Source organism: Ostrinia furnacalis, unplaced genomic scaffold (assembly GCF_004193835.3).
Source record: "Ostrinia furnacalis isolate ACB-3 unplaced genomic scaffold, ASM419383v2 OfSCF6554, whole genome shotgun sequence".
NCBI classification, from domain to species: domain Eukaryota; kingdom Metazoa; phylum Arthropoda; class Insecta; order Lepidoptera; family Crambidae; genus Ostrinia; species Ostrinia furnacalis.
This window is the reverse complement of record NW_021136793.1, coordinates 294,051-356,309: the sequence shown is the minus strand read 5'-3', so window position 1 is coordinate 356,309 and position 62,259 is coordinate 294,051. Positions and strand designations below refer to the sequence as shown.

General features: G+C 39.2%; 3 protein-coding genes across 4 annotated transcripts; 2 read left to right on the top strand and 1 right to left on the bottom strand.

Annotated features, from left to right (window-relative positions):
* The first annotated feature begins 21,631 nt into the window (after positions 1–21,631).
* Positions 21,632–23,778, top strand: LOC114362519 (RUN domain-containing protein 1). Its single transcript, XM_028317955.1, has one exon. The coding sequence runs from the start codon at positions 21,798–21,800 to the stop codon at positions 23,427–23,429; it is 1,632 nt and encodes a 543-aa protein (XP_028173756.1). The 5' UTR covers positions 21,632–21,797; the 3' UTR covers positions 23,430–23,778.
* Positions 23,779–24,436: 658 nt separating this feature from the next.
* Positions 24,437–43,950, bottom strand: LOC114362507 (fumarate hydratase, mitochondrial). 2 transcript variants are annotated; one of them, XM_028317940.1, is made up of 10 exons: positions 43,729–43,950; positions 37,685–37,801; positions 33,733–33,814; positions 33,134–33,255; positions 31,578–31,810; positions 28,221–28,426; positions 27,582–27,785; positions 26,468–26,629; positions 25,933–26,063; positions 24,437–25,122 (listed from the first exon to the last, which is right to left on the bottom strand). In XM_028317940.1, the coding sequence occupies exons 1-10, from the start codon at positions 43,840–43,842 to the stop codon at positions 24,991–24,993; spliced, it is 1,503 nt and encodes a 500-aa protein (XP_028173741.1). In that variant the 5' UTR covers positions 43,843–43,950; the 3' UTR covers positions 24,437–24,990. The 2 variants fall into 2 exon arrangements, with proteins under 2 accessions (XP_028173741.1, XP_028173743.1); XM_028317942.1 differs by lacking the exon at positions 43,729–43,950 and adding an exon at positions 39,701–40,105.
* A 1,745-nt stretch (positions 43,951–45,695) lies between these two features.
* On the top strand, positions 45,696–55,594 carry PlexA (plexin A). Its single transcript, XM_028317950.1, has 3 exons — positions 45,696–46,017; positions 48,435–48,551; positions 49,363–55,594. Exon 3 carries the CDS (start codon positions 49,446–49,448, stop codon positions 55,140–55,142), a length of 5,697 nt encoding a protein of 1,898 aa, XP_028173751.1. The 5' UTR covers positions 45,696–46,017; positions 48,435–48,551; positions 49,363–49,445; the 3' UTR covers positions 55,143–55,594.
* Positions 55,595–62,259: the final 6,665 nt, after the last annotated feature.

Sequence of the window (62,259 nt, the reverse complement as noted above, 5' to 3'; positions counted from 1 at the left end):
CTTCGTAACTCAAATACGACGAACGAACTACAGTGAATCAGATATATGTTTTTAGCAAAATGGCCTTTATTACATCAAGTTATAAAAATATCCTTGGACATTTTACACTGTGCCATCTAGCTCCTACCTTCCTAAGCAGAGCCTGTACACAACTTTGTTTATAAACTTTATTTGTAAATAGGTACTTACATAGATATAAAACACTTAATATACCCAAATGTTTAAAAAAAACTCAGAGCGATATTGTAAACTAAAGCAACGTCGATTTGTTATAAGTTTCGTCGTTGAATGTTAGTTCCTCACCAACATTAATAGGTAAGCTTAATTTGTTATAAATAACTCTATGAAATGTGTCGAATTTATAATAATTTTTTAATTTGACAAAACTTCTCTGTAGCAAATCGATAACCCATCTTATGTAGTTATGATAGAAGTTACTTTGCAACGAAAATGTATTCTAACACGCTGTAGGTACATTTTGGAATAACAGATGACGGTGATTAATTCGAGCACACCTTCTAATTGGAGTTTTGTTTCAATTAGCCAGGGTATTTTGGGCTTCTAATTACCTTGGAGCAACCAAGAGCAAACGAAGCTTATGAAAAGTACACATTGCCTTTCCCAATAATTATAAAATCTAAATAATTGTACTTACAAATATTGTATGTCAGCCTTTGATAGTGTCAAATTCAATAGATATAAAAAACCTTCAGTATTCTACAATAGACTACACAACTTACTGAAAATTCAGTTGATTTAATGATGATGATAGCATATCATTGAACCGAAAGCACTAACGAATGTTACATTGCCGTAGGGAGAGAAATTAAATGTTGATATCACAAGCACTCTATTTATTTACTTGAGGTCGAGACTTGAGGTAAAAAAAAAATCCCTGTCAAATGTAAAAATACAAGGTAACAGGTGGACCGACGACCTCATAAAGGCAGCAGGAAGGCATGAATGCAGGCCGCTACCAACCGGGCGATATGGAAATGTTTGGGAGAGGCCTATGTTCAGAAGTGGACCTCTTGTGGCTGAAATGATCATGATGACCACATTATGCAAACCGTTTCAATTTTGATCTTTACTCAAAAGCAAGCCTAAAACTTTACCTACATACCTACCAGTTTTGTTTTCACAATCTTAATGAGTTAATTAAGTTCTAAATAACAAAGTCATAACGTCGCCTAATTAAAATCCAGATTGTAAGGAACCTTGGACGTAATTAAAGTGGATTATAAACATTAGTAGGCTTATTAGAAAAAACAACAGGGTCCTTTGGTCCGTGGGTTATATCTTAATTAAGGACGTGGCTAAATGAAACTTTACGAGGCAGAAGAGTTTGTTTCTTTCTTGTTTCGAGTTCGAAAACTGTAGTAAAAGATAACTTGTAACGATGACAGCTTATCAAATCCACTTAACTATTGTGAGCATAATCTAAGGCTGAGTTGCACCATCTAGCCTTGACCGTACCTAACTATAACGTTAACCGGTGTTTTTTGTATTGAGTTTGACAGATAATTGACGGTTGTCAAAGTTAAAGTAAGTTGGTGAAACCCAGCCAGTCTAAATGTTCAAAAATTTCATCCATAATATTTGTAACTTCACACGTGGCTGTTCGATAGCTCTAACTACGCGTGGCTACGGCTTTTGGAGACTACTAGTGCCTAGTGTGCGACCAAACTTAGCTTCTCTCATGCCGTAGTAGTTACATATCTACTTCGAACTCCTCCTATGTTCTTCTGATTATGCAAGTCCACTGACATAACTTTCCCTCGGGACAAACTTGACCGTCACTGGTTGGGTTTGGCGGTCAAGCTGTAGATCCTGGCTACACAAGAGTTGCAGCGGTGGGAGCGAGAGGAGAATAGTCCCGTAGCTACACATCTCGTAGTAGTTGAAATTCGTAGCGCACATATTTATTCGTAGCATTTTAGTAATCATTAACAGCAAAAGACTTACGGCCAAGTAAATACTGGTATATAAAATTATATTTAGAGTACCTAAGTAGATAATATTAACCAAAGTGAAATGTAGAAAAGTAAAATAGAAGAGGACTTACCTATAGTAGGATTTTGTAGCAATGAAGATAGTGTAGACCGGCATTAAAAGATCGTAGGTCCAATGAACATCTGAAACAATCGATTTTGTCAATTTAAAAAACATTTCTACACTGAAAGAAAAAAATTACGCACTGCTTGTGTACCTTATTCAAACGTCTGTCAATGAAAATGAGGGTAAAAATTCTGAAAAATATTAAATAGTGACAATGAGTAATAATTTCCATTCTAAATGCCCTCCCCTCCTGCGGTTCATTTTACAATTAATTATTTGCCTCATACCTTCATCATAGTACAGTCAGCGCCATTAATCTTTGTTTTGTGGAGGTTACAAGTTTCTGACAGGAGGACAGGCCTTCGCTAATAGAGCGTTTTGTTTAGCTTTTTAACCGACTTCAACAAAAGGAGGTTCTCAATGCAGTTGTTTTTTTAGACTACAAAAATATCATTCATGGTCACTATATTATTTGTCCTAATAAATAAATAATGTACTAATTATAATTATTTTTACACTTTCTAGTGGACTTTTTTGGAGGCGGCTTAGTTTTTGAAGTCAGTTTTTTTTTCTTTAAATCATTATGGAATGTAACTTGATCATAATTTAAGTTTACAATATAATTATGGAGGTCCAAAAGCCACATCTACAGTTTCAATCACCAGTCCAACCATACATAACGGACATTATAAAAATTAGATATAAATGGAAAGAAAGATTATGTTAACATCATTTACAAGTCACATAGGGTTTCATCACTGTCAGTAAGTAGGGCTCAATCGAACTAATGGCCTAAGTGTTCTCTTTCCTGAAAAACTGAAAATCATTATTTTAAATTAACTCAGCGATGGAAACAAGAGGTAACAATATACTTTATTTATAGCAGAGTGAAAATAAAACAAGAATGAATAGGCTTTTCGCCCAAATTTCAATAATTAGTTAATAATATACCTTGATGCCTATTTTATACAAATGCGCTCTTATTTTGGAAAAAAATCTCATCTCCAAGGATTATTTTGCATTTTCAATAATATTTGACATATAGCCCTCAAAAACGCTCACGACCGTCATGGCGTCTTGAATGACGTCACGCCTTAGCAAAACTCGAGACATAATGTAAAATTATTTGTTGAGCCCTATAAAAGAAAAATATCTACAAATTTCGAAAAATCACCTAAAAGGTTACAAAAATAACCTTCTAGCAACACTCAAATGTTGGCAATGACAATCTGGCCTAAAAGGGCTTGCACCCAGAGCCGTAAAAAACTATATTTAAAAAGATAGAAAAAATGACGTAACGCTTTCTGATTGGTGTTTGTTGTCACGTGACTTATGGGCCATTTTTTCCGAATTTATTTGCTAAAAATATAAATAATCTTTAATTATTATTTTATGTAGTTTCGTTTTTCATTATAGCGGCGAAAGTTGCTCAACCTGAACTGGCATCAATAGGCACACGTGTCTTAGCCAAAGTCATTGATTTACTTCTTTGGCTCCCTGCCGCTGCGATTCCCTCGTTCTTTTTACAAGCAGATAAATTTGGTGAACTCACTGAAATTCAGCAAAAAATGCAAGCTGCCACCACAGCAACACAGGCCAGTGAACTGCAAGCACAACTGTTCAGTTTGATTCCAACTGAAGCATGGACCACCATGGGCATTTACCTGCTGATTATGCTCGGTATACAGGCCTTTTTCTTAGCAAAAAATGGTCAAAGTATTGGTAAAAAAATCACCAAAATTAAAATTGTAGACGTTGAAACCAACGAAAAAGTCAGCCTTTTACGTGTATTCACATTACGCAGTGTTGTCTTTATTGTACTCAATATGCTGTTCATGCCGTTTATTACCATCGCCGATCACGTCTTTGGTTTAACTGCAAAGCGTCAAACTTTGCACGATAAGCTGGCGAAAACTAAGGTCATTAAGCACTAATTTGAGCATATTTAAGCTGAGGTTTGGCTCACCTCAGTTTTCTGCAGTTTATTGATATTCAAAATAAATCCCTAAATAATTTATAAAATTCCGAGTGAAAAAATCGGTTTTTATAACAGTTATTTAAAGCACCTTTACGTATAGCTTAGTTTGTCGATATGAGGCATAATGCCCTACAACGTAGCGGTGTCTTATGATTGAGAAGTGTTTTAGACTTAAAAAGAAACTTTTCAACCATGCGACACTTTAATCGCTATCCCAATTTTATTAGGGAATGGGACTCTTCACCGAGGTTGTAAAATGAGACAAACGATTTTAGCTGTATTGTCTTTATCTGCGATCGCCGCGCTCTTAACTGGGTGTGGTGGTGATATGGTACTTCTAAACTCAAAAGGTCCAGTTGCACAAGGTCAATCTGACTTAATGATGACTGCGATCTATTTAATGCTATTGGTGGTTATTCCATCAGTCGTAATGGCATTATGGTTTGGTTGGAAATATCGCGCGTCGAATAAAGATGCAGACTATAAACCTACATGGGCACACTCTACTGCAATTGAAATTGTAGTTTGGGGTATTCCTGTCATTATTATTGGTATTCTGGCTTGGTTAACTTGGTGGGGTTCACACAAGTATGACCCTTACCGCCCGCTCGAATCTGATAAAGCACCTGTAAATATTCAAGTCATTGCAGAACAGTTTAAATGGATCTTCATTTACCCTGATCTTAACATTGCGACGGTTAACGAAATTCGTTTCCCTGAAAAAACTCCAGTTGCACTTAAAATTACCTCTAACTTCACGATGAACTCGTTCTTCATCCCTGCGTTAGGTGGTCAAATTTATGCAATGGCAGGTATGCAAACACACTTGAATTTGTTAGCAGATGGAACTAGCCCAGCTGAAGGCTACCGCGGTTTCTCTTCGAACTATTCAGGCTACGGCTTCTCGCAAATGCGCTTCCGTGCTCACTCTGTAACTGACGCTCAATTCGCTGAATGGGTTGCTGCAGTTAAAGCAGGTAACGGTACAAGCATTAATCCTAAAGCTGTACAAAAAACAATTTTAGATCAAGCTGAATTTGAGTCTTTACGTGACGGTAACCGTGGTAAACACCAAATTGAAGTTTTGATTTCAAAAGCAAAAACTCCTGAAGAGAAGGCTGCTGCTGAGGCAATGAAGCCTTATCCAACTAAGCCACACCCTGTGACTTACTACTCTTCTGTAGAGGAAGGCTTGTTTAAGTCAGTCATCAGCAAATATATGAGCAACTATCACGGTGCTGATCACTCAGCGACTGCGGGTGCTCACGGGGCTGCTTCATCTGAAGCACATGCCGCTGTTGAACCTGCTTCATCAGTTGTAGGGGAATAAGACATGAGCTTCTTAGGTAAGTTAGGTCCGGACGTTATTCCGCACGATCCAATTGTACTGGTCACAGTTGCAATGATGATCTTAGGTGGTATCGCAGTTGTTGCTGGTATTACCTACTTTAAAAAATGGGGCTACTTGTGGAACGAATGGTTCACATCAGTCGACCATAAAAAAATTGGTATCATGTATCTTTTCGTATCGATCATCATGCTTTTGCGTGGTTTCGCCGATGCGATTATGATGCGTCTTCAACTGTTCCTTGCAAAAGGTGGCGGTGAAGGTTATTTACACCCAGAACACTACGATCAGATCTTCACCGCACACGGTGTAATCATGATCTTCTTCGTAGCAATGGGTCTAGTTGTTGGCTTAATGAACATCTCTGTACCACTTCAAATTGGTGCACGTGATGTTGCCTTCCCATTATTAAACTCTCTAAGCTTCTGGTTATTTGCTGGTGCTGCAGGCTTAATGATGGCATCTCTTGCAATTGGTGAATTCGCTGCAACAGGTTGGATGGCTTATCCTCCTCTTTCAGGTATCGAATACTCTCCAGGCGTGGGGGTGGATTACTATATCTGGGCACTTCAGATTTCAGGTTTAGGTACGCTATTAACGGGTGTTAACTTCTTCGTTACCATCATTAAAATGCGCGCGCCTGGTATGTCACTTATGGACATGCCGATCTTTACTTGGACATCTTTGTGTACAGCTGTATTGATCATTGCGTCATTCCCAGTGTTAACAGCAACAATTGCGATGTTAACGCTTGACCGTTACTTCGGTTTCCACTTCTTTACAAATGACATGGGTGGTAGCCCAATGTTGTATGTAAACTTGATTTGGACATGGGGTCACCCAGAAGTTTACATCTTAGTATTACCAGCATTTGGTATTTACTCTGAAGTTGTATCAACGTTCTCTCGTAAAACGTTGTTCGGTTACAAATCAATGGTGTATGCAACAATTGCGATCACAGTACTTGCGTTCGTAGTATGGCTTCACCACTTCTTCACCATGGGTGCTGGTGCGAACGTGAATGCGTTCTTCGGTATCATGACCATGGTTATTGCGATTCCTACTGGTGTGAAAATCTTCTCTTGGTTATTCACAATGTATAAGGGTCGTATCACCTTCACTACTCCTATGTTATGGACGCTTGGCTTCCTTGTAACATTCGGTATTGGCGGTTTAACTGGTGTATTAATGGCGGTTCCACCTGCGGACTTCCNGAGGTCCAAAAGCCACATCTACAGTTTCAATCACCAGTCCAACCATACATAACGGACATTATAAAAATTAGATATAAATGGAAAGAAAGATTATGTTAACATCATTTACAAGTCACATAGGGTTTCATCACTGTCAGTAAGTAGGGCTCAATCGAACTAATGGCCTAAGTGTTCTCTTTCCTGAAAAACTGAAAATCATTATTTTAAATTAACTCAGCGATGGAAACAAGAGGTAACAATATACTTTATTTATAGCAGAGTGAAAATAAAACAAGAATGAATAGGCTTTTCGCCCAAATTTCAATAATTAGTTAATAATATACCTTGATGCCTATTTTATACAAATGCGCTCTTATTTTGGAAAAAAATCTCATCTCCAAGGATTATTTTGCATTTTCAATAATATTTGACATATAGCCCTCAAAAACGCTCACGACCGTCATGGCGTCTTGAATGACGTCACGCCTTAGCAAAACTCGAGACATAATGTAAAATTATTTGTTGAGCCCTATAAAAGAAAAATATCTACAAATTTCGAAAAATCACCTAAACGGTTACAAAAATAACCTTCTAGCAACACTCAAATGTTGGCAATGACAATCTGGCCTAAAAGGGCTTGCACCCAGAGCCGTAAAAAACTATATTTAAAAAGATAGAAAAAATGACGTAACGCTTTCTGATTGGTGTTTGTTGTCACGTGACTTATGGGCCATTTTTTCCGAATTTATTTGCTAAAAATATAAATAATCTTTAATTATTATTTTATGTAGTTTCGTTTTTCATTATTTATACGACTATCTTAATAGTTATACAATCTTATACTGCAGATTTATTCACTGTGGATACAAGCCTATTATAATATTTGAGCCCAACTGTACAATCGCCCTCGAAAATGCCGCTAAGAAATAATTCAGCGAGAGAAAATAACTTCGTCCCGTGAAGGCTTCACTTTGTGGGCATAGATAAATTACCTACTATATGGCAGGAGATATGATTTTTTCCTCAATCAAAGAAGAGTCTATTTTTAAACTTGGAGAGAATAATTTGTGTCGTATTTCTATCTATCTATCCATCTATATCGGCCTTTGGGTTTCGTCTTTGAACATAGGCCTCCTCTTTAACCTTCCACCGACTTCTGTCCCTGGCCACTTGCATCCAGTTTATTCCAGCTTGTTACCGGAAGCTGGATGTCATTTATCCATCTTTTAAGCGGTCTGTTATTGCTTGAACGCAATGGGCAGGGCACAGTACGCAGAACTGTCGGCCGATGGTGCAGCAAGGTTCTGGAATGGAGGCCGCGTACCGGAAAACGCAGCGTGGGACGTCCACCTACAAGGTGGACCGACATCGTAAAGGTAGCAGGGAAGCGCTGGACGGAGGCAGCTACCAATCGATCAACGTGGAAAGCATTAGGGAAGGCCTATGTTCAGCAGTGGACGTCCTATGGCTGAAATGATGATGATGATGATGATGATGATGATGATGATGATGATGATGATGATTGCTTGAACATGCTACTGCAGTTAGTAGACCAGTATACTATTCCGATTTGAAAAATGCTTTTTGTATTGGATAGCCCATTTGGAGGAAGGCTTTAGGCTTCAAGTCAATTTTTTTACTGATTCGTGATCAGAATAAGCTACTTAATCAACTCCCTAAATATGGCGATTATTGAAATAAACACCCTGTATAACTGTCCTCTTAGTAAGTATTTCCAAACATCTTGAAATTGATCAAATATTGTCTTAACTAACCCTTGAACCATGATTGGCAAAACAAGACTTCTCTGTGTTTCGGTACACGAAGTACTTAAGTAAATATTGAGGGATACCCTGATACCCTCACGATTGCCTAACTGAGAGGCATCCGTCCCTCTGTGTCTGATTGTGGCCTGCATTTTTAAAAGGGTATCTATTTGCTAAAGTGGGCGCCGGTTTGGAGGTAAAATAACAAAGTCATCTTGAAACAAGGTTACAGAGTTACAGATGAGAAAAAGCATGGACGGGACGTGCTATTGATTACGCCCGTATTCACAAACGATGCTTGCTGTAAAGCAGCAAATCGAACGCACAGCGTTGAATAGAGCTCTGTGATTGGTTCGTGTGTCACCCTGTGCATCCACGCGCACTGTGAGACCTCATAGTAATGTTTGTGAATACGGACAATAGTTACAAACCTACTAGCTAGAAAACCACCTAAAAAACTCAGCTGTGTACCTACCTAATACAAAAGTTCAATACAGGTTGACCAAAATGTAATGAAAAAACGAGACAGCAGACTTTTTTTGTAATTTCAGTTGGTCCCATAGTGAAAGTTGTTTATGTTCACCTTCTATAAAAACATCGTGACGGTAAAAAAATCATCCAGTCAAACTCATGCCTGACACAAAATACCACTGCCTCAGGGCCAGACCAGTCATTGTTACATTCGGAGTTGGATGTAATACGAAACAAAAAGAATAAAAAAGATGTAAAACACAACAAATACCTTTCTAGCTAACGGTCAAAGTCCAGTCGTCATACTTCAATAGACACACTTAGCACACAACTTAGCATTAGTTTTTCACAACACTTACACTGCCAAATACATATTAAAATCCCTAAAACCATCGATATAATAAAGGTTTTCACCATAATGAACCCGAAAATAGCGAAAGCCGTGCGCGCTGTGAAAACCGTGTGACCGTACTGTGAACCGGGCGGATGGACGCGTTGCAACTAACAAACTACCCTCAGATTTTTGTGGTTTTTGAAATATCATTCTACCGTCTTTACGAAACAATATAAAATAAAGATTGTGTCAATTATAAAGGTGGCGATCGAATGTCGTTATTGTTTCTTTAATACAATCGTTAAAACGATTTACCAGTAGGATGTTACACATAAACAATGTTATCATGCGAATAATATACAAATTAATATATCGCACAACTTATGATCTCATATTTATCTGTAAAAAATATTTCTAAAACGTGAACTTTCTGTTTTAATGTTATCATAAATCCTTTCTCATGAAATAATAACCGAAATCAATAACCAAATTCCATGGAAATGTCATTAAAACGTCGTTCCGCAGGATTTGTTGATTTCAATAACACTCTTTCCTTGAAAACGACTCGAGTGAATGAAAATATTAAGTATATTTCCCGTGCGAAATAAGGTGCGAGTCTCACAAGGGGACACGGGTAATTTAATATCACTCTTTCATTCAGTATGTTAAACGAGTATTTCCTTAGAAAATAAAATGAGGAACCTGGAACCGTCGGTTCATAATATGGTTCTTTTTCAACAAACCTGGAAGTTTTTTAATAACAAGAAATTCATTTAACCCAACAGATCACTATTTCTAGAGAACCCAGCACAGCTTTTGTGGCAAAAAGTACTTTAAATAATGGTAGATAGAATTAAAGGTTACTTTCTCCCGTATTCACAAACATAACCTACTATGAGGTCTCACAGTGTGCGTGGATGCATACACACACGAGCCAATCACAGAGCTCTTTTCAACGCTGTGATTTTCTGCTTCACTTAAGCAAGTATCGTTTTTGAATACGGATGTTAGCTTACTGTACCCTTGAAAATCTGCTTACAATTCTCAAAGAATGAAAATTTTATCGAAAAGCCACATGAAATACTTAAAAACATTGTGATTGTGACAAATAGGCAGGAATCGATTTTGTTACCAAATTATTTCGTAATCTAGCGTAAGATTTCCAGGAATTTCTTCCAGGAAATTCCTTAAATACTTAAAAATTACTGCAGTCAAGTCGGACATCTTGTAATAATAAAAAAGACAAATGAAATTGTCAGAAAAACAGAACATTTTTGTGGCTGAAATTCTTATTGCTGTCATACAATCCCCTTGTGGTATCCAAACCGTTTTGTATTCTTGGCGCGGACCGCAGTCTCAGCTCGACAATATAGGGATTACTTTATAATTGCTACTGATTCTGCTCGGTAAGTCCTTACAAAATATACCTTCATAATAACTAGAAAGCTAGACTACAAGACTGTGGCAGTTTAACGTTACTTTAGATGGGTACTTAACACCACAGTCAGTCATCAAAGTAGGAGTTGTAAAAATTCAGCAATTCTACAAAGTATAGTAATTGTGCGTTATGACGTCACATTTCTATAACTGTCGTAGAATTTGACAACAAATAGAAAACTCTCGATTTTCAGGGAAAGTTTTTTACAAAAGTTGTCTTGAAATTATTGGTTAACAATGTCAATTTTAAAAATGTTACGTTAGAGTTCCCCAGCTCACCATTTATTAGTGGGTAGGAACCATCTGTAAATCCAAAATTATAAAATTAAATTTTCAAGCGACGTCTCACGTTTATGAAAAGCCACGTTCAGATACAGAATGTTGATTAAAGTTTGAATTCTAATATCTAGCTTCCCTCAGTCACTTAACTAACAATGCTTTAATTTTTTTTTTCATAAAGCAGCGCTGTAATAATTATGTACCCCAACTAAGACCTAAGTAGATCGTAATTTTACGGTAGATATTTTTTACAACGTTTTTATGCTAAAAATGACAGGCAATTAAATTTATCCTTAACGAGCGTCAAGTGATTTATTGGCGCTTGCTGATGCAGCGTTATTAATTAAAACGCCAGAAAAATGTGAAGGTACCCACATTTTTAATCAATATCATGAAGTGAACTTAGTGCGAGATATAGTTGATGGAGAGGGTAGATGCTATTATTCTATCGCAACATACAATGAGAGCGTTTGGCCAAAAATAGAATTGTTATCGCTTATAAGAAAAATGGCGTTCGTTTAGCGATAAGTGCTATCACTGGTAAAAAAAATATGTTGTAAACGTCACTATTGAAATAAGCGATCGCCATGATTTTGCTTACAATTTCTATTGTATTAATTTGGCATACTATTTTTTAGATACTGTGAGCTTATTATGCCTACTCTAAAATAACATTTATAGAGCAAAGTCGCGTGAAATAGGCAGTCTACTAAACGAAGCATTGGATCCATTTAAATAATAGTAAAAAAGACTTTAATTCTCCAGTCTAGCAAGCTTGTTCAAAGCTGTTGACTTAAAAATATTTAAAAGTATTCTTAAGTAAAACTAAAAAGCAACGCTTTAAGTTCCTTCGCTTTTCTGAGTAGAACTACTTACCAGTAATTATATTCAACTTGCTTTTCCCGCGACTTCGTACGCGTGAAAATTGTTTGAATAATATTTCTCGTTTTTGCAACATTTTTCTTTACTGCGCCGCCCCTATTGGCTGTAGGGTTACGTTATGTTCCTCAATAAATAGGCTACCCAACACAACAACTAGTTCTTGAGATTAGTGCGTTCTCAAACAAACAAACTCTTCAGCTTTATAAATTTAAGTATAGTTAAAGCACTCAGTCAAACAAAAAGCTTTATTACTCTTAGAAAAGTACAAGAGATATCATTATGTTATTATTTAAGTTTTGTCATATTTTTTTAAACTATCATACGTCATGAATTACTAATTATTTTTAAGCTAACTAAGGCCCAGTTTTTTTATTCTTAGTTAAAATAACTAATTGTTAAATTTTGCTACTAATGGTTAAATATTAACAAAATGTTAACTAATAGTTAAAAAATGTACTAAAAGTCAAGCTAACCATTGTTCGAAAAACATTTTTTTCTGATATTTAACCACTTGTCACTTGACATCTGTCAAATTTAACTATTGGTTATTTTAACTATGAATGAAAAAACTGGGCCTAAGAAAACTTGTTTTAGTTAAGTTGTTGTTTCTCTGTGTGATAACGAAATTCTCTCGTAAAGTGCTGTTTGCATGTTTTAATTATGGTTTCGTGTGTGCTAAGCATAGCTGGGCACCGTTACTCAAATAGTTAACTTCGTTAATCGTTAAACCGTTAATAAAAAATTTAACTTCGTTAAACGTTAAAACGATACATTTCGCAAGATTTAACGCAAGTTAACGTTAATCGTTAATCCGTTAACACATGATAATAAAACGAAAAAATAATTGTATGCAAGGTTCAAATAATTTCGAAAGCTTGTATCACGCATGGAATTTATTCCTCTTTTATGTTTGCGCTACAAGTAGGGTTTCTGATTTCTCGACCTATTTTTTTTCTCGAGTTTCGGGAATTCTCGAGGCCAAAGTCTCGAGTTTTCTCGGGTCTCGAGTCTTATAATTAAAACTGTTCAAATCGGTTTAAATTTAATAAAAACACAGATGTTTTAATCTAATATTATAGGCATAGCACAACAATCAATATTAGAATTTAGTACCACTTACTTAGGTATTTTGGTAACAGAAAATTAAATCTTCTTTCATAATTAACTGAAAATCATAACTTAGTTATTAGGTAAAGGAACAAAAGTCATAAAGTCGCGTGTACTTTAACCTCGTAAGCCCGGATGTGCCTTAGAAGGAACTGAAACTTTGTAGTCAGTAACGCCGAGACATTTTCGGAGGTGATTTCGAAGTATCGCCGGATGTGCCTTCAGAGGAACTAAAACTTTAGCGATAAATTTCAGTTCAAAAATTCGCGCCTATCGAAAGAAAATAGTGATAGTCTATGGCTTAAAGTATTCAAAATCAGGTATCCGAACTTATTAATATAAAAAAAACAAAAGTCACTGTCAAATTATCATTTTTCTTTGACAAGGTGGTTCGTCCGAGAAGACATGATGTGCGATTATTTTTTTTTCTTCACGTAAACGTAGTTTAATTGCAAAACTGACCAGTATAATTTAAGTTAAAATACTGCTAAACAAGCAAAAAAATTATTTTTCCCAATTTGAAGTAGTTTTGTAAGATTTTTTTTCGTTTGAAAATAAAAGTTCTTTGCAAGGAACATTCGGTCTTGATGGTGAAAGTTTTATTTTTGTATATTTTTTCTATTGAGATGGGATTGAGTATTGGACTTTTAAAATTATGATATGATTGAGAAAATTTACCATGAGAACGTTCTGATTTTTAGTTTAGTAAATATTATAATTAACATGAATATTCACTTTACTTCTTGTACATTTTAACCTATCATTAGTGTATGTTATAAAACCGATAGTACTTCTAAAAGTACTAATTATGAAACATTAAATAAAATAAAAACCGTTGTTCCTTTTCAGTTACATTTATTAATATCGTTATTGTATCTTTATGTAGTATTAATTTATTAAGAAGGTTACATTTATGTTTTACTTTAAAGTATAAAATACAATTTATTTACTTTTCCTTTTTAAAGTCTGCGTAGCGTGGGCAGGCCTCCTACTAGGTGGACCGACGATCTGGTAAAGGTCGCGAGAAGTACCTGAATGCGGGCAGCGCAGGACTTTTCATTATGAAAAACCCATGGAAAACCCAAAGGCCTCTCGCCTTTGTCCAGCAGTGGACGTCATTTGGATGTAACGACAAAATAGGAAAGAATGTAATTATCAAAAATCTTCTCTAAGGTAGCATTTTTCCAATTTCGCAACGAGCGCGGCAATCACACTTAACTAACAGACTAACAGAGAGCATAGCAAAATCTATTTTAATCACCAATTTTCAAAACTCCCGGAACACTTTCCAGGTAACCACGTTAATTTGTACCAAACGACTGGACTATAATTTAATTGATATAAAAATTTGGGTAGATCTTCTCAAAAACAAAAGAACTGGTGCTAAAAGGGTTAAGTGACGTTTAGACATTTGTAGAGGGCCTTGTAGAAGGGGAGGCTATGGTGCTGAATGTGGATTAACTCGAGTGTCATAGTAACTTATTAGGCTGCTAAGCTTGATGATAAAACGAAAAATATTTTATTAAATGTACATAGTCTGGTCATAAGTTTTGTCATATGATAATAACTTTTGAATTTTGAATGAAGGTTTCAAAAACATTTTTTACTGAATTAGTATAAAAAAGAAAAAATGTGCGATGATTCGAATTTTATTGTATTAGACGCATAAAGAAGTCCGAACTGCAGTTGTCACGTTGCATTGGTGCGGCTACGCGCCAAAGCAGATTTTCGTTGTGCTGAAAAAATTTCGTCTAACTTTTCATTTAATGATAGGTATAGGTGTACCAGAATCTCATGGCAAACAAAAATACATCTTTGATTACAAGTTAAACAATAATACTCTGAAGAGAGTATCAGTTGTTCGTGACCTTGGTGTTTTCTTGGATTCAAAACTTCACATGGACATCCACATCAATGATATAATCAACAAAGCATTCAAGATGTATGGTTTCGTTTCCAGGTCTGCAGTTAATTTTAAAAAACCCAACACATTATTGCATTTGTACCGTTCGCTTGTAAGATCCCAGCTTGAATATGCTGTGCCGGTTTGGAACCCATTCTACAAGAAGTACTCCAACTCCATTGAAAAAGTCCAGCGTAAATTCTTACGCAAAGTTAACTTCATGTGTTCCCGCTCTCGGGTCCCTTACGAAATGCTGCTAACCAAATTTAAGTTCTTGAGCCTTGATTCTAGACGATTGCTCCTATCAGCCATGTTTTTGTACAATCTAATAAATAATGAAATCGATTGCATAGACCTCTGTAACCTGATCCACTTTAGCGTCCCCAGGCGTGCTGCGCTCAGAAGCACACGCAGAGACGAGAGAACCTTTTATGTAGACTTGTGTAAAACCAATGCGGGTTTACGAGCCCCACTCAACAGACTGTTGTCCATTTACAACCAGAACTTTAATAGCATTGATTTTTCCCAGAGTTCCTCAAGATTTAAAAAGCATATTTTAGACACTCTGCAAAGTGACCAAATTTAAAATTAAGATAAATTAAATGAAAAAAAAAACAGAACAAAATTATTAATAATTAAAAGTCTGAACATAATATTAATTACTTCTTGGTGTTGAGCTACACCGCGTTTATAAGGTGTACCTTAATTGTAATTGCCTCGCTTTATATTACATGGTTTCATTATCAATATGTGGATTACGTAGTGGGATGTGTTACCACATAAATAATACATAAGTCTAGTAGATAAGTTAATTTTTGTAACACATTTGTTTGTAATTCCTAAAATAAATAAAAAAAAATAAAAATAAAGCATACTCGTAGGTGAACATTATTTTCGTTTTAGTACAATAACTGCATTTCAGAATAAAAGCTTGTTTTTTAAAAAGTTTATAACACTTTTTAGTAGTATCTCAATCTCAGAGCCTTGATTCAATTACAATACAATTTAGCACCAAAATGCTCGAAAAGACAAATCCAGCAAACCCAAACTCGATAAGTTTCCACCGTTTAGTTTAGGAATTCCTATGGCCACCTCATGACTCCATCATCAGACCAGCTCAGTGGTACCATAACATTGCATTGTCATCGTTTTTACATAAGCATACCAAATTTCAGCTCAATCGGTTCAGGAAAACTGGTCTTAAATTCAGTTGCAAGAGTTGTCCCACACATACAAACAAGTGTCGTTAGTGATCTGGTTACAAAAACTGTTGTTTTGGGTTCTGGAAGTTCTGGAAGCCCGAACGTACTTGTCAGAACGCGTTTTTTAGCGTGCCTGCTATATCTTTTTGGTAAATAGTAGGTACTGGATTAACGATTAACGGACTTAGGATAATTTAACGGAAGTTAACGAGTCCGTTAACATTTTTTTAAGTTAACTTAAAAGTTAATCCGTTAATAGAAATGTTAACTTCGTTAATTAACGATTAACGGATTAACGAGTTAATGCCCAGCTATGGTGCTAAGATAGCGATATTAGTTTTAGTACTAATTAATTTACCAACAAAGTTGGTTAGCACTTGCTATACTTAGCTCAAAACTTCACAACACCCACGACATTGTTCGTTGCCTTAAACAAACTCCTCCAGTGCATAGGGGCAATGTTACTCTACCACCCACATACTCGTACTTTACTATAGTCTGAGATACCGAACAATCATTATAATACGTAACTAATATAAATATTTTGTATAGGTATGTTTTGTAAGAAGGTAGACCGCCTGCCCATAACATCTCACCCGCAAGTTTCCTCAGTTACTCCGTGACCATGGCGCTTGCAACAGTGCCGAAATATCGGAAACTCAAAATTAAGGTACTTAAATGGTAGCAATCTTTCAATCATGTCAGTAATAATAATTACGTACTAATATTATTATAAATGCGCTTCAACTTACTCACTTAACTCACTTTCCGTTACCTTTCACGCTTAAACCACAGACCCGTTCGTATCAGCCAAATGACGTCCACTGCTGGACAAAGGAAGGCCTACTCATAGGATTTCCGCAAAGGTCCTGCGATGCCCGCATCCACTGAAACAATTTAGATGAAAGTAAATAGAGATAAGGAAAAATAATGTTTTCATACCGTGTTTGAAAGGGAAGCTCCTGTGAAAGATCGCATTAACGCGAGTGAAGCCGCGGGCAAAAGTTAATCACACTAATTAATATTAAAAAGGCGAAAGTTAGTGAATGTAGGTATATGATTGTTACTTCCTCACGTCTAAACAGCTGGAGCGATTTTAGTAAAATTTGGTATGAAATTAGCTGACACCCTGGCAGCCTGACATAGGCTATTGTGGCGACGCCACTACAAACTAGTGACCAACAGATGGCGCTGTCACTACTACACTATGGCACACTCCGCCGCTCATACAAACCTGCATCGCGGTGACGGAGTTTTAGATCCTGCCAAGTATATATAGACAAACCAAGATGGTGTAAATTGGACCTTGGTCCCCGAGCATAACACCCGCTCGGAAGGAAGCACTAACATCTAGCTTCCTTATTGTGGTTGAGCATCATATCCCACAGCTATGTTTTACCGCGGGTAACACCACGGGGCACAGCTAGTGTTATATAAAACCTAAGTACCTACGCCACATTAATAAAGAAGTCTGCTGCTGAGTGCAAGAAAAATATGTAGAGGTAATTCAAAAAGAAAAATGGCTCCAGAAGCAGGTTATTCAAATAACGGTAAACGTGGTAAAAAATCCTTTATGAGAAACAGTCAAACAGTGCACTGCTTGCCACTGAAACTGGACATTTTTATTTCTTTTACGTCTCTCAAAGAACGAAACTTATGTTGTTTTGCAACCTTTAAATGAATTTTTCTTTTGAGGTAAACTTCGCTATGTGCAGTGGAATGAAATGTCTTTGATAGAAAGTTTTAACTACCTTTACTTTCAATTTGAAGTACATACTACTAAAACTTCTAAAAAGTTATTTAAATAAATTATACAATTATTATTAGGATAATAAATTTTGCACGCAACTGTATCGATGGATGGAAAGATTTACTATGAAATGTGCGTTCCTGAATCGTTAGGCTTATTACACTTGAATATTTTATAGCTCCGAGTCTGTCTATGTAATCTATGTTCAGGGATGATGGGGGAACTGTGTGGTGATAGTTGATGGGAAACTAGTAGGTAGTAATAACAAAATGATTGCATTAAAAATAAGTTAGTAGGTATTAGGTACCTACCTAAGGCCCAGTTTTTTGATTCATGGTTAAAATAACAAATTGTTAAATTTTGCTACTAATGGTTAAATATTAACAAAATGTTAACTGATAGTTAAAAAATGTACTAAAAGTCAAGCTAACCATTGTTCGAAAAACATTTTTTTCTGATATTTAACCACTTGTCATTAGACATCTGTCTGACTATTGGTTATTTTAACTACGAATTAAAAAACCGGGCCTAAGTATTGGCTGGTGTTTGTTGTACAGAAAGTTATAAAACTCGCGTAGTCTCTTAATAATTTAATTTATTGTTTCTTTTCTAGCATGTTGCATCTAGCAATAGCCAGCTATTTCCATTAGATCGTCGGTCCATCGAGCAACGCTTGCCAAAACGAGAACATAAAGTCCACCTTTGTTTTCGATTTGTTTTCGAATATTAGTTAAGAGTTAGTAAACTAACTATAATGAAATGAAAGTTAAATTAGGTAGGTAGACTATTTTGGAACTTAACCGGCACTTAAGTAGCTCAAGACGATTAATTTTCTTGATAGGTTATTATGCTTTAGTAACTCGGGAGTTAATGACTACCCCGTAACTATGTGGTAGGTAATATCGTCCATTTGCGACGACACTGTGATATATCAAAAACAGTGGTTTTACAGAAATCGACTTTTTAACTTTTGAATGGCCATAACTCTTAAAATAAGGTTAGGATTAACTTATTGTGTATGAAACGTTTAAAGATTAACTATTAATGAATTTAAATATTTATAGTAAGACATAACTTTGCGTCTAAATTGATGAAATTATAGCGATTGAAAAAAAAAGAGACAACTTATCACGTTGTTCTAGTAAAAAATAATATTTTGAAGATGGTAAGTTCAGTTGTCACGTTGTAGATGATATAAAAAATATATTTATATAAGTCATTATTTAGATAAAACGTTGATCTTGAAAATTTTTATTTTATTTTACTAACATTACAATCAGCAAAAATGAGGTAATTATTGGAACAGGCGAATATTTCGCTTTGCCATGTTAATAAATTAATTTCACTTATAAAAATATTATCTAAGTAGACAGACAGTTGTATACATACAATATTTAAGTTCACATTAAGTTTTCTTATTCTAAAAACTAATACTTATCAAAATAAACGAAAAACTCTCAAAAGTAAAACGTCGTAAACTACTACAAAAAAACACAGTAAGAGAAACTGTACTAAGTATGTTGTATGCAGAAAAAAAATTGTAGGTACCTACTAGGTTAGTAAATAGATGTTTTTTAACAGACTAGTTATGAAAATTTAATCCTAAAACTATCAACGCAAAAATCCGCCGTCTCCGGCGCATAAAATGGCAAAAAAGCGACATTTTGGTACCTTTTAGGGTCTTTTATTTTTTATACTTATTTAAAATTAAATTTATAAAAGATATTTAAATAATGTATTAATAGTGAAAAATAACAACCACTATTATTTTATAAATAATGTAGCCATTTTATTGGCGTAGTTTTTCTGCAATAGTTATACCTATTGCAATATTATTATACAAAACAATGTTGCGCCCGCCAAAGTAAATTTGGGCAAGATGCTATAAAATTCCATCAATTGCTGATGATCTGTATTATTAAAACATTAAAATACCTTTTTTTGCAGAAAGCAAAACATAGCCAATACAGCTAAGTAACATTGAATAATTACATAATAATAAATAAATAAATATCTGGGGTCATCCAACCCATTGCTATTCTAGCATACTTCTACTAATAGATAATTTTGTTAGCTATCGTCTTAGATTAAGCTAATCTAAGGCTATTGTATGATAATATAAAATATTTTGCTTGTTGTGTCTGTAAAAACAGACAGTCGTATAAGTATGTTTTATTTGCACTGTATTTCTAGTATTTGAACTATTCTTCAAAACGAATGTATGTTTATCAGTCTATATCTACTCATATTAGTTCCGACGTTATTGTAGCTCAAAGAGACCCTTTCACAGCGCTCGCATAGCGCTGTTAGTCATGTTGTCGGATTAGGTTGTGGAATTCCTTCAGGCAGTGCATCGCCACAAATGTTAACCTTTGCTTTTTTGCATTGCTAGTCCCCATCTGTAATGATATCTGGAGTTTAGTATTACTGTTTAGCGTATACAACGTGACAAGTAGATATACCATTCAATTTCAATAACATGTATTCTGCAATAACAGAACATCAACAAATGACCTACAACATATTTCCAATATAGGAAAAATTTTCATCATCTACAACGTTACTAGTTAAGATGTCCCGATGATACTTCGATTTTCTTACAAGAATAACGTGACATATAAATAATTTCTCTTTTACTTTGCTTTTTGTTTTACAAGAACACTGTGATAAGTATGACGTGCCACATTGTCGAATAAAATAAAAATATTTTAAAAACTTACCTTTGTCATCAATACCGCGGTATCCTCGAGATGTCACGTTTTTCTTAAAAACGAAGAGCACCTCACATCTCAAAGCGCAGGTGGCAACTGAACTGTCACAGTGTCGAAGCCAACTAGATCGCCGAACGAGCCAGCGCTATAACGTAATATTTTGTCTTTTTCTCTCATAGTATTGTTGTTTTCGGAGTAACAAATACCCTGTTTTTGGAGATAAAAGAACGCAAGATCGCGGTTCAGAATTTCGGTAAAACAAAAAATCGCATATCTCGAGATGTCACAGTGTCGTCGCAAATGGGCGATATAGCGAGTGAGTTTCTCTAAATCTAACATTAATTTGGTGTGTCCTCCAATATTATTCCGACGAATATACGGCTGAATGCGTGTAATCAAACTAAGCAAGCTCGCGCGTTAATGACTTTCGAACTAGCTCGTAAAGTAGGCTCTTTGGACGGAATTAAGTTTACCGACATTTATAAAGTACCTACATGAGTAAAGTAATTAAATAATAACATAATGCTGAATGCACTTACCATCAAAACTCGCGAACTTAAAAGAATGTTTTTGTAATCAGAATCCATTAATGCAAATGAAACTTTAAAATGTAAGCAAATGTCACGAATATCGAAGAATAAAACTAAGGTCAGGTATTTAAAATTAACAATTTTTAGTTGTTTTTACTGAAAAACACTCATGCGAATTGAAAATTGCCCAGCGATCTACAAACTACTACTGACATCTATTGATAACTGAACGGAACGAGCTTGCTTGTGTCATCTTTAGCAGAGTCTAGACGTCAAAAAGATAGATGGCGCAATGGAGTCAGAGGATTTTCGGCAAAGAGTAAAATGTTTAAGAATGCAATTTCTGTTATCTACCTATCAATCAGTTAAATATTGTTTCGGTAATAATATCTATAACCAATTAATTTATCTGCACTTGTTTACAGCTAGCTGGGATATTATTTGTCATATTACTGCAGGGCTTTCCAGCATAAATATTTTATATTTAACGAGGACGTACCTTGAACAACAAAATAAATTCAATCAAGTAGAAAAAAATAATAACTCGAAAACGCTTACGCTTGAAAACTTATCGCACTTTCAATTTTAACAATCAGTGGTGGTGGGTAAAATAGGTACCTACTCTTCACGGCATCTCTGAACTTTTGATTCTATGTACATTCATTCAGTAGTTCGTTCTTGACGTCAAATGTTGTTATGACGTAAACGTAAAACCACATTCATTCACTCAATCACTCCTAAAGTTTTTCAGTTTTTTCAGCTTGTTTTCTGGAAATCGATCAAAATGTACAACCACAATGCCGTTTCGTAAATTACTATTGTTTCATAAAACTTAGTTTATATCCAATATGGACAACAACAGCGACTACGACGAAAATGAGATTCCCATTTGGCAGGAGCCAAGACGGGAACCTCTCGGCGCTCCCAAGGAATCATTGTGTGAGGAAAATGTACAGGAAACCAGCAGTGGAGACAGGCTTCACGCCTTGGAAGAAGAGCAGGAGATACTGTCTTCGTCTGTGTTCTCCTTGACGTCGCATCTCGCTCAAGTAGAGTTTCGTCTGAGGCAAATTTTAAAAGCTCCCTCTGAAGAGAAGGATGCAATGTTGAAAGAACTGGAAGAATTCACATCTCGTGGTGTGCCGGATTCAAGAGCAGCGCCTCAGGGGAGCTCTGGAGATACGACGTGCAGCGAGTGTGCGGAGTTAGAACGAAAAATACGACGACAGCGAACGCGCCAGGGCCACTTCATAGAACGACTGAAATCGCAGCTGAAAGAACTCGAACGATTCGCCGCTGACCCTAGTCTTATAGGCGACAGTAAGCATAGGGGCCTTATTGAACATTTGCGATCTGAAATTGACCAAAGCTTGGAAGAAGGATGTCAACCGTTGAGTGCAGATGAACTTAGACATCAGATCAACTGTGCTGTCAAACAGTATGCGGACAGACAACTTTCTAAAGATGAAATAATCAGTAAACTTCAAACCCACATAGATGACATGCAGAAATTCATCAAGGTTATGAAGAGCGAGGAACTTAAAAGCAATGTCAATTCTAAACCTGATACAAAGAAAGTCAGATCTGAAAATTTTGAGAAGAACTTCAACAGGAATAAATCAAATGATGATCTCCGAACTGAAACTATCAACCTAATGAGAAAAGCGTCTACTCTGATACAAATATTCACAGTCTCTCAATTTGGTTGCTCTCCAAACACAAATAAGAGATATGAACGGAAGTCATCAACTATTGTAACTCATTGGGGAAACTTACGAGCAAAACTGGAAATGTCAATTGATGCAGTCCTTCATTTAGTATCAAGAGATAGACCATCACACACTATGATTGACAGTTATGATAGTGAATCTGAAGAAGGGGGGGTGATAATTAATGATGCACCACTGACCACTGCTGTTCGGAGACATTTGGCTGTGAATTTACGTGACCTGTTACAACATGGACTAGTTGGGCCTGAATCTTCATCATTGGTTCCTCTCATAGGCTGCTTCCCAGTCAGAAGATCGTCATCATCACGCACCACCCACGTTTGGGAGCTTATTTTGCGTTATTATGAACTAAACGATGGCGACAGGTTCAATTCAACACCAGCTAGAAAACTCAGTCAAAGTTTTAATTTAGATATAGTTGGAGGAACAGCAATAACTAACAAACAAGGTCTACTTAGTTCAATAGGCAGTATACTTGCATCGCACATGCCTTATAAAAGAAGTTACGATGCTCATTTTAAGGCCTTTATCTGTGCTGCATTGAATGCTCACAAACTTGTTGTCTGGTTGAATATTATCTTGAAAAGTAGGTCTTTAATTGACAATTATTACTCATCAACAAGTTATATTGTGAACACGGGCTTTCAAGACGCCCTGCAAAGTCTTGACCGGTTGACCCCATACAACTTCGACTTGCCAGTGGACCTCGCAGTAAAACAATTCCAAAATATCAAAGATGTATTTATGTAAATAACTTTAAGAGTACACTTTTCTACATAATCAGAATGTTTATGATGCCTTCCACATTTTATGCTATGTGCAACTGTTAACCTAGCTTAATTATTATTATAGTTACTTAGGTAAATAAGTTATTAGTTTAATCAAGAACTTTTTGTTGAATACCTAGAATTGCTAGTCTTATGTTCTCTCTATTATTGTTAGTCATTTATTTTGTTAGTATTATTTGAATTATCTAGTCCATTCCAAAGAATTTCCATAATATTTTATGAAAATGTGATATAACTGTATCAATTTTTGATGCATTATAAAGCCCAAAGGATTGTCAAGTATGCTGCATTTACTGTGTAAGATGAATATCGCTAAATATACCTAATATATTATGTAGTCAAAGCAAAGTACAAATTATTGAGTTTTATTTTTATTACCCATTGTCCACTCTCACTGATAGAGTGATGGTGACTCCCCACAAATAGAATATTGGCAATTATGATCTCAGCTCAGTGCCAGATTAACAGATTCGTTGCGGTGGCCAATTTCGCTAATAAATCTTAATAAATCAATATAAATGTAAATAAGTAGGTTTATTCCCGTTGTCCCCAGTGGTGAAAATTTCATTTAATTTTTCTTATTCCCATTGTCCCCACCGGCCAGAGGAGTCTGTTATCTGCACTGGGGGTGAAAACGGGAAACCTATCTTAAAATCTCAAAAAAAAACTACCAATCAGCATACGGCCGTAAAATACAAATGGGGTAGAGTAGAAGAATATTTTTCAAAATTCCAAGTATCTTCCTCATTAAAGTTAAAATGAAACAAGTCAAATTAAAATTAAACTTTTATTATGAACATGACACGATACATGGATAACATTCCAAAAAAAAATAGATTAATTATACTTCCAAAGGTAATAAATATTGCGGTCTGGATTAATCCACGTAGGTAACGATAAATAAAATTTTGTAAAATAATATTTTATACACCTAAAATGAACAAGGATTTTAGGGCTCATGTTATGTACAATGATATTGCTTTGTCTCAATATTTTATAACTTCTTTAACAATTTTACTTCTGGTCTAAACGGGTAATGTAAATGCAAGTATGAAATAAATTACATATTTTGTAATCATTAACAATACTGAGACAGATCTCTTCGCACGCACACAGACTTGTGATTTAGAAAACCGCCGAGTGGTAACTGTTTGGACATTGGCACAAACAATACAATACTATCCAGTAATTAATATAATTCTGGCTTTTAGACGTCCACAAAACGTCGCACAACAATGTCATGAAAAAGCTTATAAGCAATAAACGAAATAAGTACACGGCCGATTCTAAACCACAAGCCCTTTGTAAAACCATAGCACGAATATAAACAACTTGCAGATTTTGCTGTAAAATCAACATAACTAGTTAGTAAACGCAGTATTTCTCAGCCTCTACCAGTCAGTTCAATTGCTGATCAGTAAAATAGTTAGGGTCTCGGACTTGCTGATCACTGAAATAGTTCTGTAGACGTCCGCTAGAGGCGCTGCGCTGTGCGTTCACGCAAGTTGCTGGTGGTTGGCGGTTTACTTGGGTCCCAACATTTCTTCGGGCTTGACCCACTGGTCAAACTGCTCAGCAGTGAGGATTCCTAGCTTGATAGCAGTGTCCTTGAGGGTGCCGCCTTCTTTGTGCGCTGTCTTCGCTATTAACGCCGCCTGGGGAGAGAATAAAGTTAATAATTGTGAATTATAATAAGGGTTGGGCATATAGCTTGAAGAACTAATGGCCGTTGGGACAGAAAAGTTATAGAGTGACGACCCTGGATCGGAACGAAATATGGACATGCCTCGATTCGACGCTCTGACAATCTGTGGCCTAATTCACGTATTTTGTCATTTGACGTTTAAATCACTTGAACCAAACTTCAAAATAGGTAATGGGTGAATACCGCGGAGGCAATGATTGAATACGCTTAAAAACGAAATCGGGCGATTAACACGTGTATACGAAAAGTGACCAGCGATGAAATCGCTTGCATGTTGTTGAAGTTCTGTTACGTGAATACGGTTACTGGTAAAGGACACGGTAAGCACCGGCAGCGCAGAAGCTTTCGCGGTGGAAATCCTTGGGGAAGGCTTTTGTCCAGCAGTGGACGGAATTCAGTCGCCTAGCCTCGCCAGCGCGGGGAGTGGACCAAATACTCCATTTTCGTCTGGAAATTGGGAGTGTGCACGAACACAGTGCAGTAGATTAAGGACTCTTTCAAAGTGCGGTCCCGCAAGCGGACGAATAACGTCTTAGGCTGGTTTTAGTGTCACGCGGACTGTGAGTGCGGATCGCTCCGCACAGCCGATCTGTATGAACTGCTAGGGAGCGAGCGGTTCCTCCGGACCGCATTACTCTAAAACGCTCCCTAGAAGTTCATACAGATTGGCCGTGCGGAGCGGGTCCGCACCGGACGGTCCGCGTGACACTAAAGCCTGCCTTATGATGATAATGATGTTATTTAGGTAAGTATACTGTACCTTATCATATCCGATGTGCGGGTTGAGCGCGGTGACAAGCATAAGCGACTCGCGCATGATCTTGTTGATTTGCTGCTCGTTGGCACGGATGCCGACCGCGCAGTTTTTGTTGAACGCCTGGCAGCCGTCACCTAGGAAGATAAATTATAGTATCAATAAACATTCTAGATTCATGCAATCAAATTGATAAATTATAGTATTAATAGAAGTTCTCGAGTGGCGACCACGGGCTGGAAAACGTAGCGTGGGCAGGCCTCCTACTAGGTGGACCGACGATCTGGTAAAGGTCGCGGGAAGAGCCTGGATGCGGGCGGCGCAGGACCGTTCATTGTGGAAAACCTTGGGGGAGGCCTTTGTCCAGCAGTGGACGTCATTTGGCTGAAACGAGACGAGTATTAATAAACATTCCTGGATCATACAATCAGTTATTCAATTTTTTTTTGTAGAGGCGATAAGAGCAGAACTCTAAACTTATTAGTCTAAACAAATAAAGAAATTTTGACTTTGACTTTGACTTTGAACGTATTCTTCTCACCGATGAGCCTGATGGAGCGCAGCACATTGGCCACCATCATTGGCTTGAAGACGTTAAGCTCGAAGTGCCCGTTGCTGCCGCCGACGGTGCACGCCACGTGGTTGCCCATCACTTGCGCAGCTATCATGGTAAGTGATTCGCACTGCGTGGGGTTCACCTTGCCTGTACACAGAAGAAATATCAATCAGTAATCAAGTCATACAGTTGGCTGGGGAGAATCCTCGCAAATTTGTCTCTTAGTCGCCTATTACAACATCATCACGCACAGCAATTTGAAAGAAAGAAGAAAAAAAAAACATAGAAACATTTATTGCAATGGACATCACACAAAGACAAAAAAGCAGACACCCGGCATGATGAGCCGGGCTCGTAGGACACTGGGTCCTGCGTCCTGCACAGCGAGCACTCACCCGGCATGATGAGGAGTCGGGCTCGTAGGACACTGGGTCCTGCGTCCTGCACAGCGAGCACTCACCCGGCATGATGAGCCGGGCTCGTAGGACACTGGGTCCTGCGTCCTGCACAGCGAGCACTCACCCGGCATGATGAGCCGGGCTCGTAGGACACTGGGTCCTGCGTCCTGCACAGCGAGCACTCACCCGGCATGATGGAGGAGCCGGGCTCGTAGGAAACTTGCTGTTCCATCATTTAGGTTGCATAAAATAGGTAATTCATTCTTGGGGAAATGTATTACCATATTTAACAAAATACCACACAACCTTGTCGAATTGCCAATAAATAAATTTAAGATACATATAAAAAATACCCTTATGTCCAAAGGGTACTACAAGGTTCGAGACTATACTAGGACTAGGATGCGTGGTCAGTTCAGTCTGCACATATTTGATGTACCTACTTAAATTTGACTATTCTTACCGTTAGATAATTCCTGGCAATAAGTGGTGACTAAATTTGTTCCGGCGTTTCTTCTCAGCACTTGCCATATGTTTGTCTCGAAGCGCTGGTAGGGCCCAAAAGATAAGGGCTGCCTTTTCTTTTTTTTATTATTTTCTATTGACGTTCATAAGTGCCACTTGTGGTCTAAAGTGAATAAATATTTTTGATTTAGATTTTTTTTTGACTGGATCCTGCGTCCTGCACAGCGAGCACTCACCCGGCATGATGGAGGAGCCGGGCTCGTTCTCCGGTAGTAGAAGCTCGGCGAGCCCGCAGCGCGGTCCTGACGCCAGCAGACGGATGTCGTTGGCGATCTTCATCAACGAGACTGCGATGGTGTTGAGCGCTCCTGATACTTCCACCATCGCGTCGTGGCAAGCGAGCGCTTCGAACTTGTTGGGTGCTGTCTCGAAGGGGATGCCTGGAATTTGACGTTGAAAATATTTGTTAAATTGACAGTATTTTAATGAAAAAGGTAAAAGGTCAATACTTGTAACATACTCGTAGAACAAGAGTGGTTTTTTGTCGACTCTAGTTCGAAGATATATGGTTAACGTTCATGTTTTGGTTCCGCCCCAGTGGTAGGGAAACTCTCCCTGCGATTTTTTTAAAAAGTTCCGTTAGCGGGTACTAAGCTAAATATGCATGTGTTACAAGTAGGCTCACCACAATAGTCGAGCGGCGGTGGGATTCGAACCCGTGTTCCTCGGATTTCGAGTCGGCTAGTCCGACCCCTGTCACTGTTCGGCTATCGTGGCTTTATGTCACGTCAATGCCGTGATGCTCAGTCAGCACACACGCTCGATACCGTGTTACAGCATGACGTAGCCGCCTGGTGCGTCAGCGCGTCACTCACCAGTGAGCGAGGCGATCTCAGCAGCCACCTTCTCCGCGAATCCGACTCTAGTGTTCAATCCGGTGCCAACGGCCGTGCCGCCTATAGCGAGGTAGTGCAGACGAGGCAGCGTGGTGCACACGCGCTCGATACCGTACGTCAGCTGTGTGGCGTACCCGCTGAACTCTTGGCCGAGGGTTAGAGGCACGGCGTCCATCAAGTGAGTCCTGAGTGAAGAGAGAACATTGGTAAGAACAAAAGAAAAAGTCTAGGAGAGATCGTCACATCATCATTATAAAGCCATTTAGTCTCCATTAAAGGAGGACGACCCTCAATCATCATCACTTTTATAAGGTCATGTTAGTCCTCTTTACCACAGAAGGATGACCCTCACTGAATTACCAGAGGCAAATACAGGATTTGACCTACACTCTCCACGCTGACCAGACGGATTGGGGAAGTCTGATATTCAAAATTAAAAAGTTACAGGGAACTACTTAATACCTGTAAATCAGCCTTTAATCAGCCTTATGACAAGCAATTTAGAACGAAAATTAAGCATGGGTGAGCGCAGTCTTTTAAAATAGCCTTCATCAAGTAGCTCCAAAAGAAAGAAGACATTGGAGATAGAATTTGTTGAACCTTGATTGCCCTAGATAGGAACCACTTATCTTTTCGGGTCGTGCTCCTGCACTGGAAACCAAATGACCTGACGCTGATAATGATGGTGATGACTATAATGATGGTGAATGAATTCTGACATCATTGCAACAGAATGTTGAGAATAACCTGATGACAATGAATGTTGACATCGCTGAAACAGTCTAGTCTCCAGTTGTAGCTGAAATTGGTCACTTCCCATTGCCTTTAAGTCACCACCGACCTGCCGATCTTGATGATCTTCTCGAAGTCCTTGGCCTTGGCCTGGAGCGTGTCCCGCAGCGCCACCAGACAAAACCTTCAATAACTTCCAGTAAGTTAGAGAGAGTCGTGCTCCTGCACTACTGGAGACCTAAAAAACCTCATGCTGATAACGAAGATGGTGAATGACTGAGACAGTTAGACTCTATTTTGACACTCCCAATTATGGCCTATTAGCCACTAACCTGCCAATCTTGATGATCTTCTCAAAATCCTTGGCCTTGGCCTGGAGCGTGTCCCGCAGCGCCACCAGGCCGGGCATGAGGCGGTCCCGCAGCTCCATGGCCACCGCGATGTGCATCGCCGCGGGGTACGTGTCGTTGGAGCTCTGATGCCCGTTTTCATCATCAATTCCTAATTTTTAAGTGACCCCTACCTATGAAAACAAAATTCCTGATATGTGTTACCATAGGGGTCACTTAAAAATTAGGGATTGATGGTGAGTTTTCACTTGTTGACGTGGTCGTTGGGGTGGACTAGTCTTTTGTTTTGACAATGCTGAAGAACAACTAACATTGACACCGAATTTTCTGGAGCTTTAGTAATTTGAGTTTCACAGCAGAATAACATTGAGATCCGCAACCTATCTAGCCATCATAGGGCACTCCCTATGATGACTCCCTACACAAAACCTTAAGTAACCTCCAGTAAATTAGATATGGTCGTGGTGCTCCTGCACTGGAGACCCAATAACCTCATGCTGATGATGGGATGACGATGATGATGGTGAATGAATGTTAAGATGACTGAGACAGTTTAGTTAGTCTCTATTTTGTCATCTCCCATTGCCTTTAATTATCCACTGACCTGCCAATCTTGATGAACTGGCGATCGTGTGGGGTTTAGGACAGAACCTCCAGTTGCCTGCAGTAAATTAGAAAGTGTCGTGCCCCTGCCCTAGAGACCTAAAAAACCTGATGCTGATGAGGATGACGATGATGATGGCGATGAATATTGACATCACTGAAACAGTCTAGTCTCTATTTTGTCAACCCTCATTGCTAATTAGCCACCGACCTGCCAATCTTGATGATCTTCTCAAAATCCTTGGACTTGGCCTGGAGCGTGTCCCGCAGCGCCACCAGGCCGGGCATGAGGCGGTCCCGCAGCTCCATGGCCACCGCGATGTGCATCGCCGCGGGGTACGTGTCGTTGGAGCTCTGATGCCCGTTTTCACCATCAATCCCTAATCTTTAAGTGACCCCTACCCCTATGCCCTATGAAAACAAAATTCCTGATATGTGTTACCATAGGGGTCACTTAAAAATTAGGGATTAATGGTGAAAACGGGCGTGAGATTTGTTGCCGTGATCGTTGGGGTGAACTAGTCTTTTGTTTTGACAATCTTGCAGAACCACTAACATTGACACCGAATTTTCTGCAGCTTCACAGCAGAGTAACATTGAGATCCGCAACCTATCTAGCCATCTTGGGGGGTATAGGACAAAACCTCCAGTTGCCTCCAGTAAATTAGAGAGTCTTGTTTCTAAAGTGTATCCCAAAAGACCTGACGCTGATAATGATGGTGATGACTATAACGATGGCGATGAATGTTGACGTCATTGAAACAGTCTATAGTCCGGTCGCCGAGCACGTAGAATTTCGTCCAATGACCCCAAGCTACCCATCCTTATCGCTCGCGTGTAATTATATTGCTGTCGCGACTGTGTGACGGGCGGCCCCAGTGATAGCGATAGCGATAAGGATGGGTAGCTTGGGGTCATTGGACGAAATTCTACGTGCTCGGCGACCGGGCTTTAGTCGAACTGTGTCACTCCACGTTGCCTGTAAGTCACCACTGACCTGCCAATCTTGATGATCTTCTCAAAATCCTTGGACTTGGCCTGGAGCGTGTCCCGCAGCGCCACCAGGCCGGGCATGAGCCGGTCCCGCAGCTCCATGGCCACCGCGATGTGCATCGCCGCGGGGTACGTGTCGTTGGAGCTTTGCGACTTGTTCACGTGGTCGTTGGGGTGGACTAGAGTCTTTTGTTTTGATTTAACAATCTTGCAGAGCAACTAACCCGACCAATATAGATTTAGATACCGAATTTTCTATGGTTCTAGTAATTTGAGTTTGGCATAGCAGAGTTACAATGAGATCCCCAACCTATCTAGCTAAGAGAGTGTAGACAAAATCTTAAGTAACCTCCAGTAATTTAGAGAGCGTCGTACTCCTGCACTGGAAATCAAATGACCTGACGCTGATAATGATGGTGATGACTATAATGACGTCACTGAAACAGTCTATAGTCCGGCCGCCGAACACGTAGAATTTCGTCCAATGACCCCAAGCTACCCATCCATATCGCTCGCGTGTAATTATGTTGCTGTCGCGCTCGCACACTCACTGCGGCCGCCCGTCACACAGTCGCGACAGCAATATAGGGGGCGGGCTTTAGTCTCTGTTTTAGTCGAACTGTGTCACTCCCCCATTGCTTTTTAAGTCACCACCGACCTGCCAATCTTGATGATCTTCTCAAAGTCTTTGGACTTGGCCTGGAGCGTGTCCCGCAGCGCCACCAGGCCGGGCATGAGGCGGTCCCGCAGCTCCATGGCCACCGCGATGTGCATCGCCGCGGGGTACGTGTCGTTGGAGCTTTGCGACTTGTTCACGTGGTCGTTGGGATGGACTGGGGTCTTGCTGCCGAGTTTGCCGCCTAGGATCTGGATGGCGCGGTTGGAGATGACCTAAAAGGTGGGCATTTTAGGTAAGGTTAGAGATTTAATAGTAGATTAACGTGTCGATATCAAATTAAATAATTTCATGGACCTCTAGAGAAAGTAACATTCGTGACAGATAGAAGTCTTTCGTGACTTATTTTCCCTACAGCTAAACTTAGGCTTGATTTCCTCCTACGCTGATACGACGCAATCACGATCCGAGCAATCCGAGCGTCATTATTGTAGTGTGCGTGTGCACTCATGGATGATTTAGCGTGTATCGATAACACTCAAACATTAGCGGAAGAATGGTGGGGACGCGTCTTTGGATGATCATGAAACGATCTATATCGATGTTTAGGGGTAATAGAATAAATTGCATTGATGAAATGATGCAGCGTTCACAGCGTATACACTTATAGCTCAATGGTCAAAGCGAGCAGCCGTCTAGAAAGTGTGCTTTCCGGTGATCAAATCATTGCACGCTTCTTACTGTTGCGGCTGTGACCAGAGATGTAACTTCGACCTTATGCCCACCTCGTTAGTGTTCATATTGGACTGCGTACCCGAGCCGGTCTGCCAGATGACCAGCGGGCGATGACGTCACACGCTTGCATTATTGCTGGTAGAAGAGATGTAACTTCGACCTTGTGCCCACCTCGTTAGTGTTCATATTGGACTGCGTGTCCGAGCCGGTCTGCCAGACGACCAGCGGGCGATGACGTCACACGCTTGCATTATTGCTGATAGAAGAGATGTAACTTCGACCTTGTGCCCACCTCGNTTGCCAATAACTGAAATACTGGACTGTTACAGCAGCAAAGAAAGACTTTGTTACAGCGGCAATAGTAATAATACACAATCCGTTAACATTTAACAAGACGCTGTGTTTAATTTCCAAGGAGCTTTATTTATTTATCAATAAATTTAATTTTTTATATTTGTTCGTTACAGCCGAAGCAATAATGCAAGCGTGCGAGGACGTCATCTCTGGAAAGCTGTACCGCGAGGGACACTTCCCGCTCGTCATCTGGCAGACCGGCTCGGGCACGCAGTCCAATATGAACACTAACGAGGTGGGCATAAGGTCGAAGTTACATCTCTTCTAAAGCCTGGTCCGTGAGCACGTAGAATCCCGTCCAATGACCCCAAGCTACCCATCCCTATCGCTCGCGCGTAATTATGTTGCTGTCGCGACTGTGCGACGGGCGCCCGCAATGAGTGTGCGAGCGCGACAGCAACATAATTACGCGCGAGCGATAGGGATGGGTAGCTTGGGGTCATTGGACGGGATTCTACGTGCTCACGGACCAGGCTTTAGAAGAGATGTAACTTCGACCTTATGCCCACCTCGTTAGTGTTCATATTGGACTGCGTGCCCGAGCCGGTCTGCCAGATGACGAGCGGGAAGTGTCCCTCGCGGTACAGCTTTCCAGAGATGACGTCCTCGCACGCTTGCATTATTGCTTCGGCTGTAACGAACAAATATAAAAAATTAAATTTATTGATAAATAAATAAAGCTCCTTGGAAATTAAACACAGCGTCTTGTTAAATGTTAACGGATTGTGTATTATTACTATTGCCGCTGTAACAAAGTCTTTCTTTGCTGCTGTAACAGTCCAGTATTTCAGTTATTGGCAAATATTCACATATTTGGTATTCACAAATATTACTATGAGGTCTCACAGTGCGAGTGGACGTACAGGCTCACAAAAAACTATTCATAGACAATATTTGAGTGGCGGACACATGAACCAATCACAGAGCTCTATTAAACGCTGTGCGTTCGACTTCGCATAGCGTTGCTGCTTCACTTAAGCAAGCATAGTTTGTGAATACGGCTGTTAAAAGGCCAGCAGTTACGAGTATTGACAAGAAACTTGTCTGTTTTGTGTGATGTGATGACGTTGATTCTCTACTTGTTTATTTTGAATGTAAAAATAATTACCGATTTTCTTGTCAAGGCCATACTCCATGTTGACCTTCGCGGCAGCCTTCTTCAGTATTCCAAAGGCCACGATCACTGGGTACTGAAAACAGAAACATAAATTACTATGATATGTGTAACGTCATCTATGGGGACCCATTACATAAGTAATGACAGTCAGGCACTACGGCAGGAGGGATCGATATGCTTAATCTAACGAAGAGTTTATGGGTGTTCTTTATGGACGGCAAGATGCAAATCTTTGGCAAATGCTTAAAGCAGGAAAAAAGGGGCCAAGCTGTGGATCCTGTTGATTAATTATCGAAAGAAGAGTGTGTAGTAATTTCGGTGATGTCGGTGTCGGAATTGTCAGACTGGTTGACCCAAAATTCTGAGAAACGCCGGTTCCCACCATTGGACTATTGTGGTGAACCCACTCGAAACAATCATTATTTAGCTTATCACGAGGAATACAAATTACTAATAGAACACAATTTGTACAATCATCATCATCATCATCATTTCAGCCACAGGACGTCCAATGCTGAACGTAGGTCTCCCCCAATGCTTTCCATATCGCCCGGTTGGTAGCCGCCTGCATCCAGCGACTTCCTGCTGCCATTATGAGGTCGTCGGTCCAATTTGTGCAATACAAAAAAAAACTTGTAAAAATTAGTACACCGACTATGGTTGCTAAGATATTGCTACTTATATTGAAGACATCCTTCCTGACCCAGGTTATGTATGTCGCTAGCTAATCGCATAGTAAAAAATAACTTACGTATTAGTCGTGGGAACTTTGACATAGTATACTAGCGTAATCAATAACGCAATAATATTTGTAAGTACGCGTAAAATAGGTCGCTGATAAGAAGTTATTTATTATGACTTTATAATTTAAGAGGCGCGGGTTATTACTTTGGTTTCCGATTTTATTTTATTTTATCCTAGAGCACCAATACACACCAATAGTCCTCTAAATTACATGTATGTTTTACTCGACACGCCTCAAGTAACAGTTACGTACCTATAAGAGATAATAATCTTTAAATTAATAGAAGCAGTTGGATAACAGCTTCGGATCAGGTTTTGGTGGAAGCAACTTTAGTTTGGTCCTAATGTGGAGATATTAACTGACCAAGCCAGTAAGTTTATAGTATTATTGTATTTTTATTGTGTATGGAAAACACAGTGAAACAATAACAGACTAACATACATAATTATGCCCCACGTACTATCCCAACTAATATTATAAATGCGAAAGTAAGTCTGTCTGTCTGTCTGTCTGTCTGTCTGTCTGTCTGTCTGTCTGTCTGTCTGTCTGTTACGCTTTCCCGCTTAAACCTCGCAACCGATTTTGATGAAATTTGGCATAGAGATAGTTTGAGTCCCGGGAAAGAACATAGGATAGTTTTTATCCCGGTTTTTGAAACAGGGACGCGCGCGATAAAGTTTTTCTGTGACAGACAAAATTCCACGCGGGCGAAGCCGCGGGCGGAAAGCTAGTAGATCATAAATACGAAGTGAGGAGCGCTTGCATTTTTAATTTGTAGTACATTTTTACTTTGAAAAAAGTATTTTTATTTACATAAGAAAACGCTTTAAATATCAGTTATTTAAGACAATATTACATCACCTACATAAACAGTAGAACAACAGGCTTATTACATCTCGCATGTTATCGCAAACTATTATCACTGTGCGAATGCAAAACACATCGTTTGAATATATCGTAGGTTCTACCAAGTGATTAGTCTTAATATTTAATTTCAACAAATGCCTCAGCCTATAAAGATCGTTTCATTCACGAAGACGCGCCCCATCATTCTTCCGCTAATGTTTGAGTGTTATCGGTACACGCTAAATTATCCATGAGTGCACACGCACACTACAATTATGACGCTCCGATTGCTCGGATCAAACTCCCCGCACCCGCGCTTCCCTCGACCAAATATTGGTGGGGCGCGTCTTCGTGGATGAAACGATCTATAAATGCAGAGATGTGCAAATAACTCATTCCTCATGTACGCATAGTTACATACATTACAGGCGAACATAGTCATCATCATCATCATCATCATTTCAGCCACAGGACGTCCACTGCTGAACATAGGCCTCCCCCAATGCTTTCCATGTTGATCGATTGGTAGCGGCCTGCGTCCAGCGCTTCCCTGCTACCTTTACGATGTCGTCGGTCCACCTTGTAGGTGGACGTCCCACGCTGCGTTTTCCGGTACGCGGCCTCCATTCCAGAACCTTTCTGCCCCATCGGCCGTCAGTTCTGCGTACTATGTGCCCTGCCCATTGCCACTTCAGCTTGCTAATACGTCGGGCTATGTCAGCGACTTTGGTTCGTTTACGGATCTCCTCATTTCTGATTCGATCTCGCAACATAGTACCTCCACCTTTTTGGAAGGTGGTTAAATTACTGTTAGATATCTAATTGCAACATCACAGCTACCATTGTTAACACCTAACGCTACTGCAATAGATCAACGTACTACGCACCACGAATAATGAGTACACACTTTCTATGAGTGTCGCAACAATAGACAATAGCTTGACATGCTGGTTCAAAAATAAACTACTTAAACTAGAAATAAACGAGTCATTTGATCGAAATCTACACCAGAAAACGATCTCTAGATCAGAAGATCCTGGATTCGATTTGGAGATGAGAAATCGGGACTATTCCCACCTCTCGTTCCCACCGCTGCAACTCCTGTGTAGCCAGTATCTACAGCATGAACGCTAATAAAAACCCAACCGGTGAAGGTCAAGTTTGTCCCGGGGGAAAGTTAAACTGTCATTGGACTCGCAACGAAATTAATTAGAACATAGGAGAAATTAAAATAAAATAAAAAAGAAAGTAAAATAAAAATAAAATAAAATAAAGTTTTCGTGCTTTCTAGGGCAGATTGAGCCATGTAACGCTATGGTTGTTCCTGATGTCTGACATCAATGAGACGTCAGTAGATATAGCCCACATGATAGATGAAGAATATCAAAAGACACTGGAGAGTCCTTAAGTGTCTAAAATTAAATCCAGTATGAAATCAATTGAGCATTCAATTAATGCTGTTTAAAGTTCAATTTGCAATTGAATATTCGCTTTCAGAGCTAGGAAAAGTTTTTAGACGCTAGCAAAATTAAAAAGAACACAATAATGTTTTCAGCGCAAAACCGCAAGTCACAAAAACTTAATGACTTTCGTTCGGAGCAAGGTTTAAAAAGTCATTACGCTTGACCAGCAGCCTTTGGAATGGGTGTCATGGGCGAGGCAGGGTGTGTTGACGAGTGGAGTGATATAGTACAGTATGTATTGATTATGAATTTATTCAGCTGTGCAAACAATCTAGAAGTTTATACGAAAAAAAAAACTTACTGGAAATTTTATCACCAGCATTAACCTACTGCTAGACGCTTCAAATCTTGGATTTTTTAAAGCAATAGATTTGCAATTCGTATATGATATCGCAGGCGTTTATGAACATAGGATTATTTAAACCATTGTTCTCGTATTAACTTCTGATGAATTTCTTTACGTGTCCAAAGAAAGTTTAACTTTTCCGAGACTCAGCCTTCTCTGGTTAGGTTTTTATTAGAAGAGATCAAACTGCAAATACTGGCAACACACATAGGAGTTGCACTAGAGATTTCGGTTGAGACTAGAGATTTCGGTGGGAACTAGAGATGGGAGATACCGATTTTTAACTTTTATTTAGGAAACAACGCCATAGATCAGCCTTTCCCAAAGTGGGCGATAACGCCCCCTTATGAGCGCTGCAGGCCTAAAGTAAGAGACCCAAAAAATGGGGTCGCTAAAAATAATTCATTCTCAAACTGGGCAGTAGACAAATTAAGTTTGGGAACCCCTGCCATAGATGCTACATAATTTTTAACTTTACGCTGTAAAGATACGGTTTTGAATAAGTCCTAAATGAGTTTTTCCTAAGCCTGGTGGTACACTTACCGGCATTCTCTCCTCGATGCCTCCGATGGGGAAGTTCATGACAGACCTGACGGTCTGGGCCCCGTACAGCTTGTCATCTGGCACGTCGAGCTCGCCGAAAGTGTCTTTTTCTTTACGCTGGAACAAAACAAACGGGTGTTTTTAGTGACGAGGATTTAAGTATATTTTTTTTTAATAAGCTGTATAAAACATTTTAACAATACAACTTTATCTTAATTATTTTTAAACGTGGTATTTTTCGCGAAAAAAATTATTGAAAATCTAATTCGCAGCGCGGAAAATCATAATACCATCGTCTAAGAAACCGATGTTTATAAAAAAAGACAGCTTTCTCATTTAACAGGTGGTGTTATGCACAATACCTCGAATAACACGATTTCGGACTACCAACTGTTGTCCTAAATTTTTACGATACTAATACACGTTGTAAATTCATAAAATTCAAACAATATTGAATTATTGTTTTCATATCCATTCTTCACAGTTATCCTTTGATTTTGAGTTCAGGAGATGGGCATTATAAATTATATCCCATTGAGAAATTCTTCATTTTGTTGCAGGTTGATTTGTTGGCGATCGTAAGATGCATGTACATTTTATTTGGTTTAGTGAATTTATTTGTCGCACATAATGTAGGTATATGGTGTATGATATGTAATGTATGATAAGTAGAGTTGCCGCGAATAGTGGTTATAGCGAATAGTCGAATACCGATTAATCGCCATTCACTTTGGCGAATAGTCGAATAACTCGACATTACTATTCGACATAAAACATTAAAATTATATCTAATTTCTTCTAAGGTTGTGAGAAAAGAAAACAATAAAGTTAAAGAAATCTGTTGTTATACATACCTACATATATGTAGTAAATTTTGGGCATGTTTTGAAGAATCATCTATAGAGCAACCTACTGAAGAGCACCCCAAGAATGCCACTGCTGAAGAAATAGCCCACTACATCGCATTAGCAAAGGCTAACAGAAAAATAAACCCATATGAATGGTGGACTTTGAGTACCAATAAGAACAGATTTCCTATTATTAAGTAAGCTTGCTAAACGATATTTAATCACACCAGCAAGCTCTGTTTATTCAGAAAGACTATTTTCCGAGGCAGGTTTAATAATGAAATGAAACCGACTTGCTCCCGAACATGCAGAATAAAATGTTTTTTTGCACCACAATCTGCCTCTGTTGGATACTGTGTATTGTTTTATTAGGGAAAAATTAATAAAAATATGATTATTAATAAGTCACTAGTTTTTTTGTTCACGAAAAGTTTATTTTAGACGACTATTCGCCGAATGCCGAATAATACTAGCTATTATTCGGTATTCGACGAATATAAAAAAATGTCGAGTAATGCCGAATACCGAATAATAGCGAGTATTCGCGGCAACTGTAATGATAAGGTATATGATATGTAATGTAAATGTTTCGCATAATGTTGAATGATATCTTCATTTAACTGTGATATTCGATCGGTTAATCGAGACGGTATGCAACCAATTGTTTGAATGCAAACATCCGCGTAATCGGAGCCGGTTTAATCTCCACAATCAGTTATAAACAAAAAGCTTTTATTACTAAATCCCTTTGAAAACCCTACAGAGCAAGTTCAGCACAGACTTATTTAAATGATTGAGTATTGAAGAAAAGATGAGTATTGAGTGCTTCAGAGATACCAAGTCCAAAAATGTCCTTAAAAACAAAGTTAAAAGCCGTGAAGTATTTTCTGTATGTAGCCTAGTAGAATATTATGTAAGAGTTTAAAACGCCGCGGTAGAGGAAAAAAATGATAAGTGGGATTATTAACAAGCAAAACAATTTGTTGGTATTAATACCCATGGTTAATACCTAAGTAAGACTGATTATATACACAAGTCTTCAACAAAAACTGAGATAAGTAGGCTTGTGTATTTATTACATTTTAATGTCTTTGCATGGAGAAATAATAAAATTTCAAAACGTACTAAAATATTACGAAATGGACTTTGTACAAAACTGTATTCTTACCATTTTCACAGGTTTGCTGTCCGGATCCATACAAATAGTGCAAGCCATTTTGTTAACAAATAAAAACGTACACGGTATAAAAAGATAACAACAAAAAATTTACACAAAAACACGTATGAAAATTTTGACCGGCAATTTGACAGTGGCGCGTGAACTTCAACGTTCAAAATTTTTTTCTGAATCAAATAGTATTTAAGTAACAATCAAAGACAATCTAACTGTTATTTCGAGCACGAATGCGAGCAAAACGAGTTCTCGAAAGTCGCTTCGAACCAGTCAGCTCAGCCCCTCTACTGATTTGCAGAATGTACTTTTAGTCGAATGCTTTTTATGTCGTTTTTCGGGTCCGACTTTATACCGTACTTTGTACGCGACCACTCACGTTGAGAGCCGCGGGAAAACTAGTCGCTTCGGTCGCTTATCAAACCACATGTTTGGTTTGATTCTGTTAATTTACATTAGTTTGCATAATACACGTTTAAGTTTTCTGGTTACGATTGTCAAGGTTATTCGTGTGGCTGTTATTTTGGCGATTACCTATCCTGTTAGGAGTTTGATAATGCCGGTTAGGTTATACAGTTTCCTGTGAGATGGGAGATTGGCCTGACGGAGTAGTAGCGCGGGTGCCTTAAAGACAGGGTAATAGTGGGTTCATTTCTCAGTCAGGTCAAGCATTATTTTCTAAATTAGCTCGCGTTTGGACATATCCTATTGGTAACTTAAAATTAACGCGCGATGATTGCTTTCTCAGCCTTCCGGTCCCGGTTTCTACTTTCTCAGCCTTCTGGTACCGGGTTCGATTTTGAATTCAGGACACATTGAAAAAATCACTTGAGCTTGAATAAACCTAACTGAAAAGTAATATAATGTAGTTGGTAGTCACGTTAAATCTTTCAGTCCGATTGGACTATGTTGACGGCTTATCAAGTTTGACCCCACTATTCTATCTCTCACGCGGTAGATGAAGATACGGTACATACCTCCTTTTTTTTAAAGATTGTGAAATAACAAATTACTAATACTGCTAATACTCCCAATAGCCCCGCGTACTAAGCTAAATACTCATATGCTTGTGTCATGAGTGAGCTCACGACAATATTCCCCGGATCACGAGTCGGCCAGTCCGACCCCTTCACCGTTCGGTTATCGTGGCTTTGTAAACTAAATCCGTAGTTTTATTCGAAACTGAGATAAGTATGTGACGAATAATCAAAATCATAAGTTGAGAGATAAAACTGAGTCTGATTCCCAGTATAATGTTATTAACTTGTACCTAAGGTTAGATTCTTTAAAATGAAGCTTTGCTTGCATATGGACTGTCCTCAAACTAAATGAAATTGCTATTATTATAATATTTATTTAAGTAAATATTTTTAATTATTAGAGGAACTTCAATCTTGTAAAAAAAGTTTCAGTTCAGCAGTGGACATCCTGTGGCTGAAATGATGATGATGAAAAAAAGTTTAGGCAAAAAAGTCTGTGTGAATAAATTACCGTGAGAAATTATATTGCTATCCATGGACCTATAAAAAAAGTCGGACGGATTCTCATCAACAAAATACTGTGACATTAGGATACACCAGCTTGCCTGTACGTACAGGCCGGCACGCACACATTCACACCCTGTTACACCACTTCGAGTGCAAACTTCACACAGTTGACACATTTAAGCAGCGAAAAAACAACACGAATACGACATGTCTTGTGTGATGAAATTGTGTAAAAACCGTTCTGTTCGAACAAACAAAAATTAAGGAATCACATTTCACAGGCAAAATAATAATCCAATCACTTATTTCCCGACATTAAAATATTGAAATTAATTGAAATCAAACGTCATTCACTCGAAAAAATAATACGTCAAAGACTAGTGTTCTCAGTTATTTACGTGGGAAAATTACCCGAAATATGGGAAATTAATAATGATTTTAGGACTTTTTAGTCATGTATTACGCATACTATGGAAATAAAATAATTTATCATAATAATTGTGTTTTAATGGGATATATTTTCATGGGCAAATTTGATCCTTCCCAAAAATGTGGAACTGCGAAATTCAAATTTTCTTACATTGATTGCAAGTCAGTGTCAGGTTGTATGTTAAAAAAAATCTATCAGAGATAATAATAATATATTGATGATGCATAAGATTATGATTATAATGTACACAAGATTCGTAATTTGTAACTGCGTGAATCATTTTTGATCCACATTATGTACATACCCTGACACACTGACTTGCAAACAATGTAAGAAAATTTGAACATTGAAAATTTCGCGCCTACCTCAACGCATACACCTTTCATCCTTTTAAAATGGCACGGAATAATTCTGTCTACATTTCCAAGTAACATCTGCCGATCTATGATTTTCTTAAAATAAATGGGTAAAATGTTTTGGCTAACATGGCATCCCTAAATTCACTCACACAATAGACAAACGCCAAAATTTTGCGTCACAGTTTTGTTGTAGCCCGAGTTCCGTCCGCCTTTTTTTATAGGTCCATGTTGCTATCTAAAATATAAAACTAAACCGCAGATAGTCATGCGAAAATGTAATATTTGTTGCAATTTTAACCTTCATGACATTAGATAAGAACAAACCTCAGTGGTCATCGTTATCAGTACCTAAAATTACTTGGTTACTAAGTCACGAAGAGAGAAAGGTCATGGATGGGTGAAAGATAACAACTCTTTGATATAGAAGTAGATATCACTCCCTGGAGAGTTTATAAAGGAATTAAAGGGTTAACATTCCTACTTTCAGAGACTCTTGAAAACAAACGAGAATCACATTTAACTGGTCTGCACATAAAGTTAGCTTGCTTAACACTTTTAAAGACTTTAATAAGTACTTTACACACTAAATACAAATTTCTGTATTACAAAATGTTAAACTAGTTGAACTCTAGTATTTATTATTGACATTTAGTATGGAAATATCATTTTAAACTAGTGTGAATCCCGGTTTAAGTTTATTGTAATATGGCCCAGACGTTTTTGTAGTAAGTTCTAGATAGATTTACCTATTCACCAAATTAGTGTTAAAATCTATGAGTTGTTGATAACAACTCATTAATTTTATTTAAAAATTTACTGCCTATAATAAAATGAAGTATGTAATTAAGTAAGGCGAACTTCATGCCATATGGTATTCTCTTCCAGTTAACTTTAGTTGATTGACTTTAGTAGCTTGCAAGGAGTGAAACAACTAACTTTTAGGTCTATGAGAAAAATAATTAAATTTAATCTTGGATTAGAAGATATTGATTTATTAGTTAACTATGTAGAAATCAAAATGCATATCCTTGAATCTTTTATTTCTTCAATAATCCAAAATCTTCAAATCAGTCTATTTCATTCATCATCATTTCAGCTAAAGGGCGTCCACTGCTGAACATAGGTCTCCCCCAATTTCCATATCACTCGGTTGGTAAATAAGAAAAAATAATATACCTACATTCAGAGCACAGACTCCACAAACAAAATATCATAGGTTAGTCAGTTATCATCAGAGTAGATAACAAAATGTTTGCTCTCACATATATTATAACTAGCTTTCCGCCCGCGGCTTCGCCCGCGTGGAATTTTTTCTGTCACAGAAAAACTTTATCGCGCGCGTCCCTGTTTCAAAAACCGGGATAAAAACTATCCTATGTTCTTTCCCGGGACTCAAACTATCTCTATGCCAAATTTCATCAAAATCGGTTGCGAGGTTTAAGCGGGAAAGCGTAACAGACAGACAGACAGACAGACAGAGTTACTTTCGCATTTATAATATTAGTTGGGACAAGTACACAGATCTTACAGTGCAGTAAAAGACGGTCTAATATTTAGTTCTGAATAGTAGTTCTAGCCAGAATAACATCGCTAACTTACGCAAAAAAACAACACCTAACCTCACATTAATAACATATTAGGTCACTATTTTATAGTTTCGTAGTACTTTAGGTTAAATTAAGCCCTCATAGGGTTAAAAAGCCGGTGCTAAGCCCAAATTGAGTACACAAAATCGATTATGCAACTTACCGCTGTGACATTCGTCGTGGAGAAATTGTTTTGGTTCACAAGCCGCACGACACACCTAAAGTTCTTAGAGGAATTTATCAAAGCGGAAGATAATTTGAACATGGATGTAGCCATGATTTGGAATTATCTGTACAACAATTTAAATCTATTTTAACAAAATTTGAAAATTTTTGCTCCACCTCGAACGTCAAGCAGCTGCTGACAGCACAGATGACATTGACAGTTGAAGTGATGTGCCACTACAAATCTTTATCTGTATTCTGTATCGACCAATAGTATTTTTTAAAAAGTCGATAATAAACTATTATTCATTAATTTCAGTTCACTGCTAAACATAATTTAGCTTTTCACATCCAGCTCCAGCCAGCAATGTCTGAAAACGTCACTCCAAATACTGATTTTTATTACATAATACACTTTCATAATTCAGTTAAAATGACACTTGACCAGTGGTACTTCAAGGCTGTGAAAACAACCATTGTATTTTAATGTAGATTTTTTTGTGTTTTAGTAAGTTTATTTACAATTTAAGGATTTATGTTGTATTGAATTAAGCATTATAATTATCACGTTCATGTTTCCAAAGATCACACTCCCACAAGATATGATGGGCAGACTGCTCATGACTGACATCATCAGTGGAACACTCGCAAAAAGGAGACGGAACTAGTTGGAATTCGTGAACTTTATGTTTAAAGTTGCCATGCCCCGTGAGGAACTGTGACGAGCAATGGTCGATTTAACTAACCATCGCCTAGTTAGATGTTCACGTACATTCGGGAAGAATTTTTATAAGTAACGTCCTTTGACTGACGTATCCCATATTTTTTGCCATTCATGAAGTAATTCCTCTTCAACGACTTCTCGGAAATCAAATAATCGGTTTATTTTAGAACGATCGCGGCTATTTCAGAAATCGGAGGTTATATTTTCCCTTGATGCGAAGTACATAGGTATTTTCTAGGAGGGTAGGGCAGGGCACTCTGAATCTTGCACGCTGATATTATGGTGTATTGATGTATCTGAACAATGTTTTATTGAGTGACTTCTATGATGTACCTACATTATGCAATAAAAAAATGTTGTTTTAATTTTATTAAAAACAGTTTATTTATTTATTTATTATTATTCACATTGACGTATTTCAATAAAAGCCACATTTAATGGTACGGCTTTTTATTACCTTTAACACCATTACAAACCAGCCAGGCCAGGTGGGGATTCTTGGATGGCTTGAGCATGGAGTGCGGGTGCGGTTTTGTTCCCCAGTCGATGAAGCACCTGATGTCATGCCCTGAGTGCCCAAGCAACTGCACTCAGGAGGATTTGATGAGTGTTACTGACAACGCCACTCTTGTGGCGGAGTTTTGGGCTGACACTGTGTAGGTTTGTTATCGACACCAAAAGAAGAAGAAAAGAAAAATTAACGATATTTAATATCGATAAATTTTTTACGTCCCTATTTCAGATGGTGATCTGTGGTGGCAACCACAGAGTAAGGGGTCTACAGTCTATGGTATAACTTTAGGTGGTGTAAATAAAAAAAGTAAATAATATTTAAACAAATTCAATTTATAATAAAGTCTCATAGAAATAGTTAAAAAAATATCTAGGTATTAAATCACTTATAACGTAGGATTTTGGACATAAAATTTATGGTAGTTTTAGTCTTTAGTTTTGTATTGTATTCTGCTGGAAATTATTCGTTTTGACCGATATTATTATTTGAAATAAAACATGTTGGTACAATTTATCTCAATCATCCTTTTAGAATTAAAATCAACTTATATTCTGAAGTTGAAAATAATATTTTAATTATTATAAGTAGCGTTTTTATTTATGGTTGAACGCTTCAAAAGATAGAGATTATAAATACTTGAACGCATTGTACGCTGCCGCTGCGCCTCTAGTGGCAGAATTTGGAACTGTTTCATCGAATCGGCAAGTTTCGGCACCGTTCGGGTCCAGTCACGCCTAGACTCGTTCGAAAAGCGAAACCGAATCATTCCACGGCGATGTACGAAGACTGATGCTCCTGTCGTGGACTCCTTGTGTAAACGGGATATTTTACTCTTAAAAACGGGCTTTAGTACTCGGCAGAAGTATTTTTATAAGTATAATGTTGTGATTTAGGCCGTCGTTTGTGGTGTATAGTGTTTTAGTTACAAATAAGTGAGATTTATGCAAAAGAAATAATACTGTGTGAAGTGGTGCAATAGTGTTACTCCGCTGTTGGATCCTGGATTTCAAAGGATTGTTACATTTTAACACAAGAGATTTACTGATAAGGTACGTTTTAGTATTTAGCAGAAATATCTACGGTAAAGTAGCGGAACGCGTGGCGTTTTATTGGAATGGCTACCGTTTATCGACTCGCTCGGCGTGCGCGATAATGGCTGACTTTTCTCAGTTCCGTTCTCTGTGAAAAGAATAGTTACAAACAGAGATGACCCTAATTTGGTCCCGCTGATGAAAATATGAGTGTCTGCAATCACGATAATGATGAGTATTTTTGTGTCATGTAGTGCGTAGGTGTTGGATTTTAAGTTGGACGTGGGTGGGATAGTGAAAAGAATGCAGCAGGATAGCATTGCTGGATCATTACGTTGACCGGTCGCGGTGCTTGAAGATTCGGTTCTTTTCTCCGTCGATTAACTTGAAAAAGTTTTTAAAATCGTCCACTTTGAAAAGCCACAAGACTTATTTATTGGTGACTTCCTGCTTACATCGTCTGATTGTGTGTAAATAATGCGTCACCATCTATCGTTTGCCTTCATCAATCTCTGAGTCTGTAGGAATATTCGATTAACTGCTTCACTTCAGTCATGCTTAGGATCATTGATCACAGATTTTTCCAAGATTCAAATAACAAAGTCTTGTGTAAAACATTGAAAATTTAGTGGTGGTGATCAGATCTCAAGATAAATAAAAAATTGTTACCAACTTTGCTTGCCTATTTTAAAAAATGTAGGTAAACCAAACCATTAGAAAAATATTGGTATTATGATAAGATTTTTTTGGTATCACACTTTAATTTTCTACAGGAAAAAGGAATATTAGGTAATTATTGCATACTTTTACCCACAAATCTGTTATCTGAATCGGGACAAAATGAGCCAATTAATTTTAAATAAATCATTTAACTTAATAATAATTGTACCTACTGCATGAAAGGGAAACATTTGTAACACAGTCTATTTGGATACAATATGATAACAGTGTGTTCGAAATAATTGAATTAAAAATAACATCATTCTGCAGGTGGTTAATATTCATACATTCGTCAGCTACCATTCAATTAATTTGTACTGAGAATCTGCATAAATTTAGCATTTCATTTAATTTTCAGTCTCCATTTATTATTGGAAATCAATAATAATACATAATTTTTCATATAGTCCAAGTATGGAAAGTAGAATTTTCATACTAGAAAAGAAAACCAGATAAATAGATGAATAATAAAGTAGGCTTAGTATTGGAGAATAATTTATTCAATGATTACATTTATTCAATTGAGATTAACAAATAATGTTTACTTAAATAAATGTTAAGATAATGAATTAGGAAGATAAATTCTTGACATTAATCTTAAAAGATAGTAAATATTGATAGGACTAATTCTGAAGCTTTCTCACTGTTCAGTTTGCTTCAAGTATCATCATTATAATACTGCCTGTTGAGATATCTCAAGGATTTTTAAATAGGTATTTGTAACTATGAAAATATACTGCAAACTTATGAAATCATAATAAGTTAATTATGATAGGCAATAATTTTTACTCCACATTTCTTACATTTTACATTAAAAAATTCATGACTTAATTCAAATCTACTCGGATATGAAAACTTCATTATAAAAAAACATAACCCTCCTTCTGGCGCAGTCGGGCAAAAAGTAATATTTGTAGCAAATCTCTATTTTGTCATTATTCTGCTTGCTTGTGTTTAAATTATTTTACAAGTAATTAAAGCCAATTAAGTCAGTAAAAAACTAAATTGTCTACACAAATTGTTGGTAAAAATAATGTTCACGACTATTTGAAGAGCCAAGAATTTTCCAGTTAAATGGCTTAGGAGAAACAGTATAAAAAACAACTACCAAACAACACTGTGCCTAATCCATTTTGCAGGCTCAGCTGTTACTAATTAATTTGGCATTGTGTGCTTCGGAGAGGCCATTGTGATTCCCACCAACACTTTCACCTTTATTAACGACAAACATTGCTTTGATGACTTTCTTCAATCTATAATTTTTATTGAATGTTAAAACATTCAATATAATTTAGTTCTCCGTGAAGTAAGATATAAATTAACACTCAATAAAGATCAGTCTTGATTGAAAATCGTTTTTTTTGTTCAAGGTTTAAAATTGAGATTGATAATGTTTTTAAAAAACGGTTTTGTTGGTAATTAAATTTACTTCCACTAAATAATTCAATGAATTTTAATTGACTTGTTCATTAGTTATTGAGTTGATTATGTCATTATCATCAAAAACAAACATTAAATTCGATACTGTATTGATAAGTGTATCGATGAATTTTATGAATCACAATAATACATGCAGTAAATTATAATTCTCATGTTCATTTGTTGCGTGATTCAACTAGGTTTTGAGATGACGTTTGATCATCAACAATCGATATATTTAGGGTCTAGTAGCAGCCCTGAAGAGGGCTTTAAAACGCTTTTATTTCTTGTTTCAGGTCTCACAAGCTGCGCGAATCGCAGCCGCATTATGAGAGTGCGCCTTATTTGCTTATGATCTACAAGTAGTTGAAACATTTGCCACAAGTCCGAGATACACTCAATATGGCCATTCTGTAAGTATTACTTGTTGTCAGTCTATCGATGTGTTTAGTTCCTCCAATGTATTTTGTTTTATCGTTGCGCTACCACGTTCACTCCCTCGTTTCGAACAGCATGCCAAGTTATTATTTTTTTTATTCCCTTTTTGATGATGCTGAGGCTTTCGTCGGCGTGTGACTTGTATCAGTGCACTGACCGCGTCGAAGCCGCCGGTGATTGTTCTTTCCTAGTACTAACCTATTTTTCAACGATACTACGAACACGTGAGAAATCGTAGATAAAATATCTTTACGATAACGAGAGCGGTATTCATAGATACTATGAAATAAGTTTGCTCTCTCGCGTAAAAAAATCCCGATGAAAATAACCGGACTGCTATTTTTATGTTAATGTGACTCATCAATCGTTGCAGTAATTAGACGGGACGTGACGATAACTCTATCTTAAATTAAATTAAATTTTACTGCATCAGGGGATGACTACTATTTTGTTATGCACAATGTAAAATACGTTAGTACTGATATCGCTTATCTGGAAAGACAGTCGCTGCGCGTCGTCGCTTCAGCTCGCGAATTCGCTCCGATCGCACTGGACCTCTCCGAGCCATAGCGTGTACTCGTGCGCACCGCGTTATTTGTAAAGTCGAATCGTAATTCGGTGAAAACCAAAGCTAGGCGTTCGAATGCGTTTAGGATACACCGGATAGCGTAGGATTCGATATAGGCGAGTAGCAGGTGGCGGAACGGTGCGGTGCGATGGGATCGAAGCGTCGCCGGCGCGCGCTGGGCGCGGACAGTGCGCCTGAGTGGGTGTCTCGCGTTGCAGATGCGAGGAGCGGACGGGCACGAGTGGCGCGGCGAGCGGACGGTGGCGCGAGCGGTAGGGTGCCGGCCACATGCCCTCGCGCCATGTGGCGCGTGCTGCTGGCCCTGGGGGCTGCGTGCGCCGCCGCGCGCGCCTCGCAGGACGTGGTGCGCACCTTCACCGACCCCGTGTCGGCACCGACCTCCCAGTTCGACCACCTAGTCGTCGATCGCAACACTGGCCGAGTCTACGTCGGCGCCGTCAACAGAATCTATCAACTCTCCCCCGACCTGGAAGTCGCTCAGTCTATCGTCACTGGACCCGTGAACGACTCCGCCTTCTGCACCTTCGACTGCCCCGCGAACTTCGTGAAGAAACCGACGGACAATGTGAACAAGGCCCTCGTTATAGACTACGCGACGAGCCGTCTTATCACTTGCGGCTCAGTGTTACAGGGACTGTGCTCCGTGCGAAATTTGAATAATATCTCTCATGAAGTGCGTGAAGTTCGAGAACCGGTCGTAGCTAACAATGCTACCGCATCTACGGTGGCGTTTATTGCGCCGGGGCCACCCAATCCGCCTATGACGCAGGTCATGTACGTGGGAGTCACCTTCACAGGCAATTCTCCCTATCGTTCTGAAGTTCCTACAGTGAGCAGTCGTTCCCTCGAAGATGACCGACTCTTCATGATAGCACGTACAGCGGTCACCACCGGTACACGAATGTTCGTCAATTCCTTGTCTCGAGAACGATATCCTATTAACTATGTCTATGGATTTAGTTGCGAGGGATTCAGCTACTTTTTGACGACTCAGCTACGAGGTGTTGGCTCGGATACGTATTACAGCAAATTAGTTCGAGTATGTCATGATGACGAAAATTATTACTCGTACACAGAAATTCCGATGTCTTGTACGGGTGAAGGAGGAGGCAACTTTGGTTATAATTTAGTACAGGCAGCTTTTGTCGGTAAAGCCGGATCAGTATTAGCGGGAGAGCTGGGAATAACTGCTCAACATGATGTGCTTTTCGCCGCATTCAGTCAGAGTGAATCTATAAACACCAACACTCCTTCAGATTTGTCCGCCCTCTGTGTGTATTCGTTGAAAGCTATTCGACGCAAATTCATGCAAAACATCAAGACTTGCTTTAGTGGAAATGGTTCACGAGGCTTGGATTTTATTTCACCATCTCACGCGTGCATTGGAACTAAATTGCAGTCGATCAGCGAAGACTTCTGTGGCTTAGACGTTAATACTCCTCTGGGAGGTGAACAACCTGTAGAAGCCGTGCCGGTCGCAGTATTCAAAAAGAGACTTACGGCAGTAGCGGCGACAGCCACAGGGGATTATACTGTTGTGTTCGCGGGAACAGCACAGGGACATCTGAAGAAAATTGTTGTTGAAAGCGCAACCTCAGCATTCGAATATGGAGATATCGTGGTCGACGAAGGCTCACCGGTGAACAAGGACTTATTCTTTGATACTCAACTGATGCATTTATACGTAATGACAGAACGAAAAGTGTCCAAAGTGAAAGTTCAGGAGTGTAGCGTTTACAAATCGTGTTTAACATGTCTCGGCGCCAAAGACCCTTACTGTGGATGGTGCTCCCTTGAAAATAAGTGTAGTCTGCGATCGGACTGTCAGGATGCGGCTAAAGATCCTCTGTATTGGATCTCGTATCGCAGCGGTCGTTGCACTACGATTACTCAAGTGACGCCGAATCAATTGCAACGAACGACGGCTCGAACGTTAGACTTGTTAATTGAGAACTTGCCCACGCTTAATGGACAATTCTTGTGTGCATTTACAGCTTTAGACCGTACTTTAATTACCAATGCTACTAGGAAACCTTACGGTGTTAATTGTACTACTCCGCGCACCGACACGCTCCCACCGATTCCCGCCGGTCAACATCATTTTACGGCAAAGTTGTCGGTGCGTACTACTCAAGGGCCTGATTTTGTAGCGACAAATTTCACATTTTTCGATTGCAACACGTACAGCTCATGCACTCAGTGCGTCAGTTCTTCATTCCCTTGCGATTGGTGTGTCGATGGACATCGTTGTACTCACGATACTGCCGAGAATTGCCGTAATGATATTTTAGTTACCGGTGTAAGTAGAATCGGTCCCAGTTATCGTTCAGGTCCTGGTTTCTGCCCCACTATCAACTCGACGTCGGACGGAACAAACGAAATTTTAGTACCATCCGGTGTAAAGAAAGCCATAAAAGTTAAAGTCCATATAATCGGTCAGTTTATAGTTCAAACCAGATTCGTATGTCAATTCAATATTGAGGGTCGCGTAACTCATGTAAATGCTCAACTACTCGCGGATACTATTTATTGCGAAGCGGTAGAATTTACGTACACGTCGCGCGCTCCCAATATCACAGCGTCGTTCGCCGTTATTTGGGGTGGCTCTAAGCCCTTGGATAATCCCGATAATACCCACATTCTCATTTATCGTTGTAATGACATGGCTGATAATTGCGGAATGTGTCTCGCGCTTCCAGAGAAATTTGGGTGTGGCTGGTGTCAAGGCTCTGATCGGTGTGAAGTTCAGGAGCAATGTGGGGCGCCTAGTGTGTGGCTCAACCGCACTCAGACATGCCCTAATCCTGAAATTCACTCGTTTAGGCCGCAGTTAGGTCCGTGGGATGGCGGTACTAACATTACCATTGAAGGTATTAATTTAGGTCGTAATATATCCGATATTTATAATGGCGTCACCATAGCAGGTATTAAATGTCAACCCATTATAGAGTTATATGTTAAAACCAGGCGTATTGTTTGTACTGTAGACGGCCCGGGTGAGGAAGTGCCACGAGATGGTCCTGTAGTCGTCCGGGTTGCGGACTATCGCGGCGAATCGAAACATCATTACGCATTCGTAAACCCAAAAATAAATTCTATTCAACCCAAATACGGTCCACAATCTGGTGGAACCAAGCTTCGGATCACAGGTGAATATCTCAACGCTGGCAGCAATATTCAAGCATTCATTGATGATTTGCCCTGTGCTATTTTATCCGTATCCCACGAAGAGGCTGTTTGTAGAACTAGTCATTCGTATCAATTGAAAATGGGTACATTACGAATGCGTTTTGATAACGGAATGCGAACTTTAGAGCGTGAAAAGTTTGAGTACATAGAAGATCCCGTTGTAGTATCCGTCGAATCCGGCCCGCCTCTTATGTCGCAACGCAAACAACCCAAAGGTATTCCATCCGGAGGAATTAACATCAAAGTCATAGGTCGTAATTTCCATTCAATACAGTTCCCACAAATTTATGTTTATCACGATAATCGACCATACATTGCACCATGTCACAGGCTTGACTTTCAAACTCAACTCATTTGTGAATCTCCTGGTATAGAAAGTGCTGGATTGAACTTGGACATGGATAGACCTTTAGAATTGGAATATGGTTTTAACATGGACGATGTACTGAGTGTACAAAATCTCACCTCAAAAACGGGTGATGCATTCTTGCTGTATCCTGATCCATTTTACGAAAAATTTGATGAAGACGTCAAGTATTATAAGTCTGAATATTTAACTATTAATGGTCAAAACTTAGATAGGGCTTGCACGGAGCAAGACGTGGAAGTGTATATAGGCAAAAGTTTGTGTAATGTAACTTCTCTTTCGAGACACCAATTGACTTGCCGGCCACCGTCTCGAGATGAGTTGCCGGATGGCGTGGACACACCCGAAGTGGTGGTCAAAGTCGGTCGTGCCCTCACGTTCAAGATAGGAAAATTATCTTATTCGTCACAGGCCGGCCTTCAGGCAGCTATCGGCAAACCAGTTTTATTCGGCGTTATTGCCAGTATAGTGATACTCATTTTAGTGTTTGTCGTTTTTCTAGTTATGTATAGGAGAAAATCAACTGAAAATATTAGGGTATTAAAGAATATGCAGGAGCAAATGGATATTCTAGAGTTAAGAGTCGCTGCGGAATGTAAGGAGGCGTTTGCAGAATTGCAAACTGAAATGACAGATTTGACAGGAGACGTGACAGGCGGTATTCCGTTCTTGGATTATCGTACATACGCTATGAAAATATTGTTCCCTAATATTGACGATCATGCCGTCCTGCAATGGGAGCGTCCAGAGCTTATGAGAAAAGAAAAAGGTCTCAGAATGTTTGGGCAGCTTATTATGAATAAAACATTCCTTTTATTATTTATTCGTACTTTAGAAAGCAACAGGTATTTCTCTATGCGCGATCGTGTTAATGTAGCTTCACTTATAATGGTTACTTTACAAAGTAAAATGGAATATTGTACTGATGTATTAAAGACATTGCTAGCAGAGCTTATAGAAAAATGTATGGAGGGCAAGAGTCACCCCAAATTGTTGTTGCGGCGTACTGAGAGCGTAGCCGAGAAAATGTTGAGCGCATGGTTTACTTTCTTACTGTACAAATTCCTCCGCGAGTGCGCCGGCGAACCGCTTTATCTTTTGTTTAGGTCGATGAAAGGTCAGGTAGACAAAGGCCCGGTGGACGCAATAAGCTCCGAAGCGCGATACTCCCTCAGCGAAGAGAAACTCATTAGGCAGTCGATCGATTTCAAACCAATGACCGTTAGTGTATCGATATCACAACAAACCATTTTCGTTAGTGGTTTAGAGGCTACTACTGAGAACGTACACGTGAAAGTTCTCGACTGTGATACGATAAGCCAAGTGAAGGAAAAATGTTTAGATGCTATTTATCGCGCTACTCCATATTCCCAAAGACCGAGTCGTGACGACCTTGATTTGGAATGGCGCACTGGCGCCTGTGGTCGATTAATTTTATATGACGAAGATAGTACCACTAAATGCGAGGGCGAATGGCGCAAGCTTAATACTTTAAATCACTACCGCGTACCAGACGGCGCTTGCCTCAGTCTTGTTGCGAAGCAAAGCTCGGTTTACAATCTCTCCAATATGGAGAAAAACGATAAATCTCATACTTACGAGACTCTCAATCGCGGTAAATACGGTTCCGCTAGTCCACCGGCGAGCCCCTTGAAGTACGATCACGGAGGCGCTTTCAAGTATTGGCATCTCGTTAGGCATCACGACGGAGACGCGCACAAAGAGGGAGAGCGTGGCAATAAAATGGTTTCGGAAATATATCTTACGCGCCTTCTCGCCACCAAAGGCACGCTGCAAAAGTTTGTCGACGATTTATTCGAGACTATTTTTAGCACGGCACACCGCGGATCTGCGCTACCCCTAGCCATAAAGTATATGTTCGATTTCCTCGACGATCAAGCGCTACAACATACAATCTCCGATCCCGAGGTAGTTCACACTTGGAAGAGCAATTCCCTTCCGCTGCGCTTCTGGGTTAATCTGATTAAGAATCCCAACTTTGTATTCGATGTTCACAAGTCTAATACGGTAGATTCTTGCTTGTCTGTTATCGCGCAAACGTTTATGGACTCTTGCTCGACGTCCGACCACATCCTCGGTAAAGATTCACCCTCGTCCAAGCTTCTTTACGCGAAAGATATCCCGGTGTACAAGGAGTGGGTAGAGCGTTATTACGCGGATATAAAGTTGATGCCGGCAATATCCGACCAGGACATGAACGCGATGTTGGCGGAGGAGTCGCGCCTCCACACGAAGGAGTTCAACACGAACTGCGCGCTGAATGAGCTGTACGCGTACGCGGTCAAGTATAACGAGCAGCTTATGGTGACCCTCGAGGAGGACGAGTTCTCACAGAAGCAGAGGCTCGCCTACCGCCTCGAGCAGGCGCACGGGCTCATGACGCACGACTACAACGTGTGATCGGCTTCTCGGGCCCGTGACACCGAACCCACCGCCCTGTATATAAAGCCCTCGCACATATCTCTGCCGGCAACTTTTGTATATATTAGATAGTGTACAGTCTTAATATTGTAATTTTGTATAATTTCAGCGATCCGATTTTTTTTAATTTTATATAAATGAATTTTGTATTGATTTTACACGACGAACTCGGCCGGCCGCGGTCGTGCCACAGTATGCATCGTAAACTAAAATTGTGTATGTCTGTCTATGTGTGCTCGCGTCGTACGAGTTAATGTTACGTCGATCGGTGTAAAATGTGTGTCGCAAAAGAAAACGCATGTGAGCCCGTCGGCGAGCGACGTGTATCGCTCGCCGGCGGGCGATTTTTAAATTTGTACTCGCAATCTACTTAACGAAATAACCGAAAGTGAACCGGTGAACAATTCCATTAATAAATATCGTCGAATGTACGTCTTGTGTTTGATTGAATACGGTGGCGCAGCGTCATTGTCACGCACGACGAAAGCCCCCGTGTCAGGCAGCTGTCGGCAGGGAGAACGCGGTACGGTGCCTTCTCGCCGCTCGCTAGCTCACGGAACCCCCCCGGTCGGTCACTCGCTGTTAGCACTCATCATTCATGTCACCATCATCGTGTTTGTGGTTGCGTTTGCCCGGCCTCGAGGGTTTCGTGGGCGGTCGTGTGGCGAGAAGGTCAGAGATGAACCGACGCGGCCCTGCTGTTTCAGTCGGTACGTGCGGATAGCGGCCCGAACGACTTTCGTGATCGTGAACAACATATACTGCATCCCGGCTTACGTCGTGTGGATGATGGCGCTGCGCCTCGTCAGACCCTTGTACGCCCCTCTCTATTGGAAGATCGAAGGACTCATGTATCACTGGCTGTTGGCGATGGTCTCCATGTGGTCCTGGGCGGCGGGATATGAAAGTAAGTCTGTTTCAACTACGGAGGCGCGCCATGACTCGACGCAAGGATTAGGAACAGAAAAAATATACTGCGACTCGCTGGCGCGCGTTAACGTTGGTTGTAGTGGTGCGTATTTTTATTTAAACATTGAAAAAGGATGCAGTTCAGCGCGGATTTGCATTATGTGAAAATAATACACTACAAGCAAGCGTTACGCGCGCTGCGACTGGATCAGCGGCAGACACCCATGTGTTCGGCTGTGAACAGCATAATTAATGACGCCCTGTTGTACAATTCTGATTGCGTTTATGATAAGCGAAACGGCGACTATGGCGTGTACTATGTACACTTTTACTATTGTTCTCAGGCTAACGATATAATTTGTAGCATTTTACTTTACATGATAGATCATTGTCAGCTTGGCGCGTCTCCAAACTTATTTAACAATGAAACTTGGAGTTGGATGATTTCGCTTTTTTGGTGTGTTACACAAAGGACAATTATCTTTATTATGTGCAAAAAACTGGATGAACATACATTTATAGAAGAAGCTGAATTTTTGTAGGTTAATATTCACAAAAGCTGCTATATTGGATTCTTTTGATGACGTAAGTATTGTTACAGCAAAAAACTGTTTAAACTCGCGTTTAATGGAATTCTAAAATACGGAATCGGTGAGGTCATTAACATACTACTTAATGCATTCCACATTTCAATACCTACATATTCGGAACCTGTTGTAGCGTGGTTACCGTGAATTAATGAAGCTTTTGCTTTAATATGCGAAAAGAATTTGTTTTTATCGGATGATCTGTACTTTTCCTCGAATATTTATTCTGAAATATGTGACAGTAGTTTGATACATTCGTTTGATATCAAAAACACCTTATTTTGGGTATAAAACTTATCAGTGCCCTTATCTTGCAAAAAAACTGATTATGGTTACCGCGTGACATATCAGCGGCTCTAACACACATTCTGTGTTGACTCGGTGAAATATTTACATTAGAAGCCACCACAATATCATCGACAAGCATTTTGCTCGCGTATGTGTGTAGGAAGTCGATTAGTCACTGACCGAGACGAGCCGTAACTTGTTTGATAACTTACATTTAAACGTAAACGTGTTAAATACACAAGTTTTCAGACCTCGATGATGCAAAAAAGTTAATTCAGTTAATGTTTTCCCAACCGTGTCCATAACCTGATAGTTTGCGGACAGAACGAATTATGTTACAGATTTACAACGCTTGCGCAAGTGGATAAATTAGATTTTCGTATGCATGTGGCCGTAATTGATTTTCGGTTTGCACCAGTCCGTCAATGGAACAATGCTGTTTCGAAACGGTTACGCGGTATAGACCGGTCGCGCTGTATTGACCTTAGCGAGTGGTCGCGCTCGCGCTCAAACGTAGCCGGCACTCTGTAGTCTGTAGTTTATGCCCGGCCGGTGGAGGACGGTCGATGACCGCTCCCCCGACGCTAGGAATGCCGCCCCCCCACTCATGTCACGTTGCATTTCAAGCGAATTTGCATGTTGCCACGCACACATTCGATCGGTTCGACATTTTTGCCCGCGGTGAAAGCGTGAAAGCACCATTGTCGATTTGCCGCGGTTAGGTTCACATGGCACGGCGAAAAATTGCGTAAATCGGAACCGACGTCAGAAAACTACTGTATTATACTCGAAAATGAAAAATGTATGGGCCTTTATAAATTATTTAGTAGCCACTTTACCCTGACCTCAAAACGTACAAATGCTTTATTATTTATTGTTATTACAGCACTATGGAAATTGACCTTTTCCGAAATTTGTTACGGAAAAGGCTTATTACACCTCTATACACTTTAAATATTTTATTCTACATTCAGATAGGTTGTTATTTTTTACACAGTTAGTGAATTTGCCGCAACCTTTCTTACTGTAGGTAATCTAATACCGATCTAAGCAGAACTTTTACCTCAGATTAATGAAATTTAAATCGCAACTCTTATCCAAACAGCCCCGGTACCAAGATGTTACCTCCTGTAACTTAAAACGTGACCTTTCAGTCAACGAGCACACAAAACAGGTTCTGCTGGCACCACCCAGATACTCGACAGCATATTCAGCCATTTGCGACCGCTCCGGCGCCCTCGTTGCACGAAACTCAACACCTTTGTATACCAAAGACACTTTATACTAACCAGGCAGACAATATCAATATCTCTCAAATATTCCAATCACGCACTCAGACATTAACATTGAAAGACCCGATGTACATATTCACCGATACACCTACGTACGTGGTCATTATTTCTGATTGCCACATGCCTCGGTGTTATGAATCCTTTGTTACTCCACATCCTTCGATTGTCGCGCGGGCAGTCAAATTGGAACCTTCCTGTGCATGACTGAGCCTGGTAATATTGTAATTGCATATCGTGTCCACCTTTAAGTGAATATTCAATGTGATGAGCTAGGGAAGCAGCTGCTGAGTGTAATTAATAATCAAGTTTACTAGACGCCTCGTGCAACATTCTTCAAACAGTATCACTAGAACTTCTGCGTCTGGGACCGAGAACCAAGTAATTAAACTACGAAACTTAAGAGTCAAGTTTCAGTATAAAACCGTTATAACCAAAGTTTCCAATGCAGAAGAATTCAAATTAAAAACTGGTTGCATGAACATCGTCCTACGTTCGGTTGTTCATTCACAATATTTCGGATGCACATGACTCATGTTCACGCTATATCCTCTTGTTTTATGAACTGAATTTCATTGACTTTGTTATTTGCGTGTTTATTAACCACTAATAACCTATGAATCACTTCCCGGTCATTTTCGTTTGCGGGTTTGCCTCAGAACTGGTCTGGTTTCCTCCTGGTATTGGATTTGATCACCTGTTAGCCAACATGGAGCGTAATTGTAATTGTAACGCGTGGGTTAAGTAATGGAAAACACGCCCTAAGGACCGTTTAATGCATTTAGCAGCTGGAAGTGGTTATTCGTTTCCACGAGCTGAGACGGATGAATTACGTTAATAACATCTACCGTGTACACTGTAATACTAAAATAGACGAGTGCAAGAGGAAACAGAAACTATTTTTAATGCTTGTTAATGCAGGTTCAAAGACAAGTTATCCACACGTTTGTGTAGACACATTGGCAAATGTTCAAATACTGAATGATGCAAGAACGACATTGTTTGTTTTGTTCGAAAACACACATTTGTTGGACAACAAGTTCGGAACACAGTTCCGTTTATACTGACCTATTTACATTCAGTTTTAACCTAGCAATATTTATGCACATATTTTCAGCGCCCAACATAACCGGGACAAAGTTTTGTATTGTTCTGCAATCTCTAAATTGTATTTCATGCATTATTGAAACGTTCACCCAAGTGAACCGTCTGAATCACTCTAAAAGGTTTCTTGTAGGCGACGTGTTGTACTGTTTTATGTTGCAACAGTTACATTTGAAATTGAGATGTTGTCTGGATTTGTTTCGCTTGAACACTGGTTGTGGTTCGGGCGCGTCCTCGTTTGGAGTAATTTCTGCGCAGCAAGGACGGCCGCCACGAGATCCGATTAGTTGAGTGGCGGCATTACGCCTGTAAGTATAGTGTTCGATGGGGCCAATTCCCGCGCTCAATTTTGACTAAACATATTTAAATTATAGTCACTATAAATTTTTTACAGCTACAAAATTCATACGCGTGTTCAAGTTAATCTGTTTTGATCCGAGAGTTTAAATAATCTCCGTAAACCTCTCTCTCAGTAAACCAATTTTAAATGTATGTAGAAAGTAATTAGATTGAACAAAATGAGGTACGTTGATACGTTTTTTTAAAATCTAGGTTTAGATTTAGTCATTGCTAACCCGGAATCGCACCCAATGTCCGTGTTAGCCGCCATGTTGCGGGCTCGTTGCCGCAGCCGGCTCGCTGTACTCATGATCTCGTAACAAAGAACTGGTTTGTGTTAGCGGCCAACTGCGGTTTATAAAGTATCCTTCAACGAGTGTATGTACTAATTTTAGAACCACTGCGTCAACTCATGATCGTAATTGGTCATGATCAAGTTAAACACACTTAGATGTGTTCTACCTTTGTCGTTTTTACTTTCTGCTTTTGGCACAACAAATGACTCCAGCAGACACACATGAGGGGCTCGGGAAATTGTTCGGGTAAGTCTCAAGAAACCATCTCGAGAGGCAAAATGCGGCTTGAACTGTGAACTCTATCGCAAACGGGTAGACTTTAACTTCGCATACGCGGACCTTGTATCGACCTGCCAACAAATAAACATGTGCGTACATTAGTTTACCACAAAAGCACTAGAGCAAAGCGAACTCTTGCAATAAAACCACATCGACGTAGTATTGTGGTCTGTCCAACTTTCTCGCCAGTCGCAGCCCTGGGACGCTTGTGAGCGTAAGCCTCTATGTGTGCGTGTGGTCCATTGTTTGCAACTGAAGCATTGCCTTGTCAATGCGGAGTGAGCTATGCCGAATCATATTTTTCAACTGAGCTCCACATCCGAGCGACAGTCTAAAAATAAAATTAATTTTATCTCCACACGTTTCTGTGGACACGTGTCGGATTCCAGGCTGAGTTGCATCTCTTTTGTGTTTTAGACGTTTTGTTGCGGGTGTAAATCATTGTGTTTCGTTTATTTACTGGAATTACTCACACTTTATAAATGGACGAAACGCATACAGTCATTATAATTGGAGACTTCTGATTCACAGCGTCCGGAAAGATAGCAGCAAAAATATAAATGATTTCAATGTACAATTTTAAAATATTCAAAACTCTTGATGTTTTAATAGACTGAACAGAAGCATGACTGCTTGCTGATTTTAGTTTAACATTGAAACTAATTCTGTGGTTTGAAGCAGTGATGTTTGCTTAGTTTTTTTACGTGCTTGTGTAATCGTTTCTTTCGACCTTTCAATTTTAGTGTTTCCTTAAGCAGAGTTATATCCACACCGGAATTCTGAGCTCCGTTATAATTAGTGTCAGTTTGTTTATTATTTAGAACGCCAGAAATGGTCTGGTCTGGTGCATGTCTCCGTTTGCGCCTGCGCGCCGCACTCGTTAAGTCCGTGGTGATAACTGTTGTATAAATAACCCTCCCCGAGCCCTGAACCGATTGTTTGCTTACTTTAAAACAATTTCCACGACTGACAGACAACAGTGCCACGATAAAGTTGTCTGGAGATAAATTATACCTTTGAAGAAAGATTCTCCCCCTGTGAACACTTGATCGTTCAACTATTATTAATTCCATCTATGAGAACTTAGATCATTACTTTTTTACGTTCCTCATTTGTCTTTTGAAAGTATTCAAAAACTTTAATTCATTCAGTGTCTCAAGGGTGACGGACGGTGGGACACAAAACCGGTTCACAATTCGGGAATTCGATCCTTAAACGTTCGGCTGTTTTTTTGGACATGTGACGATGAGTGTTTTACTCGGAATCCTGTTCAACCAGACGCCGATGATTGATGACAACCGTCGAGCTCCATTGGCAGCTATGCTAATGAAACTCAAGGGATCGCTTGTTTATCTTCTGCTTTGGGGCGGTTTAATTGACGCATCATTCACTGCTGGAGTTTCAACAGCTCATTACTTTACCAAGGCCTAAACATTAACTGCGGGTATGATGACAGCAATTAGAGTCTGCTCCTTCAAGCTCGGTTTCTAATGATACCTAGTCAGATAAGGTCGTCGTTTGAAGACCGCATGCTTTTACTTGAAAACCTTTTTTCTGACCGTAAAAGCCCATGGGCACAACCTACCTGGCTCTATAGGGACACGATTTCTCAGATGGAAACGTGCGCGGACTTGATTATCCGACATCTCTCTCATCGATCACGGGTTGGAAAGAGCAAGCGAAACGGCGGCGTAGTTCATAACGGCATGAACTCAGAGGTATGCCACATACAAAAAATAATTGGCCGCTTTTTGTCTAGTTTGTTTGTGTAATAGTTGTTGCGTGTACTAAATAATTCCCGGTAGTAATGCTCACAGGGTTACGAGCAATTTCTTTAATAGTAATGACTCAATTTAATTCGGAATTACGTCGAAAGTACGTGTCGAAGTGATTGTTGTGTGACGTTCTCACGTGCTGTTTTTTCAACTTGCGTAATGTCTCATCTGGCCTCATCTAAAAGTCAAAGTTAAGGTTATCAAATCAGTGACTACTGAATATTTATGTA

Bases quoted from the DNA above. Each gene is read 5' to 3' on its own strand.
- LOC114362519 (XM_028317955.1), top strand. From the start codon at position 21,798: ATGGACAACAACAGCGACTACGACGAAAATGAGATTCCCATTTGGCAG.
- LOC114362507 (XM_028317940.1), bottom strand. From the start codon at position 43,842: ATGGCTACATCCATGTTCAAATTATCTTCCGCTTTGATAAATTCCTCT. The intron at 33,256-33,732 runs GTAATTATTTTT...TGTTCGTTACAG, and splicing joins TGGCCTTGACAAGAAAATCG to CCGAAGCAATAATGCAAGCG. The intron at 26,630-27,581 runs GTGAGTGCTCGC...TTCTGTGTACAG, and splicing joins CGGCTCCTCCATCATGCCGG to GCAAGGTGAACCCCACGCAG.
- PlexA (XM_028317950.1), top strand. From the start codon at position 49,446: ATGTGGCGCGTGCTGCTGGCCCTGGGGGCTGCGTGCGCCGCCGCGCGC.